The sequence below is a fragment of the Nomascus leucogenys genome, chromosome 5 (assembly GCF_006542625.1).
Source record: "Nomascus leucogenys isolate Asia chromosome 5, Asia_NLE_v1, whole genome shotgun sequence".
Taxonomy (NCBI): domain Eukaryota; kingdom Metazoa; phylum Chordata; class Mammalia; order Primates; family Hylobatidae; genus Nomascus; species Nomascus leucogenys.
In genome coordinates, this window is record NC_044385.1 from 132,362,697 (window position 1) to 132,434,785 (window position 72,089).

A 72,089-nucleotide genomic window follows, 5' to 3' on the forward strand; every position below is an offset into this window, starting at 1 on the left:
GAAAAGACAGTCAACAATGGGCAGTCAGGACTTTTCTCAGAAGATGAGCAGAAACCAAGAAACCCAGGGAGGATGATCTCCCAGCATATCACTGTGCCATTGCTACTAGTGAGAAAGCAAGTCAACCCTGGCAAGAATGCCTTTGCCTCCTAGGAGAGCTTCATGGGAATCTGATTGAAAACAAATAAAAAAATGAATCAAAGCCCTCTGAAATTTCCCAAGGACCACAGACTGCCCTTAGGGACAGAAAGGGAGGAGCAGGCACCCTGAAGAATGTCTGATCGTCTCGTGAATCTGCACGGACAGATCAAGGGCAATACCCGTCAGCAGCCAAAAGTAAAGCAAACCACCTTGGCTTTGCTGAACAAGATAAAAAGGAAAAGAAAAAAAAAAAGTGGTCATTAAAGTCCTGCAGAGAAAACCAAGAAGTGAGTGGCTTTCTTTGAGGGTTTACAAACTCAGTCTTTCTCCTCCGTCTCCAAGAGGGGTAGCTACCAAAAGGAAAAATGTGTATGATTCTTTTCTTTTTTCTTTTTTTCGGGACGGAGTTTCACTCTTGTCGCCCAGGCTGGAGTGCAATGGCGTGATCTTGGCTCACCACAACCTCCGCCTCCCGGTTTCAAGCAATTCTCCTGCCTCAGCCTCCCAAGTAGCTGGGATTACAGGCACGAGCCACCACGACTGTCTAATTTTGTACTTTTAGTAGTAGAGACAGGGTTTCTCCATGTTGGTCAGGCTGGTCTCAAACTCCCGACCTCAGGTGATCCACTCACCTCGGCCTCCCAAAATACTGATATTACAGGTGTGAGCCACCGCGCCAGGTGTGTATGACATTTTCAATGTTTACTTACTAATGCTCAGTGGAACATGCTGAAAAAAAAAAGGAAAGGAAATATCATTTGATTTCCTTTCCTAAGGCATGAACCTGAAAAGCTTCTTTAAGTACTGTATCTATTCTACAACTGCTAGCAAACATTGTCCCAGGAAACAAGAACTATCAGGTATAGTTTGCAGTATAGAAAGTGAGGGAGAACTTCTCAACTTTCTCTATAAAGTGAGTAGTGATTGAAATGGGTTACAAACCCATAAGCACTTTATACAATGAAGATTAGAAGTTGCAAAAACCAAAACAAACAAACAAACAAAAAAAACCTCCAAAATCTAATGAAATTTCCACTGACCAAGGTCCTGATCCACCTAAGAGACAGCAGCGGTAACCAACTGGTGCGTACAAACCATAAGTCAAGCAATTTATAATTCTGTCTGCTCTCTGGTTCTGCTAAATTGCAATGCCATGTAGACAAGTAAGTCTAAAAGCTTACATCCTCTTTCCCCCACTTCTGATGGTGGCTAACTTTTTATTTCCTGGGTGTGAGTAAATTAGAACACTCTTACCAGTTAGGGTGTTCTCCTCTGGCAAGAAATCTGGATGAACATATGCAGTTTTTTTCTGGCCAGTATTAGGCTGTGCTTGAGGTTTGAAAACCATTATGGACCTCATGTTATAGGATAAAGTTCTCATTTACTTCTCCATAGATTAGTGGTTGCAAATGGTTGTATCAACAAAGGTAATTCTATCTAGTCCAGGAATCAGATGTGAACTGTTAGAAGCGAGAGAAAGAGGGGAGGGGAGAGAATATGAGTACCCAGAGTCCTGACTTAAATGGTTCAACTTAATGAATTTTCAACTTTTTGATGGTGCAAAAGAGAGACAAACTCAATAGGAACTATGTTACAAATACCCATAAACCATTTACAACCATTCTGCTTTTCACTTTCATTACAGTACTCAATAAATTACGTGAGCCATTCAATAATGTATTATCAAATAGGCTTTGTGTGAGATGATTTTGACCAACTGGAGGCTAATGTAAGTGTCCTGAGCACGTTCAAGGAAGGCGAGGCTGAGCTATGACGTTGAGTAGATCAGGTGTACTCAATGTATTTCTGACATACAATCTTTTAAACTTACAATATATTTACAAGAATGTAGCCCCTGTTCATAGAGGAAAATCTGTATTGCTTGCTTTAAAGAATAATAAAGAAAGTGACGATTACAGGATATGGAAACCTTGACTGAGTTTTCTATGTCGTTTGCTCATTGTAGAACATTATTGATAAATATTAATAAATCTATATTCTTATGGTAATCCCATACACAATTTGATTTGTTACTTTTTCTGTTTTATAGCTGGTTGATTTCTTAACATCCTATCTTTTTAATCCTAAAGAATAAAAGGAAAATAAAATGGCTAAATACCAGATAGATTATTTGATGAGGATATACAGAAAATGTTACAGACACATAATTTATTTTTAGAAAGAAATCCTCATACTGTCAAACTCAGCTCAGAATAGGCTGTCATCTTTGCTACATTTCCTGTCACAGGAAGACCAGGTGAGAGTCAGCCCAGACCAGGGGCAGCCTCCTGAGAAATATTAGCCCAAGCAGCTTAATAAAGGCAAACTATTTAAAAGTAAAGTTAATGATGACTCTGTAACAAAGGGTTGAACTCTGATGAACTGCGGGACAGATCGCACTTTGAAATGATCACTAAATTCCCTAATACCAAGAAGATACTCTGGGAAGAGAGAGGAGAGCTAGTTTTTGGAGTGACATCTAGGGAAAGGGCTCTTCAGTCCCTGGAGAGGATGGACTGGGCGCAGCCACACAACTGCAGTGCACAGTGGCTGTGCTAACTTGACTGTGTAGTTATGCTTAAGGCCATAGATCACAAGATATGTAGACCCATAGGATGAGTTCGTTGTCTGCTAATAGTTCTGCTGCCTTCCCAAAGTCCCAAACTTTAGAAGTCTTTCGTGTATCAAATGTAATTATTTGGAGCAGGTACACCTCCGCTAACGAAACCAACTGATATTGGTGCCCAGGACTGCTGCATTCCTTCAAGAATATCAACTTCGCCAAGCTCTTACCTCTCAGCCTTTGCTACACTGTGTACTTGAACTATGCAAGAGAATACATTTACCACAGTCACAACCTGAATGTTTCACGGGGAAGATAAATGTAAGTGCTCAGTATTTTTGTAAATGTGCCAAGAGATTCTGACATTGTCTGAATCAAAAGAAACTTTGGTGAATGAGAAAACTAGTAGCTGTTCATACAGCTGTACCTTATGTGGAAGGTACATCACATAGAAGACACAGGAAGAATATACAAACTAATTTAATGTATCTTATTTCTCTAATTTTTCTTTTAAAAAAAACACAAATTCCATTTATTTCTTGTTTCATTTTGTTTTGTTCTTTTCCCTGAAACAGACGTATACTCGGTTCCAAACTCCCGTCTGACTTCACTGGCAGGAAACTTAATCCTAGTTATTCCTGGGAATCCCCTCTCAAAGATTTGCTAAGATCCCAGGGTTCCATGCATGGCCAAAGATCTAAAGACCAGTCTTGAGAAGGGTTATGAATCCACCCTCCTTATCACCGATCCACAAACTCTCTCACTGGGCCTGGGCCTGGCCCTTGAGCCCTGGCAGCTCTGCCACCTCCACGCGGTGTCTGGGGCATGAGAAGCCTGGGGAGCCCGGGAGGCATGTGTCCAGGAACTCAGCTGCTTGAAGCAGCACTCATTTATCTCACACGGGGATAGCCACCCACTGGCTGTACCCAGGGGACTCTCCCTTTGATGTCTCTCCAGTCCGGAGGAAACACCCTGCCCTCTCCTCAAAAGCATTTCTCCCTAACGTCCTCACTTTAATAAATTTTAGCTCTCACAAAAGCTAGAAATATTACTGTTGCATCATGAGGTCCAAAATAAAATAAAATAAAATAATAAAATAAAATAAAATAGCTAGAGAGAGCTGTTGTGTTTAACCAGTGTTTGTTCTGAGGCCTGTAAAAATCTGAGGTAAGATGAAAACCTAAGCCACAAAAGGAATCTAGTTGCCTTGAGGGTTTTGAGAAGGGCAGGCAGAAGATGTGCCACACTGAGAAAATACCAATTAATTTATCGACAAATTATCCCCTACATTGTATCCTGCTCTCCCCCTGGCTATGTGACCCACTGATATTATCTGCACCTCCATTTTCTTATTTGGTGTAAGTGGAAATTAAAATTCCTCTTCCCTCCTTCTTTGGAATATAATGTTTTCTCCTTGTCTGTCTGTTGGTTTTACTTACTCCAACTAGATAGGTTACTTAAAAAGTTATTACTCAAATCTGTAGTTTTATACAGCATTAATAAGTCAAATATTGTATGTAGAGGTGGGGATGAATTGTTATATACTGCTTTCATACTTTTTATTACTAATTTCATTCTTGAGTACTCACTATGAGCTGGACACTGTGCAGTCTACATATAAATCATGATCAGACAGTCTTTTGGGGTCATCTTCTATGTTTTCCATTTCAATCTATCCCCAACACATTCATGGAGAATTAGGAATGATCACTGCAAATCTGTTTCTAGAGAGATGATTTAATATCGCATTACTAACAACACAATGAAAAATGAAGTTAAGGCAAGAATTTTCAAAATATGACAACACGGTTAAAGTACATCACTCTTTAAGCAGAAGACTGCTTATTTATTAAAGGAAATGTGTCTTCAAGCAGTAGAAAAAGCATGTTTAAAAAAAAAACTCAATATAAAAGAAATAAATGTATTAAGAAATATTAAGGTGGAGTTGATAATTAATATGATGCTTGATATTTATAACAAAGTGCATAAAGTGGACATTCTCAAAACTTAAAAATCTGCTCATAATTCTAAGAAGTGAAATGCAGGGTGAGCAAAGAGACGCAAAAACACCTAATCAAAGAGAGTTAGTGGCAGAAGACTCCTGAAAGCAATTAAGAGAGGAAATTGGGAGATCAAAGATCGAAGAGGGAAAAAGTGCAATGATAGTATGGATGCAAAGGTGGTCTTCCATATGGAGAGAGGGCAAGATGCCGACATGGGGTAGGAAGGAACAGAAAGATGAAAAGTCAAACACAGCCCTGGGAGGTCCTGTTCCGTGGCCCAGCTGCAATAGCAAACACATCAAAAATGAGAGAGCACCAACAAACCAGCAAACATTTTCACTCAGGTAAGTGGCGTCATGGAATTAAAAAGACGAAGATTCCTACAGACGGGAAGTACAAGAAAAATTAGAGCAGAAGAAGGAAAGAGTCTCATACATTAAAACTTGATAAATTTTTTGCTAGTTCAGATAGGTTTGTTTTTGCCTCTGATGTTAGTTTGTAAATGTCCTGGTCATAAAATAAAGCTACAACATATAAAGAGATTAAAATGAGATAGGATTAAGTGAAATAATATATATTCTGTGCTCATTTTGTTTAAATCGTTTTATAATTATGTGAAATTCCTCCAAAATCTTCTAAAAATTTTGCTTAGAAAGGATGACACATGAAATAATGCTTGATATTTTCAAGAAATAAAGGAACATACAGTAATCAGAACATTATTATTATATACATTTACTGTGGAATTTATTTCAAATTAGTCTAAAACTTTTAAGAAAATGTTCTTTTTCTTATAATTCTACAGTATTTTAAGATAACATATCATCTTTTAAATAACTAAGTAATCTGGCCGGGTGCGGTGGCCCATCCCAGCACTTTGGGAGGCCGAGGTGGGCGGATCGCTTGAGGTCAAGAGTTTGAGACCAGCCTGGCCAACATGGTGAAACCCTGTCTCTACTAAAAATACAAAAATTAGCCAGGCATGGTGTCAGGTGCCTGTAATCCCAGCTACTCAGGAGGCTGAGGTAGAAGAATCACTTGAACATGGGAGGAGGAGGTTGCAGTGAGCCGAGAGCATGCCACCGCACTCCAGCCTGGGAGAAAGAGTGAGACCCCATCTCAAAAATATAAATAAATAATCATATTTATATATGGTAGATACTCTTCAAAATATTTTAATTATTTTAAAATATTTGATTACTACGTATCCAAGAATAAAACCAAGCCACATAAAAATATATATTGTTTCTATTTCCTCATAAAGTGGTAGACTTTTGAACTTCATTCTGCTTTACAGATAAAGATTTACTAGATTTAAAATATGTTAAAGACAAGAATTTGTCAGGAGTTACATCACTGATTATCAAGAAACTCTCACAATTCATAAACTAGTAATGGAATTGAAATCTGTTCCCCCACAGAGACATAATCCATGGAAATATTGAGCATTCTTGATTGAAAACAGTAGAATTAGAATAGGCACATAAGCCAGTATTCTTCACAAATGCAATATCAGCAATCCTTCCATTCTTTTAAAGAACATTATGAAAATTAAACAGAAAAAGCAGAAAAAATAAAAAGAAAATTATGAATAGTCTGGTACATATATTTTCCAGGATTAGAGAGGGCAGTCAATAGAGAAATAGTTCTCAATTTCATTTTACTACTTGTTGCTGTTCATTCCAAAAAGAATTTTCCTAAATCTAATACCTATTTTGAGTAGCTTTATAGTACTCTTTTTTTTTTTTTTTTTTTTGACAGAGTCTTGCTCTATCACCCAGGCTGGAGGGCAATGGTGCGATCTCAGCTCACTGCAAGCTCCGCCTCCTGGGTTCACGCCATTCTCCTGCCTCAGCCTCCCGAGTAGCTGGGACTACAGGTGCCCGCCACCATGCCCGGCTAATTTTTTTTGTATTTTTAGTAGAGACAGGGTTTCACCTTGTTAGCCAGGAAGGTCTCGACCTCCTGACCTCGTGATCCACCCGCCTCGGCCTCCCTGTAGTACCCTTTTAAATAACATTTTTTTTTTTCTCAAAGCAAGAATAAAGAACAGCCTTGTAGACTCGGGAGTATTGCAAGAGAGTATCGAATAGCAAATCAATAGGGTAGTGACTGCTCAACAGGCAGAATGTGAAGTGAAAGGGATTCTGAACACAGCATCAGTATATTGAATATTTTGTAAGATTATTCATACGCATATGCTAAGAAAGGGATGATAAATGTAGGGTCAAATTTTTATTTCTTAAGCAGTTATGCCACTGATCTGAAGCTTTTACATAGAGGATGTTTAGAATGACAATTATTTTAAACTGCATCAGAGTTAAAATTTAAGTGTCCCTGAAAATTCTAAAATACTCAAATGATTTAAGGAATTATTAGCTTCTTCCATAAAATGAGCCTAAGTATTAAATATGTGTCTTGAAGTAATGTATGGGATCAAATACTGATTTAATCTAATAAAATCAAGTTACACAAAAAATAACCTTCGCTATTCTTCCTTCACTTATGTGTTTAAACACAGGAGAAACTTGCGGGGCTGCTGATACCCATCCTAAGGCACATTCTACAGATAACAGAAGACTTTGTTCACTGGATCTTTTCATTCAGAGCCTTTCATGAGCTGTGAATTCCCTCTAAAAGCACCTATCAGCATGAATAAACTGATAAAAGCAAATGTGTGGAATGCCTTTCACTTAACTAACAGGCATGACTCCAAATTCTGGAACTCACACTGCTTTCATCTGAAACTCTACCCCATGATGATAGTAAACACGACTGGATGGAAGGTCCCTCACTAAAGTTACAAGATCTTCGGACTATTGTGAAGTGATAGTTAATGGAAAGCTTTGTCAGGCATAATCCATTCCTGGACAGTGTTTCCAATGATCTCCTGTGACTGTGGTATTCCCATTTCGTACACAAAGTCAGATTAATAAATTCCTTCAGCCTTCTCAGAATATCCATGTATTCATCTGTTCATTCAACAGCTGGCACCCTGGGGAATACCAGGGTGACAAAGTTATACCCTGTGCCTCCAGTAAAGACATCATGCCTATAGCCAAGTTTATTTTAAAAAAAAAGAAAAGTAAGAAAAACTGATAGAACTGTGGAGAGAGATATTGACAAATTCGCAACAGTTGGATATCACAATTACTGACATACAGAGGACAAAAATATTAGTCAATAGAGAAAAAAATTCTAAAACCTTGATTTAATGAACATACTTAGCACCTTGATCACAGAGAATATGTATTTTTCTCAAGCACATACGGAAATTTTTTAAATTGTCACATACTTATAAAAAGTCTCAAAAAAGTCAAAGAATTTATATCATAAAGAAAAAATAAGATAAATAACTAACAAAAACGTAAACTTAAAATTCTCATATGTTTGGGAAATCTAAGATACTTCTAAATAATTGATTAAAAAACACAATGGAATTTTTTTTAATACTGAAAACTCAACAATAAGGAAACTACATATTAATAGTTGTGGAGTTCAGCAAAGCAGTATTTCAAAGAATATTAGATTCTTACATTTGTACAACTGAAAAGAGATGATAGGATAGATATCTTAATTAACAAGCTAGAAATAGTACAACAGAACCAATTTAAATAAATTTAAAAAGAGGCAATACATAAATTATTAAAATTCAAATGAATATACAAGACAGACAACTCACAAAATCAAAAATTGGCTTTTCAAGGAAATAAATAAACTGCTGGTGAGAATGACAACCACCAGCATGAAGGATGGATAAACACCCCAGGCCATGAATGAAAAGGGAGAGGAAACCACTGATGAAGAGGAGCCTAAATGAGTAATAAGAGAATACTATGAATAATCTATGCCAAGAGATTAGGAAAGAGAGTCAACGGACAAGTTTCTAGAGAAATATGATCTTAAAAAAGAGAAAGCCTGAGTTCTAACTTATTTTTTAAAACGTACATAAGTAGTTTAAAATCTCCCCACAAGAAAAACATCTGGCCCAAGTGGATTTATAGGACTTTTCCACTTTTATATAAACTCCTAATAAATAGAGAAAGAGGAATGACTCCCAAGCTCACACCATGAGGCTTGTATAACTTTTTCTTTCTTTCTTTCTTTTTTGAGATGGAATCCTGCTCTGTCATCCAGGCTGGAGTGCAGTGGCATGATCTCGGCTCGCTGCAACCTCTAGCTCTTGGGTAGAAGCTATTCTCCTGCCTCAGCCTCCCAAGTAGCTGGGATTACAGGCACCCACCAATATGCTCAGCTAACTTTTGTATTTTTAGTAGAGACAGGGTTTTACCACGTTGGTCAGGCTGGTCTTGAACTCCTGACCTCAAACAATCCATCCGCCTCGGCCTCCCAAAGTGCTGGGATTACAGGTGTCAGCCACCACACCTGGCCAAGGCTTGTATAATTTTGATCCCCAGGCAGACAGCACAGGGTATAAAAGAAGTTCAGAACAACCTCACTCAGGAATAAGAAGCAAAATTCCTAAATAATGTATTAGCAAACCCTGTTCAACCAAGCCATGTTAAAATAAATAAATAAATAAATAAATAAATAAATAAATAATAAATGACAAAGTTGGGTTAATCCCAGGAAAGCAAAAGAGGGGGAAAGTTTAAATAGCAAAAACTTGTAATTCACCACATTAAAAGATCCGGGAGAAAAACCAGACTCATCTCAACAGTCACAGAAAATATACTTGATAAAATAAACTTCATTCCTAACAAAAATCTTAAAAGAGAAGATCCTGAACAAGATAGATACACTTATAAAAAAAAAAAAAAGAGAGAGAGAGCAAATGTGATTTCTCATGACAAACATTTTGAAGCATTCCATTTAAACTTGCCCTATAGTAAAATTAAGACTTCGTGATATCAAAAGATACCAGAAATAATATGAAAGACAGGAAATAAACTGAGAGATGGTATTAGCTACACATGTAACAACAAAAACAAAACTTTCCAGAATGTATAGTAGAATCTCCCTCAATCCATTTGGGCTACTATAACAAAATCTATTAAATTGGGTAATTTATAAACAACAGAAACGTATTGCTCATACTTCTGGAGGCTGGAAAGTCCAAAATAAAGGCACCAGTAGATTCAGTGTCTGGCGAAGGCCCTATCTCTGCTTCAGAAATGGTGCCTTCTTGATGCATTTTTATATGATGCAAGGAACAAGCAAAATCCCTTGGTTCTGTTTTGTGAGGGTGATAATCCTGTTCATGAGGGCTCCATCCTCCTGACCTTATCACCTCCTAAATGACTCCCCTGTTAATATTAACGCAGTGGTAATTAGGTTTCAACACATGAATTTTGGAGAGCGCACATATTCAGATCCCAGCAGAATCATACATATCATTAAGAAGAAAACAATCTTACAGAAATATTGGCAATGCACAAAAATGGCCATTCACACAAACGGCCTGAAGCCATGTGAAAATATTCTCCACCTCATTAGTAATCACCCAAATGTAAATTAAGACTAAGACAAAAATCGTATTTTATATCCCTTAGATTGCAAAAATTATGAAGTCCGACAATATTAAATTTTGGAGTGTTTGGACCCATCGAAACACTAGCACAGTTTTGTTAGAAGTAAAATTTAGTACACCACCTTTGGCAAACCATGTGACATTGACTTTTAATATCTGCTTATCTTGGCCAACATGGCGAAACCCTGTCTCTACTAATAATACAAAAATTAGCCCGGTGTGGTGGCGCGTGTCTGTGGTCCCAGCTACTCAGGAGGAGAATCGCTTGAACCTGGGAGGCGGCAGTTGCAGTGAGCCAAGATCATGCCATTGCACTCCAGCCTGGGCGACAGAGTGAGACACCATCTCAAGAAACAAAAAAAAAATTTTTTTTGCTTATCAACAACCCAGCCTTGGTGGGGTAGAAACAACCCACCAAGTTGTCCTACATGTGTACCTATAACCTAAAGAAATGCTTTGCACATATGAGGAGATAGGTACACAATCTTTATAATTATTTCTGATAGCAAAGAAAAAAGTGGAAATCAACCGCATGTTTATTAACAACAAAATGGATAACCTGTAGTATATTCAAGAAATATGATCTATTACATTATTTTTAAAAAGTTTTTTAAAAAAGACTTTTTTATGAACTATAATTCTTCTCCTCCTGGAAGTGTTAGCCCTGACCTGCAGATGCAGAGCAATGAGAGGCTCAGCAGGAAACCCATGGGCTTTGCTCATCAAAGTGTAGGCCCAGAACCAGCACTGGATCACCTGGGAGCTTGTTAAAAATGCAAAACCTCTGGCCCCATCCCAGACCTACTGGGTCAAAATCTACATTTTAACAAGATTTATACACACATTAAAACTGGACAAGTATTATCCTAGAGTCACTGTACTCATTATTCAGTACAGCATCAGCTAGTTAGATCTTCTATTGCATTCAAATATTGTTTTCAGAGATTCTACCATTATTCACTCAGACGTGCATGAATGCATTAAACACTCCCTGAGTTCCTTGTACAGGCAAGCACCTTCTGAAGTGATAGGGATACAAATAAAATACTCTCGGGCCCTAGTCTGAAAAAGCTCACAGATGCATACATATATATATATATATATATATATATATATATATATATACACACACACAAACATACACACACACATATATACACACACACACACAAATATACTTGTGTATGTGTATATATGGAAAATTGTGAGTATATACATGTGTACTTACATATATATGTATGCACAAACATATACATACAACTTGCACAAGGTATGTAATACACATGACCAAAGCGAATTTTTTCGTTCATACTTTTCCCAGTGTTATGGTAATGTTACACGTTGTTTACATAATTATGTGCACATACCCGTTTTGTTCTCACCTTCTGTCTTAACGCATCCCTATCATGGGTAGTGATCATGGCTCCTTCTAGTGATACAACAGTTTCACTTTGTTTTTACCAAGTCTCTGGGCCACATCACACATTACATTCACGAAATTTAAGAACCCAGACAATAACCTGAGCTCTGGTTACCTTTTGTCCTTAAGCTTGGAACAGAGAGCACAATTTTCAGCTAAATCTCCTGGGCTGCCCCAGACCCAATTGACCTTTGAGTTGATTTTAGAACGACCAGCTCCGGCACTAATTCAGATAAAGTTTGAGAGGGGTCAGTAATATCCCTAGTATAAATTCTACTGTGGTATACAATACTTTTCTTACCATCCCAAAATAAAATTCCTAATATATCTTACGTATATACTATGCTTAAAAATGTGGCTGGGTGCAGTGGCTCATGCCTGCAATCCCAGCACTTCAGGAGGCCGAGGTGGGTGGATTACCTGAGATCAACAGTTTGAGACCAGCCTGGCCAACGTGGTGAAACCCCATCTCTACTAAAATATACAAAAATTAGCCTGGTGTGGTGGTGGGTGCCTGTAAGCCCAGCTACTTGGGAGGCTGAAGCAGGAGAATTGCTTGAACCCAGGAGGCGGTGGTTGCAGTGAGCTGAGATCGCACCATTGCACTCTAGCCTGGGAGACAAGAGTGAAACTCTGTCTCAAAAAAAGAAAAAAAAAGTATATAATGTTTACATATGAAAGCGAAACTAAGTGATAAATTATAACAAAATAATGTGTATTTCAATTTTAAATGCTCAGACATAACTACAGTAGAAGACTTTAAACATTCAGGTGTTTTTGCTCTACGTGGAAACATGGCACAACATTTGCAAATTGCAAATGCTGTCTGAGACAAGTGTGTTATATTAGACTCAAATCTAGTGAGTCCTGTTGCTATCTTGGACTTGGATGGTAAATAGTTCTCGTATGATTTTGAACCAAAAAATGCAAATATACCTCAACTTTTACAGTAGTTGTATTCCTATAAAATCCACTACCTATATTAAACTCATGCCAAGAAAATACGATACATAAAGCAGAGTTATTTAATGCTTTTTTTTTTTTAACCTGGAAGATTATCTGTTGAGACTTTAGAATTTTGTGCAGAACTCAGGATAACATTCTGCTTTTCAGTACAAACCTGGTATTTGGAGGATGTCTAATATCCTTGGCCCCTGTCCAGTGATCATTACCACCCCCAGTCCATTGTGACAACAAAAGTTGCCCCCAGGAACTTCCCTGGAATAGAAATCCTCTAGGAGGCAGCACTGCCCCATTGAGACTGCTGCTCTAAACAGGCTTTGTGGGGAAGTCCCCAACTTTGACCCCACATAGCCTTAGGAAAATAGCCAACTGTCTCTGTCTAGAATTTTGTAAGTGAACGTTTACCTCCATGACTTTCGCGTTTCCTTTTTTCCAAACACAATGGTGTGGTCCTATCAGCTACCAAGAGCCCATTATTAAATATTTAGAAATTCTGCAAGCCAATTGAAGTTACATTGGCAGTTTAAATAGACCATGATGGGAATATGTATACAACAGAGATTGGCAAATGCTACAAATCAGGGCTTGATTTGCAGGGGGAGGAGCCAGCTGGTAAATATTTAATAGCACAGCTTGGCTTTAACTAGGTCCATCAACATGAAGGACCTTTGGCCACTTCCTCTTAGTCTCAGTTTTCCATTTTCAAGTTGCCTTTTTTTGTAGCAGAGTGATTTACTCCTGCACATGTCACCTTATTTTTTCAATGTCAGAAGGCACCAGACACCTATGAGGACTTCATGATTGGAAAACTTACTCTTAATTGCAAGATACTAAAATTGCCTGTTGCTCACTTTCTTTATAAGGCACTAACACTCTGACACAAACACACACACACACACACACACACACACATGCACATTGGGCTCCATCATTCGCCAAAAAAAAAAAAAAAGCTTTTCTTTTTGTTTGATATGTGAATGGTGACGAGGAGGAATTTTAGTGAAGGTAGAACTTTAAAAAAAAAAAAAAAGAGCGGAAATAAAACGGAGAGCCTGGAAGTCCTTCTCCATGTTCAGCCCTGTGGCCAGGGTTGAATTATCCCTTGGTTATGAGGGCCACATGCTGTCAACCAGACAGAGCATAAATGACCCAGATTGTGAGTTTGGTTCAGGGAGCTGAAGGAAACTCTTCTTGGGCCTTTATCCAAACCAGCACCCTGAGAATGGGAAGCCTGCATGCCTCTGTCCCCTTACCTGGAACATTGGAATATCTGTGATTGGGTGGAGTAGACGTTACAGAAGCAGGGGAGAGAGCAAGCAGGAGAGGCAGTGGGCAAATGGCCATCTCAGGAGGATCCCATCTGCGGGCTGTTAGTGGGTGTCTGCTAGAAAGTACTTTGGGGGCTTCCAGAAACAGTCCAGACTTACTTTCAGAAAAAACAAAGCTTGAGGGAGTCTGTGAATTCATCAGATGTTTGGGTTACCTTTCAACTTCAAACATCCGTTATTGGAACTATGTTGATATCTAGCTCTGACATAATAAGTTACTGTGAAACTAGGGGTTCCCAAACTTTAATGTATGTAACTGTCTATTGAGGAATTTAATTAAAAGGCAGAGTCCCAAGCCCTCACCTCGAGTTCATCATGCTCAGGGCTGGGTGGATCTGAGAAGCTTCATTTTTAACAACCACTCCTCTAATGCAGACAGCTTTAAATGTAACTGGGTAATTCCTTGCTTTTATTTCTGAGCAAAAACAGTTGCTTCTATTGATTAAAAAAAAAAAAAGTTTACCTTCACATGATCTAATCAGGTTCATACATTAATTCTGAAAAAAAATTATAGAATTTATATACTTTACAGTTACTCTTCTCAAATAGTTCTTAAGAATCTTCTTAAAGAATATTCTTCAAGATTGAGTAAATCAGATTTTAAGGACTTAGAATTTTGCAGAACTATTCAGCTATAAAAAAGGATGAGATCTAGTCATTTGCAACAGTGTGGATGGAACTGGAGATCATTATGTTAAGTGAAATAAGCCAGGCACAGAAAGACAAACATTGCATGTTCTCACTTATTTGTGGGATCTAAAATCAAAACAATTGAACTCACGGACATAGAGAGTAGAAGGATGGTTACCAGAGGGTGGGAAGGGTAGTGGGAGTGTGTGTGTGTGGGGCGGAGGGGGTTGTTGGGGGGGAGGATGTAGGGATGGTTAACAGGTACAAAAAATTAGAGAGAATGAATAAAATCTACTATTTGATAGCACAACAGGGTGACTACAGTCAATAACAATTTAACTGTACATTTAAAATTACTAAAAGAATATAATTGGATTGTTTGAGACACAAAGGATAAATGCTTGATGGGATGGAGACCCCATTCTCCATGATGTGATTATTACACACTGCATGCCTGTCTCAAAACATCTCATGTACCTACTATGTACCCACAAAAATTAAAAATACATGTTTTCTTTTAAAAATATTGCAAAGAGAAATGTCACACCATAGCAGGAAGAATGAGCACACATCTAATCAACAATATAATACAAATGATTTCCATTTGTAATCAGTAAACCAACAAATTCATTACAGCCAGATTAGCTAATAATGAATATAATGAGCTAAATCCTTCACCATTTTGAAGGGCATATTAATTCAGGTAGAATGAAATCTGAGAAAGATGATGTAAACCTATGCTCCCACTCTGCATTCCTTTCTCTTCACCAAAAACCCACAGATCTGACCTTCAATTTCTGTCTACATGACAGCAATATAATCCAATGAAAAAAGTCAAGCAATGTTTTATTTTGTTTAAACCTAGAGCAAAACAATAGTTTATTTATCTAGTCATTCATTCACTCACTTAGTGAATAGATCAGTTCTGGCATTGTTTCCAAACAATAAGAGCAGATTTGGAGTAACAAAGCATCGTGTTCATTACTGAACTTGCAATACAAAACATAATGCAATAATGTCATATAAAAGTTTATTGGTCTCACACCAAAAGAAAGCGTCACAAAAATTCCCAATATCACATTTCTGAGGTCTTGAGTCTCAATTCTGCTTTTTAATTTTCCAAACCTAGTTTTTCCCAAGGTTCCCAAATTGTGTTCTTCCAAAACGAGCATATCGTGATTCTTTTTAAGTTTTTTTCAACTTCATTTATTTGAAGCAGGTGAAATTTATTTAAAGTGTATGGATGAGCCATGTCCTTGATCAAACGGGCAATTAGATGAAAGGAATAGTGTGTGATACATGGTAGAGCGGCTTCAAAGAGCAGTGGGCCAGGTCCCAACTGAAATGTCAGTAGGTTACCAGGTCATCATAATGATTACAAAGCATATGAATTAAGTGACATTTTATATCAGTCATGGCTATAATTTCAATATTCATATTATACTACCTTGCGTCCTATAGCCAAAACTGCATTTCCCAGTTCCACTAGAATCATACTTTGTGACTGCCTAAAAATAAAAAATAAAAATACACAAGGAATGCCTGACATTCTAAATGCTTACACTGAAAATAATAATTAACCTGTTCATTTTCTTTTTTTTTTTTTTTTGAGACGGAGTCTCGCTTTGTCGCCCAGGCTGGAGTGCAGTGGCGCAATCTCGGCTCACTGCAAGCTCCACCTCCCGGGTTCACGCCATTCTCCCGCCTCAGCCTCCCGAGTAGCTGGGACTACAGGCGCCCGCCACTGCGCCCGGCTAATTTTTTGTATTTTTAGTAGAGACGGGGTTTCACCATGGTCTCGATCTCCTGACCTCGTGATCCGCCCGCCTCGGCCTCCCGAAGTGCTGGGACTACAGGCTTGAACCACCGTGCCCGGCCAATCTGTTCATTTTCTTATGGTTATTGCTAACTTCCTGAACATTTAAATCGTTCAGATAAACTCATTCATTTAAATAAACTAAAAATTTTCTGAGGTTATAACTGTAAGTTAAAAGTACAAATCATACATGATATGTTAACATGATATGGACAATCACTTACTGGCACAGAAAGGTATGACTTTGGGGTGTATAGGTCTGTGGAAGAAAGAGAAATAAAACTGTGTTGTCTAATCACCATGGTGTTCAACCGATTGTCCCTGTGATGGCCAACCACACGGTGCTGTGGATGTCCTCATACCTTGGCTCTGGAAACAGCTAGCATTGGGCTATTCAGTATCACTGACTTAACAACTGTGATATTACTTTAATGCCATAATTCCCATGCTATAAAGGTTTATATTGCGTTACTGTACAAAGAGTAATATGATATCATTCTAGGCAGTTTTTTTTGCTAAACAAAAAATTAAGCGAAATAAAGCACTCGTAGATGACGCCTTTAATTCATGTGTCTGGAACAAATGAAATTAGTTTACAAAAGGATGATGCATACAGGTACAAATTGTATGCCAACATGAAAGATGTGTCTTTACAAAAATCCTTTGTAATTAACATAAATGGTACATCATAAAAAGAGATTTTAAAATTTGATAATTTCATACAGTATCGTCCCTCATTATCATATCCTACGGCCTGGAAGAAATTGTACACACAGTGAAAACGTGAAAGGAAAATTAACAAATTAAGAGGGAGGTAGCCTGCCATGCTTCACATGAACAGTAAAACAGCAAAGCATTTTCCTAGCATAGTGCAAAAGGCCCATTTGGTATTTTCTGCACTTCGGGGAGGGAACAGCATTTTCTCTGAAGCATATTATGATAACAATCTGCACAAAATTAACTTGACCATAATGCAGGAGATCTTTCTCTCTAGACATAAACTATTTATTATTTTGCTACAAATTTTATAGGTGGCTATCTTTTGTTTTATTTTAAGAATAAAAATTTAAACATTATACAAAAAACTTGACAAGTATAGCACACTGGGGAGATACAAAGATGGAGTATCTGCACCCCTTCCCCAGGTGCTCACTGTCTGGGGAAGAGAGAGACAATGACTCAGGCAGACAGCGGAAGGGGCTGGCGTAGAAGCAGAGATAGTATTTCTGGAAATAATTAATTCTGCCTTACAGCAGCAGGGACCACTGCATTTGAATGAGTCACAGAAAGGAAAGAACAATTTTGCCAGGTGATGATGCATGAAGGCTTTGGAATCAAAGAAAACAAGGGAGAAAAGGCATAGAGGCCCCGCAATATGGGGTGATTGGCTGAGTTAGGATGGAAGAATCTAAGTGATGAGGAAAGGGATCTGAGAAGCCACTGGTGGATGCAGGCAATAAAGATCCGTAAAGCTGCATTTAGAAGTTTGAATTTATACCATAGGCTATAGGAAACCGTTGTTGAAGGGACAGCAATGAATTTTACACAGGAAATGAAGAGAATATGATCTGCTTCCTGAGATAAAGCAGGGGTTGGTCTGAGAGTTAGGATGAGGCTCAAGATGGGCAAAGGATGGGATGGGATGGTCAGAGCTGTCATAAGCACCAAGGACAGGTAGAGCTCAGGTTGACATCAGGTGTCTGTTAAAAGCAATTGGAAGGAAGGAAGGAAGGAAGAAAGGAAGGAAGGGAGGGAGGAAGAAAGGGAGGGAGGAAGGAAGGGAGGAAGGAAGGAAGGAAGGAAGGACGGAAGGGAGGGAGGGAGGAAGGAAGGGAGGGAGGGAGGAAGGAAGGGAGGGAGGGAGGGAGGGAGGAAGGAAGGGAGGAGGGAGGAGGAAGGAAAGAAGGAAGGAAGGAAGGAAGGAGGGAAGGGAGGGAGGGAGGGAGGGAGGAAGGAAGGAAGGAAGGGAGGAAGGAAAGAAGGAAGGAAGGAAGGAGGGAAGGGAGGGAGGGAGGGAGGAGAAGGGAGGGAGGAAGGAAGGCAGGAAGGAAAGAAGGAAGGAAGGAAGGATGGAAGGAAGGAAGGAGGGAGGAAGGAAGGGAGGGAGGGAGGGAGGAAGGAAGGAAGGGAGGGAGGAAGGAAAGAAGGAAGGAAGGAAGGAGGAGGAAGGGAGGGAGGGAGGGAGGGAGGAAGGAAGGAAGGAAGGAAGGAAGGAAGGAAGGGAGGGAGGAAGGATGGGTTGTTTTTGATTTTTAACCTTATCAAATAACCTTAACCTTCTCCATATCAAAGTAACTGTATCCAATGAATCTTTTCATCATATTATCAGTGTCAAGATGACTGCATTAAATTAAAATGTAATACGTAAAAATACATATAAAAAAACTTTGCTTATAAAGTAGAGAATAGATTGAATAAGACACGACCTACCAAAACATTTAACCTTGTTACCTGTGAATATTAACTCATCCTGTAGCTCCTATTCTCATAATTTTCTCAGATAATTCTTTCCCAACCCCATTCCCAGTTTCCTCTGTAATATATTTTCATGAAACTGCATTTCTCTCCTTGAAAGCAACTTTTGCAGTTTGTAACTATACATTCAACAGTGATATTATTTGCCATTAGCCTCTAAACCTTGTGAGTCTAGGGATGTATCTGTTTAGTTTTTCAATTTATCTCTACCATATAGCATAAGTAGGTGTTCAATCAACCTTTTGAGTAGTGAGTCAATTAGTGAAAAAAAACCAAATATCATAGAAGACATGTCTCCTTTGAACACGATTTTGGCCTTGCCATTAGGAAAAGCTCTCCCATTGCTGAATTTCCCTCCGCCTTTATGGACGAAGGAGCATCGGCTCCTCTTGCCCTGACTGAGGCTTGGCTGTGTTACAAGAGACACCGGGGAGCTGTCGCTGGTTGCTGTCTTTGCTATCCAGGAGGAATCATGCCAGCTTCAGGATGCCAGCTCTGATTAAATTCTTTTGATTCTGGGCTTCCCTCAGATAGAGAAAGGAGGGAAGGGGTTTTCTGGTTCATCCTACCACTGTGGAACGTGAAAATAAATACAGTTTTCATTTATTCGAGACCACATCTACCAAACAGCACTTCAGAAACTCTGTGATACGGTCTCATTACAACATAACAACGTGGTTTAAAGAGAATCCGTCACTCTTTCCCACTTCATTTGGCTCCTACCGTGACCACACAGCATTTCAAAACTCCAGGGTTCTGGTTTCCAAAATCCACTTGGAACCCATCACAGCCTCCCCCTCCTGTAAGTTCCAACCTTCAGCTTCAGAATTAAGGCCTGAAACACATGGAAATACAATGTTCCAATCCATCTAATTAATGCATTAAGTCCCTCATTTACATAGTACAAATTTCCCTTTATGCTTTCAGTTGCTTGGCAATTGCTTGCCTCAAGAAAACATATTAGCAGTTAAAATGCAGCTTAACAATAAGAGAAATAACAAAGACATCAGCCATATTTCAAAAAGGAAATTTCAGAAAGAAAAGGAAAAATCCATCATGTAAAAGGATTTCAAATCTTCAGCTAGCTGAATCACTCGATTTTGAAAAATAATTTAGCCATAGCAAGTAAAGTAACATATATTACTCTGGCAGGCTGAAGCAGCATCCATTAAAGTCTGTGGAGCAGATGCTACTGTCAAATCCGCAGAGCGTCTCAGCAAATGCATCTCTGTTAGGAAGGGCACAGAGTGAGTGAAGCCGTCCCTGACTTTACAGGGCAGGAGGACAACCAGGATCCCTCTCTTGGGTGAGGTTATCATCAAGAACAGTGGCACTTTCAGGAGAACCAAAATGTTCCCAAATAGGGGGAAATTTTGAACGAAACTTAAAACAATGAACCAACAAAGCCCTACTAAACTGTACTGAATCACTGGGAAGAGACAGATGGAGGGACAACTTTGATCCTAAATTAATCCCAGCTTGTGTCAAAATACCTTGTGCTCCTCCAGCTTCCTGGGAGGGGTGTGGCTGGCCGGGGGGCGAGCTGCGCATGCGCTTCCGGGAACGGCACCCGGTTGGATGGGCAGTCAATGTCCCTGACTTTGGAAGTGGTCTCCTTCCTCCTCGCAGTGTGTGCAGAACGGTGCTGCAGACGTCAAGGTCGAAGGGGCAGCGTGACCTTCTCCAGGTTGGATTTAAAATGAAAACAGTAAAGGCAAAGCAGCAAACTTTCCGTACCATTGCCCGTGATACAGCAAGTGTCAACCCAGCTCAGAGAAACCTGAAAAGAACATTCCAAAATGCAAGTTCAAAAAATGTTAATATGTTGAGCCGGGCGCGGTGGCTCACGCCTGTAATCCCAGCATTTTGGGAGGCCGAGGCGGGTGGATCACGAGGTCAGGAGATCGAGACCATCCTGGCTAACACGGTGAAACCAAACAAGTAGCCCGGGCGTGGTGGCAGGTGCCTGTAGTCCCAGCTACTCGGGAGGCTAAGGCAGGAAAATGGCGTGAACCCGGAAGGCGGAGCTTGCAGTGAACCAAGACCGCGCCACTGCACTCCAGCCTGGGCGACAGACCAAGACTGTCTCAAAAAATGTTAATATGTTGAAAAGCCACCTCCAAGGATGGCTCACATTCCTTCAAATGTTATCAAGGTTCAAAACTGCATTTCAACAATGTTGCTTTCTTACTATGAAATTATTTATAGCATCTAACTCTCTTATATAAGACATTAAAATATACAGAAGACTTTCTATATAAAATTTCTTTTAATACTTAAAAACACACTGGGAAATACGAATTTTGGTCTATTCGCATTTTTCAGATGAGTTCACTGAGTTTCAGAGTACTGAAACTATTATTTTTCCAAGATATCAAAACAAGAAATATGCAGAGTTGTAACAAATCCAGATTCTGTGATTCCAAATCCAAGCTCAAGAGGAGGACTAAATTAACACATTATATCAAATTATACTAAATCTAAAGTGCTTCTACTGTACTTCCAGTACATGATCTGATGTGTAGTATATGAAAATCAGTATGACATGGCCTATTTTTCTACCATGTCACTAAATTGGAATGGTAACTTTCTCAGAATGTTGCTTTTTAGCACATTTATGCAAATATTAATAAAACAAAGAAGTAAGTGTGAGATGAGAGAATGAAAAAAAGTTATGATGCCCCAATAACAAAAATAAGCCAAAGAAAACCAGCCAAACAAACAAAAACAACAAACTGGAAGAATGTCAGTAGCCAGTTGCTGATTAGTTACCCTGATTGAAAGCCACCAATTCAGAGTCAAATGTTCCTAGGGCATCTAATAAATCGTCTTTTCTCTTGCGTAATGATGAGCAGCTGTTCTCTAAGATGGCCTCATTGCCTGGGGCTGCTGCAAAGGACAGCTCTGGACTCCTAAAATCAGGCGTTAAGTTGTTTGGAGGTTCAACAGGAGGTTGGCAGGATCTGGTTTAAGTTTCCCAGATGCTAATTTCAGAGTCATCTTCATCCTTATTCTCTGACTCTCCACATCTCAGCAATCACCACCCACTTCAGGGAGTCTCTTACAGTCTCCTGATCTCCACAACAACCAAAAATGTTGTACCCTCCTTATACTGACTCCCTAATACCAGAATAGTCTTCAACTGGGTATCCCTACTTTCATTCACCTCTGCTCCACCATCACACAAAGCTCTGACTTTGTCATTCTCTAATCAAATTCCTTCAAAGGGCTGAGGAAGGACCCTCCTTAGCCCATCACAGGGCCTTTCACTATGCTGCCTGATCCTGCCTTGCCCCCAGTCTTCACGCATCTCCCGGCCAAACTCTACTGTCTCCTTTGCACACCACATGCCTTTCGTTTTGTTTTGTTTCGTGGCGGGTTTTTTTGAGACGGAGTTTCGCTCTTGTCGCCCAGGCTGGAATGCAACGGCACCATCTCGGCTCACTGCAACCTCTGCCTCTCAGGTTCAAGTGATTCGCCTGCTTCAGCCTCCTGAGTAGCTGGGATTACAGGAACCTGCCACCACACCGGCTAATTTTTGTATTTTTACTAGAGGCGGAGCTTCACCATGTTAGCCAGACTGGTCTTGAACTCATGACTTCAGGTGATCCGCCCACCTCTGTCTCCCAAAGTGCTGGGATTACAGGCGTGAGCCACCACGCCCGGCCCACACCCCATGTTTTATCCTCCTTCTTCTTTCATTTCTGTTCTTCCCTCTACCTTATTCTTTCACAGACATTGTCACATGTCTGAATTCAACTTTTCTTTCAAAACCAAAAGCAAATTATGTCTTCTCCATCAAACTGCCTCTGAACCTCTCTTTGCTGCCCAGATCTTAGCCTGCTGCGAAGTTACGTAAAACTTTATGTAGCACTTTATGTGTACAAATGTCTGAGGCCAGGAGAGTGAGATCACCAGTGGAGGTATTCTTACCCGCCCTCCACCAGCAGACCGGGATTCGTGGCTAGCAGACCTACGTGGAAATTTGGTGGTGTGCTGGTAAATGCTTAACAACCAGCTCTTCAGGGAAGAAAACAGCCTGATACGTAATGTTTGTCAATTTCTGTAGTGTAAATACTGCTGTCATAGCCAGTTCCAAGCAGCCAACTTGATGTCACTGAATGAGAAAATGCAAGTAAGAACACACCACTATGCAGCATTTTCATCATACAGATAAAATAACAGTAAATAACTTCAAAAGCAAACATAATCATAAAATGTAGTACAATAATTAGAAAGTAATGAATTTTGAGAAAGTTTAAAATATATATTTTTTTAAATTTATGGTTTTATTTTTTTGTGGAGACAGGGGTCTCTCTTTGTTCCGCAGGCTTCTCTCAAACTCCTGGGCTCAAGTTATTCACATTCCTCGGCCTCTCAAAGTGCTGGGATTACAGTCAGGAGCAACTGCATCGAGGCTAAAATCTTTTTAAAATATAGTTTCTACAAATATATATCATTTACATTATAAAAATAGCTGTGTTTATTAACCAGCTAAAAACTTTTTGGAAATTTAAAAATCGGTTCTTGTGTGCTAGTACTGAGCAGCTCCAGTTACAGAAACCCCTTTTCCACCCCGAGCAACTTTTGTGTGATCTTGAAGGAGTGACTTTACTGCTGAAGCTTTAGTTTTCTCATCTAAAATATAGTTATACATTGTCAAGTTTTTGAAAGGATAAAGTATTTAAGAAAATTCCTCAGATATGGTTGAATCTAAAAAAAATGGTAATTCTCATTGTAGTAGTAGCTCCTTTTTGTAGATCCCCCAGCCCTTAGCCTGTATTTTGTTTACAACAAGGATTGAATATAGATATATTTGCGGGATATATTAAGTCACACAAATTACAAATTTTATTTTATTTCTGGACATCTCTTCCTGTATACCTAAGGGATGATAATAGCAGGAAAATAATTGTTACTAGGCGTGAAGGGTGCCTTCTTATTTATTTTTATTTTATTTTATTTTATTTTATTTTTTGACATGCAGTCTTGCTCTGTTGCCCAGGCTTGAGTGCAGTGGCGCAATCTCAGCTCACTAGAACTTCTGCCTCCTGGGTTCAAGTGATTCTCCTGCCTCAGCCTCCTGAGTAGCTGGGATTACAGAGACCCTCAACCAAGCCTGGCTGATTTTTGTATTTTTAGTAGAGACAGGGTTTCATCATGTTGGCCAGGCTGGTCTCGATCTCCTGACCTTGTGATCCACCAGCCTTGGCCTCCCAAAGTGCTGGGATTACAGGCGTGAGCCACTGCACCCAGCCTGTTGCCTTTTTTAAAAAACCATCAGTGCCCACAGTGGAGCACACAAAGATAATCTGTGCGACGACTGTGTTAAATTCAATGACATTTGTTTATGGAACCAACACGATGTTGGTTCAATGCCATGATAACAGTTTTATTTTGAGACTGAATAAATACTTTATATTCAAATTTTTTTTTAATCTGTAGGATGCTTTGTGGCCTAGTCATCAAACACAAACATGAAGAAGTGTACTAAGTAGATGCCCTGTGTCAATGAAAACCAACTTGATAGGATTTCCCTTTGAACTCAACAAAATTTGATGTGGTAACATATGTCCAATTTAAACAAGCTATTGTCTTGCTACGAAATTGCTTATTGTTAGTTCAGCCACAATTTTCTTCTACTAGAGGCACAGAGATATACAGTGAGTCTTGGCCCTTGACTTTTTGAAATAAGTCTCCACAACTTGGAAAAGCTCACAGGTTTTTCTTGTTCTTCATCTATTTGTATCCATTTTTTTCAGAGTGCTTACATATTTCCCTATAATCTTTCTTCATCAATTATCCTATCTCTTCTATCTCCAGTTTCTCTTCCGCTGCCTTTTTTTTTTTTTAGGCAGATTCTCACTCTGTCGCCCAGGCTGGAGTGCAGCGGCACAATCTCGGCTCACTGCAACCTCTGCCTCCTGTGTTCAAGCAATTCTCCTGCCTCAGCCTCCCGAGTAGTTGGGATTACAGGTGCACACCACCACACCCGGCTAATTTTTTTTGTATTTTTAGTAGAAACGGGGTTTCACCATGTCGGCCAGGCTGGTCTTGAACTCCTGACCTCAAATGGTCTGCCCGCCTCAGCCTCTCAAAGTGCTGGGATTACAGGCGTGAGCCACTGCACCCGGCCTTGCTGACTTTTTCCTGTCAACCTAAGACAAGTTCAAAATCTCCTTTATCCTAGCCCTGCATGACGCACACCGAACCTCACTGGTCTCTGTGTTACTGTTCTTCCCTTTACACCTAAAATTTTAAAAGGCTTATTCACTCTCTTTACTTGCTGACTTCTTCATCATCCCTAAATTCCATGAAGTCTGTATTTTGGCTTGCAATTCTACTGGAACTTTTCCAGTAAAGTAAACCAATGCCTTCCCAATCATCTAACACACTGGCCAGCCTTCCATTCTCACCCAGGTGAACCTCTGCAGTATTTGACACCCTCTGGCCTGGTCTCCTTCTTTTCTTAATATCTTTTAAAATTTTGTTGCCCATGTTGCAAGCCATGTTGCAAGCCCTCATCTTCCCACACTCACATTTCCAGCTGTGGGTGACACCTTTCCACAGGAATCCTAAAACCACGCTCAAAATAGAACACAGTGCCTCCTCTCAAAAAAAAAAAAAAATTAAACGTTAACTCTATTCCACCCTTTAATTAATGGCATCATGAACTGTCCAGGAAATTAAAGTTAAAAATTGGCAATGATCTTTAATTTACCTTTTTATTTTACACGCACATCCAATCATACACGGAATCTTGGCAAACCCCTCTAAGGAAGTCTACCCCCTCTCTTTCTGCTCCATGGATATACTCTCATAAAGCTCGTCATCTTGCCCCACTCAAGACTTCAATGTAGTCTTCTGTATTATAGATTTTTCCAGTCTTTTCCTCCTCCGACGCATCTGACATATTGCTGTCAAAACCATGTTTCCAAACAAGACTCTGATCATATTATGTTAGATTCAGTTTCAATGACTTCCGACCACATATGGAGTAATGTACAAATGCCCAGCCCAGTACTCAAATATTTATCTGGCTTCTACCTATCCTTCCGGGATTGTTCTCCATTAGACTCCACTCCCTGGAAAGAAACACTTAGGTCCCCTGTAATCCTCCACTGCCTGCCCCACAGACTGTGCTCTTCTCCTTCCACTTATAACAAATCTCTTTTGTCTGCAGTGCCTCTCCCTTTTTCATTCTTTCTCAGTTTGTCTATCGAAGAATGAGCTTAAGCCCCAGCTTTTCCAGAAACCCTTCCAAATCTCGCAGTTGTAATCAGTCTTCCCTTCTTTTCTCCCGAATGCTCCCATGACCGTTTGAAGTGAATCTCTGCCAATCTTTTTAAAAATGATATATGTGTGTGAGAGGGCACACATTCTTATGTGTGTATATGTGTGAATACGTATACGTATATGTATACATCACACACATACACACACACACACATATATACTTACACTACTTGAGAGCAGAGATCTGTGTCTTAACTTTGTTTTTTATCACGTACAGCACCACCAAAGGGTTTTTCTCAAGATGCAGTACTTAAGAGTTTGGTGGAGAATCTTGTTAAATGTCTGTGTCTACTGTGCCAATCCAGATTCACTTGTCTTTGTGAGACCTCAAGCCATTTGGAGCAATAAAACCTGTACTCTCTGTACTTTTCTTTGCAGGCTTAGTCACTTTTATGGTACCTATTTCCTGGTGACATATATTTACTTTGTGGTCAGATGTTTTACGATAAATTAGGTGCAAATTGGGACTCAACTATCCAGGTTCCTGAAACATCTCAGGACACTTTCAGACAGAGCCCCTTGAAAATCTCATAAAGCTTACCCCTCACCACAGTCAAAAGCACATAAGTAAATCCACACAGGTTTACATGCAACTGCAGAAGGTTTGCAGACACTCTCTCCTCCCTGAAAATCTACTGATGGCGGCGGGGGACAGGGGTGTGGTCATTGGATCCTAGGTTAAAAGTCGTGGAACTGGGAGGATTTTTACAGTTACCAGAAATGTAAATGCAAACAAAATTTCTAACGTCACTTAACACTGGTAGAATGACTACAAAAATTTAAGAAGTTAGAGCCACTTAGAAAGTTCCTAAAATATCAGGGAGAGCATGTCTCACTCTTACATCAGAATTCTAGAAAATTCAGGAAGCAAATTTATTTTAAATACTTTTTGTTACAAGGCATATAACATTTTTGAACTAGTATGCTATTTCAGCTGTTAACACATTTTCTCAATTATTTGTTAGTATGTTAACTAAATAATTTCCAAATGCAGATTAAAAAGTATACTAGATCTGAAAAATTAGAATTAGAATCGTCCTTGGAGCATTTTACCTTTTTCAGAGCTAGCCTTTTGAATCAGAGGGATACACTTAAAAGAAGTTATAGTAACAGCAATAAAAACCATTTGAAGATAATGTACTGTGATATAATTTAGTTATCACCAGCGAATTGTAAAGTAAAATTCTACTTAGAAATTAGATTATATTTCAGCAAAAACATAAGAATTCTGTCAGTCTCTTTTTTGGTTGTTTGTTTGTAAATTTGTTTCTCAGTTTTTGTTTGTTGTAGGACCTCGAGAAAAATATGTTTTCAATTTCCTTATTCATTTATTTTTTTCATTTAATCATCCTTTCAACAATGCTTATGGTGAGCACACTCCGTTGACACAGCACAGTCGGCCCTCAGTATCTGTGGGTTCCACATCTGTGGCTTCAATCAACTTCAGATCTAAAATATTTGGGGAAAAAATGTGTCTGCACTGAACATGTACAGTTTTTTTCCTTGTCATTTTCCCCTAAGAAATAGAGTATAAAAGCCATTTATACAGCATTTACATTGTAGTTGGCATTATAAGTAGCCTAGAGGCAATTTAAAGTAGATGGGTGGATGTGCATAGGTTATATGCAAATACTGTGAGACTTTATATTAGGAACTTGGGCATTCTTGAATTTCGGTATCTGAGAGAAGTTGAACCAATCCTTCATGAATACCAAGAGACGACTGTTCTTGCTCCTAGAAGGGCAAGACTGAGGAAGGTGAGTTGACTCCTGTTTTCACAAAGTTTATTCTCTAGAAGGTAACAGACTAATAAGCAATTATTTCAAAGTAGAGGAATGGCTCTGAGATCACAAAAGGCAGGCTTCCGGGTAGATGGAGGTATTAGGGAAATCCTTGTACAGCAAGCGGTTTCTAGGGAGACCTGGGGGAAGAGTACTGCTGGGTGGCAGATAGGAATGAGCAGGCCCCCTGAAAGCTCAGCCATGGGAGAAGGCTTAGAGATGAGAAGAAAAGGACATTTCGAGCAGGAAATGTAAAAAGAGGAATGGGAAGAGATGAGATGAGAAAGTGGGCAAGAATCTGATCAAAGAGCATCATGTGGTTCATGTTAACAATTAGGCATTTTCCTAGGGAAAGTGGGGAGCCTCTGAGGTATTTTATGAGTCTGTTTGGCATTTTAGAAAAATTACCCTGACTCAATGTAAAAAGGGGATTGGATAAAACAGGCAAATGAGTTAGCTCACTGCTGGGTTGAACTACCCTGTTGGGGTATAGCCCTGAACTTACAGTTAGGGACATAGATAGTTCTCCTAATTATGGCATACTTTAGTTCCAGTAGTTCTCAAACCTGATAAGTAGAGTCAACCATTGAGCTTTTAAAAAGGCACATTCCTGCCATCCCCTTGCCTGACCTAATTCAGAGAATCTGGAGAAATGGCCACACACCGTGCTATGCCCTTGCACCATTCATAGGTGACTTATGTACTGGTGAGTATATCTTTGAGGGGACCACCAGCTCATCATTGTCCACTCTGGACCATTCCAACTTTGGAATCCAGGAGGCTGTCTCACAATGGGAGATGCCACATAGCAGCCTACAAACACATTCGTCTCAAAGCCTTGCCCAGCAGGAACCCTAAGTTATCCATATTGCCTCTTACAACGTCCACAATAGGCTTATTCCAAAAGTGTCTTCTGCAATAAAGTTGTTCTTGATCATTCTAATCAGACATGATTTCTCATTCCTTTGCATTCCCATAGGACTTTGCACTGTATGATAACCTTTATCATTTTGCACATTATAATCTCGTTTCTTAAATCCTGAGACTTGGTTGGTTTTTGGTTTTGCCTAGGGTAATAACTTGTCAATACCTATTTAATTGATCCACTTACAGATATAATAGGCGGAGAATGGCTTCAAAGAGAAAACATACAAACTCATTTTTTTAAAGCCTATCTTTGAACACAAAGACGAAAAGTAGAATAAACATTAGCTCAAGAGGAGACCAGAGGTTGTCGAATATTGTATTGTCATGCCTGGAGAAAAATAAACACTCGATTTCCAGATTTTTTCACCGGGATTCTAAAGCATCAGAATAAAGCAAATCGACTTTAGGGGAAAATAGAGGTAGAAGGATAATGGGGTGCTTGCGAGTAATCCCCTGGAGGGTACAGGCAAAAAAGAAAGGTCCTTCAAGGAAACAGAACTTCATAACAGCTATGGGTGTAATATTTACCATATGTCCCATATGTTTTCAAATTGCAAAAGTGCAACTCTTTCCCACAGCCCATTTGCAAGTGGACCTGACAACCCCAGCCCACAGAAATCAAAGACGGTAATCTACCATAAATTCTGCCACGCTAGATGGAACGAATATCTGTCCGATTTTTTTACTTAAACTTCTCTTCCTTTAAGAAGGCAGCATCTGGCTCTAAACTGCACATTTAATTTAAAAATCCTTTAATAACAGCATTAATTCTCATCGTTTTGCATTCTGGCAGTCTGTGACAAGCAAGCATGCTCTGCGTGCATCAGGCAGCCAGACGGCAAAGAGGAGAGGAGGCTGGGGAAGCCGAGGCGAGAGTTCAGGGAGGAGGCCGGGGAAGCCGAGGCCAGAGTTCAGGGGGCATTGTTTGCCTGGAGCCCTGCTCCGAGATCAAATCAGGGGCTGAGGACATGTGATGATGAAGGAATAAAAGTTAGAATTCTTTTTGTCTAAGCAGAGGATACCTTTCAAATAGGACAACGCACTTGAAGCTTATAAAAAGCAAACTGGGCCCTTAAGAAGGAGAATTCAGCAGTGGTGACAAAGGCCAAGAATCCTGATCTTTGGACAAGAAGTTAGACTTGGCTTCAATTGCAATTTTTAATGATCTTATTTTTGTGCTCTCGCTTAACCCTGGCTCAGTGCTTATCTTTTTAAATAACTTGTTCCCTTTCATTGAAAAAGCAAAACTGGGAACCTCTCACAAAGTAAAGGCCACACACCCTCTGCCCCCACCCTAGGGCAGGGCGTGCAAGGAGGGAGGCGCCCTACTAAGAACTGAGAATTTACTAAGAGTAAATTCCTCCCTAACCCTCAGCAGCCTGACTTAGGAAAGAGGGCGGGGTGACTGTGATCCAGAAGCTGAGGGTGTCCGCAGAGATATGAGGAAGGGGATGTGCTGCAGGGACACACCTGGCTAAGGGGCAGCAGGCAGGAGGGGCAGAAGCTAGCTGGGTTGGGAGGTGGGGAGGCAGGAAGGGAAACCCAGTTTGGAAGAAAGGGCCCCTTCTAGTGAGAGTGAGTAAGCACAGAAAAAAAGCTCCTGCTTTGTGTGGCCTCCCTAGAGCCTGGGGAATTTGCAGAAGATAAAAGACCAGACATTTCCCCCCTGAAGACTGCAGGGTAGCACCTTTGTTTGTGAATGGCACACACCCTGGGGTGGGGATTCCTTTGCGGTTGCCATGACGGCCTGTCACACAAAGTTACACGTCCTGCTCTCTCCTCCCTGCCACCCCAGCTGTCTTAAAATGGCCTGGATTTTAACTTCTGCATTTCAGAATGGAGGAACTTTGCTTCTTAGGGTTTCTAACGCAAATGATCTAATTTTAAAGTCCATTTCCCTCCGCCGAGCAAATCTACATGAAGGGGACCCCGAGAATATTTTATTTTTGTATTCAGTGCCTTTTCAAATGTTCTGTTTTATGTAAAGCTGTGTTTGGGGCATTAGCAATGCATAACAATAACCATTTAACAAACACTGTGAAGGGAATCTGAAGTAGGTGGCCTCTAGGGTGGGGGAAGAAAGAACAGAAAGATAATTCTCTGAGACCGAAGAAATATTTCCCTAACTATGATTTTACAGTAAAATTTCCTAATAAAAAAATTTTGTAAAGGAGGGTCTTTTAAAAAGTGGTCTGTGGTCTGACCCCTCTTCTAATTTACTTTTATGACTGATGTTGGGTGACCAAGCAATTATTATACTGCTTAAAAATCTCATTAACTGGCTGAAAAATCAGCCAGTAAAGTGGACCATGTTTGGTTTCTGCTCAACCTCATAAAACCTTTGAAGTCCCATAAGCGACCAGATAATGACATTAGAACTGGGGATACCTTGACAGCCTTCTATCCTTCAGTGCCTCAGCTCAGCTCTAGAATGCAGGCCCTGAGCACCAGGGATTTTTGCCCACTCTATTCACAGTGTCCCTGGCACATAAGAGGTGCTCAGGAAATATTTGTTAGGTAAGAGAAATTTAATTATTGTGATATCTGAGGGATTAAAGCCAAAAGTTAAACATAATAATATCCTAGATGATTTGAGGAAAATAAAACATTTATGCTGGGAATTTTTTTTAGATAAGATGTTAACTTGTATTTTCTTTCCCTGCATATTAGATTCCTTTTCTTCTCTCTGTTGAAGCCAGTAGCACGGGCTGAGCCTGTTTCCTCAAGGGCTCCATAAAGTCCTATTCCAGGAAAAAGCCTAGTATTGTGTTTCTAAAATTACCTAACCTTCGTTGCAGACAAAATATCCTTGCAATAATCATGAAGAGAGAAAGATTTTCTCAAGCTGAGAAAGAGATGGTCAAGGCTGGCTGGAGGCAGGCTGGTAAGAATGGAGTGCTCTGGATCTTGGAGCAATGAATATTTGTTAGAGGCAGATCTTTGGGGCTGGCAAGAGCTCAGATTGGGGATGGTTACAGCTGGAGGAACCATGAGCAGCCTAGAGAAGACCCTCATGCACCAAGTGTGGTAGGGGAATCCCAGTCAGGAGCGCCTGTCCTGTGGGCACAGTGAGCTCGAGAGAGCTGTCTTGGAAGAAACAGATTTAAACAGGGCTTCCCACTTCCAAGGTCTTGACCTTCCTCAGACCTCCTGAATACAGGTCTCAGAAGAGGGAAGGGGAAAGTCAAGATACACTGAGGTCAAATTGTCCTGCAAGGGTATTAGTCTGTTCTTATACTGCTGTAAAGAATTTACCTAGAGTGGGTAATTTATAAAGGAAAGAGGTTTAATTGATTCGCAGTTCGGCATGGCTGGGGAGGCCTCAGGAAACTTACAATCATGGCAGAAGGGGAAGCAAATGCGTTCTTCTTCACAGGGTGGCAGGAATGAGAAGTGCCACGCAAAAAAGGAAAACCCTTTTATAAAACCACCAGATCTCATGAGAACACGCTCACTATCACAAGAACAGCATGGAGGAACTGCCTCCACAATCTAATCACCTCCCACAAGGTTCCTCCCCTAACACGTGGGGATTACAATTTGGATTACAATTCAAGATGAGATTTGGGTGAGGACACAGAGCCAGACCATATCAGCCAGCTATACAGGAAGGGGTCCCAAAATACCATTTAAATTAGCTCATAGAAAATATATTGCTCTTCCTTCTGGTACAACATGAGTTTTTGAATGGAGAGTTGCACTGAGTGTACATTATTTTAAAGCAATGCATTTTAGAGCAAACACAGATATACTTCGTATTCATATGAATTTATAAAAGCAAATTCATACTTCAAAGAAACATCATGCTCCCTTGGGCTGTGACTTCTGTCTCACTCAACTATAGGTTCGATGAAGCAGAAACTGTGTTTTGCCTGTAATGTCTTCCCAGGGCCTGGCACATCACCTCACTCAGAGGAGGTACCAAATATTTGTTGAAATAATAAATGAATGCATGACCTCCTCTGCCCATGGATTATTCAACAGAAAATTTTCAGATGTTCTCAAGATGATGTAAAATATATGTACACACCAGGCACTATACTACTGTCTATTTTTAAAAACACGGTTTTCTTAGGCGGATTTGTATCATTAGCATGTGTAACTACTAACGATCCTGTGGGTCTGATGACATGGGCAGATTAAACACCCTCTCACATTCATTTTCATTCTCTCTTGGAGCCAGACTCTGAATAAAACAAATATTAACTCTCTGCCTTTTATATGTTGTTTTCTTCTTTAGGTTCCTTCCAGCCATTCTGTGTCCAAATGGCTTTACAGTAGTGTATCTTCAAGAGGCCTATTCTTTATCCTTTTACTTTCCAACCATCCCCAACCTGAGAACCTTTTTCTTATCCAGTGCATGTCAGTACCCGGTGAGACAGATATATTTGGTACATATCAGTAGAGGCATATTCTGTTGCTTTCTTCTCAGCACAAATCATAATTAACATCTGTCAGACTGGAGACAGAGATATGTGTACCTTGAGCGAGTGGCTGAAGGAAAGGGAAGACGTGAGTATAGTCAGGGATAGCATGAAAACTTTGTACTCGCTGCAAGGGCAGGGGCATCCCCAATCAGAGCAGTGACCACAGCAAAAGGCATGGCCTCCCCTTAAACTACCAGCACAGCCTCACCGGTGTGCACCACCTGAGCATCCCGCCAGGTACCCATCATCAACCCAACTCATCACCTCCAATGGAACAACCAAGAGATGCGGTGTTATCAGTGGTAGGGATCTGCTTCCCACCTTTCACCAGAACACCTCCATGGCCTCTCCCTCAGCCCATGTGTTGACTTGCCTGTCTTCAGCTTTGCTGCCATTTTAAACTTGGCTTTCCTGGTCAGCCTGGTGCAATCAGACCACAGGCATGTACCCTTTCTACAATGTACCTTCCGCCCACCCCTTCCCCTTCATTCTCTTGCCTCCATCCCAATCCAAGTCCTATCTCCTTGCACAAAAATGACTATAACAGCTTCCATACCCTTGGTCTCTCTGCCCCTGGTGAATCCATTCTTCACACCTCTTGGCGTTAGTCTAATTAAAACCCTCTCTGTTCTGTCCCGCTACTATTCAAAAGACTGTAGTGGCACTAATTGCTCTAAGGAAAAATTCCAAATTCTTTAGAAACTTTCAAAGCTCCATCTTCCATTCATTCAGGCAACAAGTTTTAATTGAGCAGCCACTGTGTTGCACATACACTTTTAGGTACTGGGGATTCAGAGAGGAAAATGGACAAAGATCCTTCCCCATTTCATGGAGCTTTATCTACTCAGTCAGGCCCTCACTGGGACAGAAACACATACCAAGCCCATGACTGTTTGGGGCTTTTGTTTGTCTTGTTCCCCTTTCTTTCTGACTCACTTTTAATACTTTAGAATTCTTCAGTATCCTTGGAGCAGTGTGCCAACCTCCCCTGTGGAGCAGCTGCCTTTCCCATGGGCTCCTGGCTCACAATAGACCTGTCCTACCAGGACCAGAAAGAATGTGACCCTCCAGCTGACACTTGTTACCCCTTTTTCTTATTGTACTTAGGTTTTCATATTGCTTGTTGCTCCACTAAAGTATAAGCCTCTGCCCGTGGGACATGGCTCTGTTGGGCTTGTTCTCTGCTCTGTATCCAGCAGCTAAAACAGTGCACAGCATGTAGTGTGTGTCAACAGAGATCTGTTGAATAAGTCAGGGAAGGAAGAATAAATGCATTGCCATTCTTAAATGGCTTTTCTTGCATTAAATGATTGTATTCTAGTTTTCTGTAGGAATATCTATAGGTCATAATAATGATAGCTGATATTTATGGCATGCTTACTAAGTACCAGCCGTTGTTCTAAGCAATTTTACCCATACTATTTTACTTCATCCTCACTACAATCCTTTGATGTGGGTTTTGTTATTATACCTACTGTACAGAATAAAACACTGAGGCACAGAGAGCAATGCACCTAGTCTAAGATTAAATTGCAATTGGCTCACCCACAATACAAGCTGCTCCCAGTATAATGGCATGTATATTCATAACCACTTTGTCTTAATCACCTTGGTGTATCATAACAAAATACTATGTATGGGTGGCTTAGAAAACAGAAATATATTTCTCATAGTTCTGGAGGATGAGAAGTCCAAGATCAAGGTCTTGGGCAACCTCAATCACATCCTGATGAGGTCCCTCTTCCTGGCTGGTAGACAGCCACTTGGCAAAGAGAGAGAAAGAGACAGAGAGAGAGAGAGAGAGCACTCTGTTGTTTCTGTTTATAAGAGCACTAATCCTAACACATTAGCACCCCACCCTATGACTTCATCTAACCTTAATCACCTCCTGAGGTCCTAACCTCAAATCCAGTCACATTGGTGATTAGGGCTTCAGCATATACATTCTTTTGTAGGGGGTGAGCACAAACATTCAGTTCATAACACTGGTTCTCCCTTCAGCCCATAAACATTTCTCAAGCACCTTCAGTGGGTTGGCACTTGAGAATAGGAATAAATCAAGCTAACTCTCCACCTTCAAAGATATCTCTTCCTAGGGGAGAAGACACATGAGCAAAATTTCAGTACAATGACAGAAGTTCTCTAATAAAACTATGAACCTATGTTCATAGCTATGAGCGCAGAGGTGGAAGCACACCACCTGCAAAGGTCAGAGAAGGCTTTGCAGGGAGCCATATTTAGACTCTGTCTAGAGCAAGTGTACCCAACCCGTGTCCTGCAGGTCAGATGCAGCCCAGGATAGCTTTCAATATGGCCCAATACAAATTTGTAAACTTGCTTAAAACATTATGAGATTTTTTTTGTTTTAGTTCACTCACTATTGTTAGTGTCAGTGGATTTTATGTGTGGCCCAAGACAATTTTTCTTCTTACAATGTGGCCCAGGGGAGCCAAAAGATTGGGCACCCAGGTCTAGAGTAACATAGAACAGTGCCATGCAGTTGATAGGAAGCTAGAGACCCAACTTTAGGAGCAGCGTTTGAAAAGGCTCAGGGTCCTGGTAGAATGAACCTTTTAGAACATTTACCATTAGTTTGGTAATGCTTGAGCTGGGAGACTCATGTGAAGGGATTAGGCCAGAATTCCAAGCGAGGGGCCCACATGGACATCTGCATGCCATAGAAAGCATGGACTTCTTCCTGGTGCATTTTGAACAGGAGAGGGATGTAGTAGAGTGAGGTTGGGAACACGGATGGATGGAAACAGCAGGAGTAAGTGACCGCAGAGAAGAACAGGCCAGGTGGAAGTGCTACACATTCACAGAAGAAATGGTGCCTTAGGAGGCTGAATGGTCTGAATAAGGGACTAAATGCCTGGCCGGAAAGGAAGGAGCAAGAGAGCAGCCAAGGTTTCTGGTTTGAATGCTGAATAAGTGAGGGCTCCTTTAACTGAGTTGGAAAGTATCTTTCAGCTGAGAAATGCTACCGTCAAGGTAGTGAAGGCTTGGAGACAATTATCTCGACTCCACCTGGAATTCAGGAGTGACTTCTGGAATCAGAATATAGATTTTGGAGTCACAGCTAATAAATTGGCCATTTAGGGGCTTCAGTTCAGCCCTAGACAGTGACAGTAGAGGGTTAGGGAAGCACCAGGTCATTCTGGGAGGAGGGGTCCCGCGTGCCCGGAGGAGTCACCTTCTCACGAAGGCTGCCCTGATGGGGAGAAGCAAGGGAGACAGAGAAATGGAGATTTGGGGAACACGAAGGACAAAGGCAGTGCTCTGGTGGATGCTGAAGAAATGATTGCAGTGAACTCACAGGCAAACAAGAGTCTGTAAGTGCAAGTCACAGGCTGGCAGAAAACTTTGGTCTATTAAATATGGGCATTTGCTCCCTTGAGATTATTTTTAACAAAACCTGCATTAGATTAGGAGGTTTATTAAATTCCATGTCAGAGCGAACATCAGACCCATTATCTGAGCCTCCCAGGGAGGGAAAGCAATTTGTACTATAACAATAGCTAGTATAAGTGAAAAATAAATGCTGGGCCACCACCTCACAGTGACGCGTGGTTATTGCCATGGAAGACCCAGGCCAGCAGCCCAGCTCCCCGAGGCCCCATGCAGCATTATGGAGCTGAAGGATTGGCCAGGGCCCCAGGGCTGGCCCCACTTTACAAGCTGCTACTCAGGGGCAGAGGCACATTTTCCAAGCTCATTAGACTAAAGTGTAAAGCGAGAATGCCAGTGTAATAATTTCAGGGAAATAAAGCTGTCACACAGCCTAAGTTAGCAGGACCAAGACATTCTGTCCCGAAGGTTAAGCCATAGGACCAATCAAATCACCACCAGGAGCCTCTTTGTTGAGATACCCCAAAGATTGACTGCATAAGGACCTGATATTCAAAGTAGTGTGTGCAGCTCTTTCTCCCCATATACCAAGCTAACTTTCATTAACTATGAGAATTTACTGTCGCAGGAACCAAAACACTTTAAATTCGCAGACCTTCCCAGGGGAAGCCAACCCACAATCAGAATCTTCTCGTGAGCACAGACTAATCACCAAGGGGTGAGAGTACTGGGTATTTAAATGGCATCAGGCAAAAGTGTGCTGAGATGTGCATCTCACAGAAGGGACAGCTTCTGTTACTAGGAGATTATTTGGCTAAGCTCCGCCCATTGCCATTGCCCTTGAGAGGTTCTTACCAAGAGAGCCAGGCGCTCAGGAGTCCCTCGGCCAATGTGCCTCTCTCCTCTAAAGGGATGGTAGCAACGCATACCTGTGAGACTCTTGCTCATGTCCGTTGTAGACACTGGGTGCCTAATGGAAACATTTTGTTTTTCTCCAGATATGGAAATGAATGTAAGCTGCACTGCAGTCTCACAAGCCCTGTGGGTCTGTTAGAGGGTCATTTTGCACATCTGTACTTGCTGCTTTAGGTGTTGATGTTGCAGCTGAACCTGCAATAGGCAAGCTTATTTCCTTCTTAAGAGAATGTGGGGATGTCTTGCTGTGTCTCTTAACTTTTCAAAATTGTAAAGTACAGGAGTCCAGGCTGAAAGCCTGGTGTGCTGGATCCTAGTCCCCGGTTCGTTCCAAAACTCGAGTCTCTCATCGGCTCTCTCCTGAGCAGGCTCGCTCAAATGTTTCGCTCAGTTGTCCTTTCCGGCTCTGAGTCTCTGGTCTATGGTTCTTCAGTATTCACTGAGCAGCGGCCTTAAGTATGAATGATTATGACGAAGAGATTAAAAGAAGAGGAACTATTCTCAAGAGCCTATAGTTTTAAAAACATGCACCGTTCAATTCTGACTTAGATTTAAATCTAGCTCCTGGTGTGAATCTTATTTTAAATTTCATGAAAATTGGAAACGGCACGTGCACTGGACAGTGATGATGCTGCCCACGACTTTCCCTCTTTCTCCTTGCTGTAGTCCACCCCAGTGCTTCTTGTAGGGTGTTCCCTGGACCAGCAGCCTCAGCATCAACTGGGAACTGCTTAGAAATGCAAAGCCTTGGCCCCACCCCATGCACACAAAATTGGAAAGGCTGGGGCGGGACCCAGTAGTCTTGTTTTAATCACATAGAGCCGCTCTCTACTCTGATTCAGTGCATGACTTCAATGCACACTCAGTCTGAGAACCACCATTCTAGCTTTGAATACTTTAGTAAATATCAGGACTTTAAAAGAATAAGGAAAAATCAAACGAGAGCAGTTACAATAATTCTTTGGCTCTTAGGTGAAGGCGTGGCCATCTTTATGTATACTAGGTCATAGTTGGTTAAAATTAGAGTTTAACTGAAATAATCTTCTTGTTTTCACTTAGCTAAAGAATTCCTGACCCACATGATCTCGGGCTGCAAAATTAATATTCTGGAAAAGTCAACTGAGATTATTTGCAAAGGCTCAGATCATTTTCTGATAGGTTTATTTTAAATCCATCGACCTGTTTTATCTGACTAGATAGAACAAACAAACATGAAATAATTGAACTTCCTCCAGTGCCACTTTCTAGCATCCCTTCTCTCAAACCCTGGAGTAAATACATTGATATACATAATTTTATATAAAGATCAAACTCCAGTTTAACACAATGAGATTTCTTGTCTCAGTGTCATAGTTGCACACTTCATAGAGAGGAAGTAAGACAAAGGTCCTCAGAAAATAAAAAATGTGAATGACATAAAAAAGAATAATTTAATATCATGTTAACTCATTCTATATGATACCAGGTAATGCTGCATCATGGCAAAGACACGGTGTAAAGTATTCCCATATGATTTTGGAACCATTAATATGAGAATTCCATATTTCATAACATCAACAAACCAGATGAACCTCATCCACTTAAAGTAGAGAACAGTGAAAAGAACAAATGTCTTGTGAAGAGTGGAAATGAGAACAATGTGTCTGAGGTTAAACAGTGGAAAGAAGTTGTGGATGTTGTGCATGAAATAATTATTTCTACAGTGCCATTTCTGCATTTAGTTTATGAGCATGTCAGGGTGTACTATCCAGGCATACTTGAAGAAAAGAAATGCCAGTCCACATGACGTGTGGAGAAAGTTACTGCAGAAATAACAAGTTCCATAAAAGCCTGATTAAAATTGAATCTTTGAAAAAATGAAGCTTATCTGGCCAGAGTATACATATATGAGATATGCCTGTGACTCATTTAAGCCCACTATGAGCTTTTATGAATGAAATATTTCTTCAACTATTTGATAATCTAAAGGGATTAGGAGATAGGAATTTATATAAAAACCAAACGAAACCAAACCAAAAAAACCTCATAACATTTAAATTGCTACCACGATGAACAACAGTGTCCTAATTTTTATCTAGGCTGATTTTACACATGCTGGATAGTTATTGTGTAGGTAAATGATGTGTTAGATGCTGTATTAAAGTTAAAAGTCTCTATTTTTAACCTTACATACATTTCCCAAATAATGAGCAACAGTATGAAGACTCTTCAGGCACTTAATCATACAGACAGAATATAATAACACTGCAAAAGTAAAACAAGTCTAGAATTATTTTGCACATTAAAAATTAAGGAACTGTGACTCAGACAGGTCTAGTGATTTATTCAAAGTCACAAAACCACATATAGTTGGATTTAGGACATTGCCACTCAATCTAGTACCCATTCTTAGTAGATGGTAGATTTGATAGAGATGGGTCCATGCTGTTCCGTTCCAAGAGATATTTAGGACACAGCTTATAGGGAGGTAAACTGTTGAAGGCCAACTCCTTTCAGACTGGCCTCTTCAAGAGGCCCATGGAAGCCATTATGGACTAGTGCTTAGGCATTCAACATGGGTCAAGGTGTGAGCTTGCAGCTGAAACCAGTGTCTGCCACCAAGTCCTTGGTTCAGTATCCTGATCACACCAGTAGAGGGACTGGGGCAGCTCAAGTGACGCCGTCCAGTGCTGGGGTCCCGGCTGCAGAATCTCAGGGCTGGAGTCTGACATCTGGCCACACTAGGTATCCAGGCACTAGCCTAGAGAGTAGTGTGCAATAAGCCCCTGAACTCTGCTCTTCCACTCTCCCTATTTGGAGAATTCACACACACATACACACATAATCCAGCATGCCTGGCATATGGCTCCTTGTACCTTCACACTATGGCTTCGTGACAACATCATTCCTGTGATGCTGCCATCACTCAAACACTTCCATGTTTGAAATTCCTTTTGTGAATCATTTTCTAAGCTTTTCTTTGGAATTTTGTCATTGGTAAACAATCTTCAGACTTTGTATGTGGCCTTTATTTCCGGATAGGGGGAAAAGGCACTGGCTATTCAGAGCCAAGTTTGGTGAACAAGGGTGAATAATTCAGCTGCATAATGTTATTTGGTCAAAATAAGTGCTGTGCCCAAAAGAAATAGATGGATTATGTTTTTAGTTCCTAAACTGACTCCGAGAGTAATTCCAAGAGAAGAGTTGTAAGCATATTTGAGTAACATCAATTATTAAACAAATTCTTAATATTAAGGAAGGTATTTGAAGAATAGTACTTATCATCTGAATAAGTTTTGGGGTTTTGTTAAAAAAATGTAATAGATTCTATCCATACGGCAAAGGCACAACACACGTAATAGCTCAACTCTTGTCTTCAACTCATTCATTCGTGTCCTCCTCATCCCCCTAGGAGAAGTTCTATACACATACCTGCTTAGCAAACTGAAAAATTTTGAAACCTTGGAACATTAAAATAAGACTCAACATAGTGTTTCTATGCCAAAAAAAGAAGTGCATTAGGAATACTACTCTTAATGAGTCAAAATGTTGAACAAGTCCAGATAATACCCTCTGAATCAGTGCCTCAGTAAATCCAAATGCATGCACGTGACAACACAGTCAATAATATTAGGTTGGTACAAAAGTAATTGTGGTTTTTGCCATTACTTTTGCACCATGTTAATATATAAAGGATTGTCAATTAGTTATTTGTTGAGCTACGTCGCACACTGAGGTTGATGAAGCGAGCTGGTTGACCTGTTGCCTGGTGATGGCTGAGCAAGAGGACGCCAGCATTTCTTTGCATCTGGGGTTCCCAGATCAGAGCCCTGAAAAGCAGCCGCAGTTGTTCCTGACCCAGTTGTTCACAAGTTCTCAATTGCATTTTCCCTTCTGTGGTTTTCAAAGAAACTGAACCTGGAGGAATTGATAACAAGAATGAGAAGACACAGGCAAGACGCCACATATTGTACATGTGGATGTACATGTGCAGTATGGTTAATAAAAATAATAAAATCACCTAAATCACAAGTGGTATTAATAGAAGTGGCTAAATATCAGACATCAACTAAATAAATATAGTAAATATTAAGATGCCTTTTCTCAGGGAAATAAAGCATAGAGAAATAGAGAAAGCTTAATGGAATTTAAGTTCTAGCACCTTCAAAATCCCTAACCTACCAATTAATATTCAACGATGCTTCCTCATTCTTTTTTTTCTAATTTCTTTCATATCATTTTTACATCTACTTGCTCTTCATAAAAATTTCCATGTCTATTTTGTATACATCAAAACCATTTATCAGTTTGTGGTATTTTTATACCTTCTCTTTTCACAGTAATATAATACCTCTCTCTGTATATTTGCACCTTTATCAATTAAAAGTATATATACTAATTAAATTTTATATAGGTCGATACAATAAAATTATATGAATACGCATATATATATATAAAATTGTGTCAATTAAAAACACGTAATTACTCTCAGAAATGCTGATACTCATGCTAAACTGTTCCTTCTCACTCATCCTCTGCAGATGGCGGCCATCAATGTTGATTCAGAAGTGAAGCCAAAACATAATTTCCTGGTACTATTCTGGAAGGAAAATAAATGAGATAAAGTAAAAATGACTACATAGCCAATTAGAAAAAGCAACTACCGGCCGGGCGCGGTAGCTCACGCCTGTAATCCCAGCACATTGGGAGGCCGAGGTGGGCGGATCACGAGGTCAGGAGATTGAGACCATACTGGCTAACACTGTGAAACCCCGTCTCTACTAAAAATACAAAAAAAATTAGCCGGGCGCAGTAGCGGGCGCCTGTAGTCTCAGCTGAGGCAGGAGAATGGCGTGAACCCGGGAGGCGGAGCTTGCAGTGAGCCAAGATAGCGCCACTGCAGTCCGGCCTGGGTGACAGAGCGAGACTCCGTCTCAAAAAAAAAAAAAAAGCAACTACCACCACCACTCCAAAAAAGTCATGTAAATAAGTTCTAGTCTGTGACTCGTCTTCACCCTTCTGTGCACTGGCTTTAAAGGAGCGTTTTAGACTCAAATTAAAAATTCTCTTTGCTCAAAACTTTATGATTTTAATTTCTAAACATGCATAAGCAAAGAACTTTACTTTGCTGATTTGTTTTTTTCTGTATGAGATCTTAAAATGTCTATTTTTCATAAACTGATACAAATTAATCCTCCATGAAATTAATAAGGATTCAGTCACACACCATTATGATACTGAACCTTCTTTTTTTCTCATTTTTATTTCTACTTTGTCCTTACTTAAATTTGTAATACGCCTTTTTCCAAGATATTGTTTGATTCTAAACCCATACACTGATATCAAAATTAATTACTTAACAAAATCCCAAGAATGAAATTTACCTCCTTAAGGAGAAGAACATTAATCTGACTCAGACTCACTGAATTTAAAAGGCATTTGCAGTTAACATGAAACATTCAGTTTTAAGATCATTGTAACATTTTCAAACAGGCAAATCTTGAAAGACGTGCCTAGATTTGCTCTCAGCATAATTTATATATTTTTTCTCTAAGAAATAGAGTTTGGCTTCCACTTAAAATGCATGATGTACGTATCTGCCATATTTTGTTTTATTTTAGAGATCTGAATTCTACATTAAGTAGAATATGCAGTCTTAGATTAAAAAAATAGAAAACCTTTTAAATGACTTGGTCTCATTTTTTTATGTCCTTTCAACAAAGTGGGCTTTAGTCAGTGGGATGAAAGTAGTAAAAAAAAAAAAAATATTTAAGAAAGGAGGAAATAAAAACGTTAAAAGGAGAAGGTGAATTAAAATCATGGCAGCACAAGTTCGTCGTCTACAGGGTAAAATTTGAAGACAAGGGCGTGGGGACTCACGCCTCTAATCCCAGCACTTTGCGAGGCCAAGGTCAGGAGTTTGAGACCAGCTTGACCAATATGGGGAAACCTCATCTCTACTAAAAGTACAAAAATTAGCCAGGCATGGTGATGTGTGCCTTTAATGCCAGTTACTCGGGAGGCTGAGGCGGGAGAACTGCTTGAACCCGGGAGGCGGAGGTTGCAGTCAGCTGAGATTTTGCCACTGCTCTCCAGCCTGGGTGACAGAGCAAGACTCTGTCTTTGGAAAAAAAAAAAAAAAAATTGAAGACGATCACAGTCATACAAGTTACAGGACAGTCTTCACTACTACTTGACAAAGGCATAAGAAGCCCTCCATTGTCAGTTTTCTGTAAGTTAGATTTGAATCAGAGATCTAACTTTCTATGACCATGTTACCCTGAATTCATTGCATCAGGTTTTAGTGGTCACCATAGGAAGCAGAATCTTGAGAGAATGGAATCTAGAACAGGCACCTTGTTGATGGGGGTGAAAAAGAAGTAAAGAAATTGGAAATATGTGGAGTTTACATCCAGAGGGGAGAGAGGAAGAATGCCTATGTGAGGAGAAACATAATTGGTCAGTGCATTAAAGAAAAATTTCATCAGGTGACCATTTTTTCCCAAGGCCAAGTCAAGAAAAGACATGATTCAGCACAGAGAGTAAGGCTGGAAAAGATTTACAAGAAATGAGAATTATTTGAGTTGCTCATTCCAGTGTCTTGGCCTTTTTCATAGCCATTCTTGCTATTTTCCTATCCTTTCATTTCTCTCCTTTTCTTAACATACTTCTGACAAGACAAAAAAACAAAATGACCAGCAGTCAAATCAGTGTTTCAAGTAAGAAAATATAGAATGATAACAATATTTTAGATATATTGGTTTCAATAAAATATATTATAAAAATAAAAAAAAGAAAGTATAGAGGCATCTATTCTAGCAAGTAGTCGACTTCCTTTTTTAATTCCTTAGGATAGGCCCAAACATATTAACTTCAATGTCTCTCTGGGATGTACCATATTTACTCGTGCAGTTCTTAAGTTCATAAGGGATTCCCAATCACAGCTACTGAAATCTTACCCATTCCTTCCCACCTGTCAGTGGTTTTAAACCTTGGAAAAATTGGGGCGGGGGTGGGAGAATTTTAAAAGAGAAAACAGAAAAATCAAAGAGAACGAAAGAGGAAGAGAAGCTGAGAAGACAAACGTCAGATTGGGAGAGTGGGTATCTGTGGGAGACGCTGCACTCACTCAAGAGGAAGGAAGAAGAATGGACATCACCAAAAATCTATCAGCGAGGCTCTTTCATTTCTTCTCTGCTTTCGTTAGTTCCAAACGTCACACAGGGAGCACGGATCCAAAGTACTTCCATTTTTTTTCTCACAGTAGAATAACTTCATAGAATAAAATTCTACACTCTTATAATGAAATCCAGCACAAATTATTTTATTTTGTGACTAACATCTGAAATGATCCCAAGAAGATTACTTCAGCCAGAGAAGAGATCTCCCTCTCCAATCTTGGATCTGGGAAAAGCATCTACCCTTTTGGCTCAAGATAGGACATAAGAATGGAGGTTTTTAAACTCTCCTTCTCAGTTTTTTCTCTTCTATATGTCCTGGAACAATTCCTGGGATGAGACATTTGAAAAGGTGAGATAAATTATACCAACCTTTTCAGGATCACATATCTACTGTATGTACAAATAATAAACTCATCTGTCGTGCTTAAAGCATTCCAATAACTAAGGGTTTGCAGTGTCTGACTGGGATGATTCAGAAAATACATGTCTTCCACAACTATTTTTATGGATCCTTAATTTGGATTGTTATAGCTCATCTCCCTCTCCTGATTTTTTAAACTATATCCAAGCCACATAAAAGAATATATTCTACCAGACATTCCTTATTTCCTTCAACACCTTCACTGAATTAAAATCAGAAGCTAAAGAATGCAATGTTTCTTTTCTGTACCCTAGGCATAATTCCAGTTTTGACTCACATGTATATAAACTACGTAAGCATCTTGATTCTTCCAGATCGTTTCCTGACCTAACTTCTTTGAAAACTATGTAGAAGAGATAAAAGAACAGTATCGACCCTTTTATTCTACATGGTAGGGCCCTTCAGAAGTCTAAACAGTCTTTTCTGCAGTTTGTGGTGAAGATTCCTCCTTAATTTGGGTCCTTACAAATATCTATCAGAAGACTAATAGTTTTGTTAATTGAATTTTTTTCTTTATTCATCTGTTTCCAATAAATATTTTGTCACTTCATATAAAGTTAGAGAGCTTTTGACCACTTAATGTCCAAAAGCCAGTTCAAGCCTGTCTTAAAAGCATTCCAACAGTATCATAATCTACACAATTATGTCTACAAAAATTGGGTTTAAAAACCACTACATTTTAGGTGACTTCTTTTTTTAAATTTTTATTTATATTTTAAGTTCCAGGGTACGTGTGCAGGATGTGGAGGTTTGTTACATAGGTAAACGTGTGCTATGGTGTTTGCTGCACCTATCAACCCATCACCTAGGTTTGAAGCCCAGCATGCATTAGCTATTTTTCCTGATGCTCTCCCTCCCACCACCCTACCCCCGACAGGCCCCAGTGTGCATTGTTCCCCTACCTGTGTCCATGTGTTCTCATTGTTCGGCTCCCACTTATAAGTGAGAACATACAGTGTTTGGTTTTCTGTTCCTGCATTAGTTTGCTAAGGATAATGGCTTCTGGCTCCATCCATGCCCCTGCAAAGGACATGATCTCATTCCTTTTTATGGCTGCATAGTATTCCATCATGTATATGTACCACAAATAACCCCATTAAAAAGTGGGCAAAGGACATGAACAGATACTTCTCAAAAGAAGACATTCATATGAGCAACAAACATATAAAAAAAAAAGCTCAACATTACTGATCATTAGAGAAATGCAAATCAAAACCACAATGAGATACCATCTCATGCCAGTCAGAATGGCAATTATTAAAAACTCAAGAAAAAAAAAAAAACAGATGCTGACAAGGTTGTGAAGAAATAGAAACATCTTTTTTTTTTGAGACGGAGTCTCGCTGTCACCCAGGCCGGAGTGCAGTGGCGCGATCTCGGCTCACTGCAAGCTCCGCCTCCCAGGTTCACACCATTCTCCTGCCTCAGCCTCCCAAGTAGCTGGGACTACGGACTCCTGCCACCTCGCCCGGCTAATTTTTCGTATTTTTAGTAGAGACGGGATTTCACCGTGTTAGCCAGGATGGTCTCGATCTCCTGACCTCATGATCTGCCCACCTTGTCCTCCCAAAGTGCTGGGATTACAGGCGTAAGCCACCACGCCCGGCCAGAAATAGAAACATTTTTATACTGTTGGTGGGAATGCAAATTAGTTCAACCATTGTGGAAGATGGCGTGGTGATTCCTCCAAGATCTAGAACCAGAAATACCATTTGACTCAGCAATCTCATTACTGGGTATATACCTAAAGGAATATAAATCATTCTATTACAAAGATACATGCACACGTATGTTCATAGGTGACTTCTTTTTAAATGAAAACTAGGATATGTGTATGAATTTCAATAACGGAATGGGGCTAGGAAGCATCTGAGAAGCTTTAGGATGAAAGTAGGGCAAATAAATATACAGAGTTGAATCCAGAATAAGGTAGTTTATGTTATGAAAAGAAGAGTTATATGGAATATGCCTGTTCAAACTGTATGTAACCCTTCCTCCGCCTTCAGAAGGGTATGCTCTCCTATTCCTCATTTAATCCCAGATACATGAATTATAGGAACTCAGGAGAATGCTCTTATAATCAGGAAAAGCCTGTAATGAAGTCTCCTAGCTATTTACTTGAAATCTGTAGCTCATTCTTTGTTTTCAGGCAAAAACACATAATAGCAATCAATTTTTGAAGGAAATAGGAGATCCAAGACAATGCAAGCATTTGAGTCTCAATTTGGACATCTCTGGATTGTGATCCGGTTAAATAATGCCTCCCACTGTAGTTCCTCAGCCCAGTGCAAAGTCAAGCCCCAAATGGCTGAATGAAAATCTGAAAGGCTTGGAGAAAATAAATGGACTGCCTGCTTTTCATTATGCCCCAGTCTCAGGATGAGGATACATCTGGTTTTCTGATTACACTTTCCTGTAGTAAAGAAAATTTTAGCCTAGCAGGTCAAACCAGCTGATGACTAGCCAGCTCCAATTACTGACCTGACCTGCTTCTAACCTCAAAGGGGAAAAAAGAAAACCCTTTTTACTCACTCTTAGAAACCAAAATATGGGTGTAGAAGGTTGTTGGGTTTTTTCCCTTGATTAATTAAAGTTGCTTATTCAAACTGTGCTTTAGTACATAGTCTTTAATTATAAACAAAATAATGCCTGACTTCCTTTATAAAACAACACTCAAAGGAAAAGAGAAAGAAAGGCTAGACTCTTTTATTCTTGTAATAAAAAACAACAAAAGCACAGCAATTTCAATATGGCATTTGCAACTTGATTTGTTCTATTTAATGAATAAAAGATAATAGTGTTTCTCAAAGGAGACAGTGTCTATTTAGATAAGGCTTTTCAAACACTGTTTTGCTGTTGTTGTTGTTTTTATTTTTGTTTTTTTGTAAACGGGCATCACTCTAAGAGCCATTTCCAACTTACAAATAAATATCACCATGGGTTTCAACTAACTCAACTAACTCAACCAGCTTTGCTGGTATATTCTGAAATATGTTCACCAGATCTACCTATAGCTCCACTTGAAAAAATTCCACACCACTTCCCAATTTATGAAGGGATTACACAATAATTTAACACAAATTCTGTCAAGCATTTTAAAGCAACAGGAAAAATCCTTAGCTCCATATTGAGAGCATGCTATTCAAGCCAACGGCTTGCAGGAGAATGCATGTAAACACGCCACTTCTGTTTGCATGTTATGATTTGAAATGTAGTTTGTTTCTTAGATGAATGTAGCTTTTGTATTAGGTTGAACCATTTGAAATTGCCAACATTTGACTTTTTGGACCTATAAAAATGACAATTTCAGATGGCTCAACCTAATTTTAAAAAGAGACTGTATGTAATGAAATAATTATATTCAATATGTCTAAATAGTCATTTTTAAAGTCTGTAACCATAGATTTTTAAAGATAATTATTTTCCAACTTAGTAGGATGATGAATCACCAACAACATTCCTAAACTCTATCGATATGAAGAAACAGTCTCTGCAGTGTGTTTCTGCAACAATACTTTACAAAAAAGCAATCTTCATCCCTCATTTCAGAAGAAATACACAAATATTCATTTTGATTTACATTTTGTACCATCCTTGTAAAGCAGGTAGTGGTTTGCCCATTTTAGCCATAAACTAATTAAGAGAGAGAATATAAGTAACAGGGCAAGAATTAACTCTGAGTCGGCTTCCAAATCCATCCCCAGAACCTGGAATTAACTCTCTTCTTTGGAGTATTTAAATCTCACTCAGCAAATGAATGCTGATTCTCTGGACACTTTTAATGAGTATAGATGTGAATAGTCCATAGATGCTTGCTTTAAAGGCTTTTAATTAAATCATGCAAGTAAAAATACAAATAAAAATTATGTGTGCATTCACGTTATCATGTCTGATTGCTTCTCCTCTTTCTCATTCCATATTCTAATGAACATATTTAAGTTTCATTCAACATTTTTGCTGCATTTGATGTGTCAAACTCCTCAATGGCTACTGTTAAGTCTGAAAAGTTACTGGGTTAGGAAGAACATTGCATTATTAATTAGAATCTGAAAAATCAGTAGAAGAATATTAACGGATCTAATGAACATAATGAACAGCATAGCCTTATAGAATGGTTGGCAAAAAAATACACTGCAGAGGACCACGCAACATTCTCTTCAATGTGTGAACGTTGAGCACATGATTGCAAAGCCCACTTCTCTTTCACTTAAGGTGAAGATGCTTCCGCTGAACCTCCTATCTGACAGCATTCCCACAGCCGCGCAGAAGTTTATAATTAAAAGTTTTTAGCATGCCAAGGCAGGAAGTTGCTCTCTGGGCTGCGCTCCTGCTTTTCATTCTGTTCATTTGCCGGTTTTAAAACGACGTCCTTTCCATTTTGCCGCCTGCAGTGCAATTCAGAGCTGACCTCTTTGTCCCTCTGTGTTCCCCCACGCAAAACAAACTGCACCCACACATGGCTCAGCTGCTTGTCTCCGACCATGAACTACTTTCCCACCCGAGGGAGGAATGTCCCTTTTGTTTTAAAGAAACTGAAAAGTTGAATGTTTTCAATCAAGTCTACATCCTTTCCTGCTTTTGGTATTATGTCTACCAGAGGTTGATGGTTCAATACAGTCTTGGTAACAATTATAATCTATCAAAAATAACAATATCAGCAACCATAAATGCTCAGAGGAAATCATAAAACACTGCTGGCCTTGCGTGCTCAACAGATAAGCATGCCCACTTTAATCCCAGCTTTAAGCATCACCATTTTCCCTCTAGCGCTCTCCCTTTTAGGACAAGGCTTCTTAAAGAGCTCGCTGCACTCCCTGCCTCACATCCTCACCCTCCCAAAAGTCTCCTTATCCCATTGCCTTCTGACAGGCCCTGCTACCATCCGGTTTTTTAGGGATTCCCAGTGACCTCTATGTAGCCCAACCCAATGGGCTCTAAGCAAGTTACCCTCTATCTTTCTTTGACACTGATGAGAATACCACTCCTGAAACTGCCTTAACCAGAACTCCTGACACTATTTTTTTTTCTTTTTTTCTTTTTTTCTTTTTTTTTTTTTTTTTTTTTTTTTGAGACAGGGTCTTGCTCTGTCACTTGGGCTGGAGTCCAGTGGAGCAATCACAACTTACTGTAGACTCAACGTTCTGGGCTGAAGCAATCCTCCCACATCAGCCTCCCAGGTAGCTGGGAGCACAAGTGCATGACACCACTGCCGGCCAATTACTTTCATTTTTTGTAAAGTCAGGTTTTCACTATGTTTCCTAGGCTGGTCTCAAACTCCAGGGCTCAAGCAATCCTCCCACCTCAGCCTCCTGAAGTGTAGGGATTACAGGTGTGTGCCACTGCCCCTGGCCGGCTACTTTGTCGATTGCCTTTTTTTTCCTGTCAGTTCTCAGTTTCCTGCATGGCCCCACTTGGCCTGCCTGCTCCTTGAGTTTTGGTGTCCCTAAGATTCCTGACACAGAATCTCGTTCCTTTTACATGTATTCAATTACCCTGAGCATTCTCAAGGTCAACCACAGTGTCCTTCCCTTCCCCAGAACTTCTTCTCTTCCTGACCAGATGACCCACAGGTAGCACTGCCAAGCCCAAACCTAAATTCACCATCTTTCTCAGCATGGATTTCTTATTTCACATGAAGACACCAGTATCCACTCAGCATCTTAAGCCAAAAACATCAGCATTGTTTCTGACTGTCCCCTCTTCCTCACTCATCACAGTGAATTTGTTAAAGGCCTGTCATTTCTACCTTCAAAATATCTTCAAACATCCTCAACCATCTCATCATGTCTGACCTGCTCCAGTCAATTAACTGGTCCTGACTGTCCTAGTTCCAAGCTATGCTCCACACAACTGTATGAAGGGCGTAGCATGCAATGCACCCATGCTGCCGCCCTATTTATCAGCCCTCAATGGCTCTCCCCTGGTGCCGGAGATGGTCCAATATCCTTTCCACCTACTCCAGGCTTTTCACCATCATATCCCTCAACTCGATTCAAAGCCTTCTTTCTCATGACTCTCGCATGGATCTAAACCCCAGCTATCCTAACTGTGCCGTACCCCAATCATTCCAGGATGATGCTTGCTTCTGTGTATTTGCATATGAGGTTCCTTCCACTAGAAAACCCACCTCTCTTCATCTGCCAGATTAATTCCTCCCCAGCCTTCAAGCAACAACGGAGAGGACACTTTATTCAGGGAGTTTCCCACACACAACCCACATCCATCCACCATTGTCAAGGCTGGGTGCTTCCTTCTCTGAGCTATGAGAGAGCACTGTGTGTGAGAGCTTTATTTTTGGACTTATTTTATAGAATTGTAACTGTGAGTGATACGCTCCCGCTGGACCAGGGTTTCTCAACATTGGAATTATTGGCAATAGGACTGGATAATTATTTGTTGTGTTGACCTCTCCTGTGCCTTGTAGGATGCCAGTAAAAACTTCCCCCAACCCAAGTCATGACAATCACAAATATCTTGGGACATTGCCCAATGCCCCCTGGGATAATCACCCCCAGTTGAGAAACTCTGCTGCAAACTGTAGGTTTGTTTCTCTTACCTTATCATCCTTAAATCAAGCACAGGATGTGGAAATGCAAATGCTCAATGCGTGTTTATTGAATAATGTTTATTGAATACATAATGAGGTAATGTTCTATGCCTTAAGAATCAGCTACTTGAAAACATAAATCTCAGAGTGGCACTTTGAAATAACTATGAATAGGTTATTCTTTATGTATGTATTATAGACTCATGAAAGGAAATAAAATGATGATGGTATCTTAGTTGATTTGCAAAAGATGACTCAGAGTTTCTGCTCTAAAAGGACAATAACTCATTATATAAACTAATAATAATAAAGGACATTTCTTTATGGGAGTATGTTATTTATTTTGTGAGAAAATGGGCAATTAGAATCAGGATATTTCAGTATGTCATTTCCATTTTTATGCAAAGGAAAGAACACCTTAGCTGAATGTATTATGTTTCAATTGATATTTTTTCCTGCATTCAGTTAACATTAAATCTGGCTAAAGCAAAGAACTCCAAAGATAATGTGTCACACTTGACATACATTCTCTGAACTACGTTATAACCAATCATTGGCCATGACCCTTATGTTTTACAAGATCTGTGCTTGATTAAATCTTCATTTTAAATCTTAAATGAAGCCCACCAATTTTAAATCTCTTTCCTCTTCATCCAAACCACACAACCAATTACATATATATTTTCCTTCAAAAGCCTCATCTCTCAAAAGAATCCTGCCTTCCTTTATCCAAAAATTATGATGAGAGGCAAAGAAACATGAGTTTGATTCTTTTCTGAGAGAACTACCACATAATTAAAAGTTTCATGAATAAAGTATCCACCTATTAGTTTGGGACAAAGTTTGGCTTCAAGCAAAGACTCAAATTAAATTAAAACCCACAGGTAATTGGTAGTAAATGTGTATTTATTGAATTTTATCCCTGGTTTTGATTCTCTATGATCAATGATAACATTTGTTTGTGTTCTTTAGAATGGATTAACCAATTAAACCAAGCCCCCACCCCCCACCTCGCCCAACTTTTTTTTTCAGTTTCTCAACTGAAAGTTTTTTGAAATAAAGTTCTGTATGGTCTAGTGGAACACAGTAATATAAAGCTGTCTAATTTAGACATTGGTTAACCACTATTCAGAGAGGATCAAAGTAGTCACTATGAGGCTCTGACACTTTGAGGGTGTGTATAGTTTTCAAACATCATTAATAGTTTCAAGTTTGAGGCATATAAAGTTTCAAGCTTTTAAAATCATACATTTATTCCTCTAGTAAAGAATAATTTATTGCCGGGCATGGTGGCTCACACCTGTAATCTCAACACTTTGGGAGGTTGAGGAGGAAGAATCACTTGAACTCAGGAGTCTGAAACCAAACTCCCAGCCTGGGCAGCATAGGGAGACCCTATCATTACTAAAAACAAAGAAGAATGAGCTAGGCATGGTGGTGCACCCCTGCAGTCCCAGCTACTCAGAAGGCGGAGGCGGGAGGCTCACTTGAGGCTGGGAGATGGTGGCTTTGCCGTGCGCCATGATTGTGCCACTGCACTCCAGCCTGGGAAACAGAGTGAGACCCTGTCTCAACAACAAAAAAATAGTTTCTTTTTAGCATTTGTGATCATAATATCACGTTAAAAAGTAACTTAACTGTCATGTTTAATTTTATTCAAATAAGTAGTTATCTTATAAAAGAAGATGGAAAGACCCCTCATATTTTGATAATTCTTCTGCGGTAAACAAACAACATTGACATAGCAATAGACTTGGGAGACAGAGATAGATGTATTATAAAATGTAAAATTTGAAAGTTAGGACAAGGAGAAAAGTGAAGAAAGGATCTGAAGAAATCCAAAACATAAATGAGCTATTTAATAAAATTTAAAAATAATGAAAGTACTTGCACTCGATAAAATAAAAAAAGCATATAATTTCATCTCTGTATATTTCAGAGGCAATAGCAAGATCCATGAAACCCTCAAGTTCAAACACTTCTTATAAGGTTATCATTAAGACTTCGCTGGGATGTGGCCCACATTGAGAAGCTTTCTCCAACACTGTTCCCTTGCCCCATTGTGCTAGGGTTTTATTCTATTCCTATGCATGTCCATGACATCTGCGTGTCTTGAATACCACTCATCACACTACAGCATTTGGAACACCAAAACTATGCTTGAGACCTGAATGTGATCCTCCGCAGGCAGGTCAATTTGAGGAACCCACCTTTAAGCAGCACCTTTGACCTCTCCACCTGTCTCTGACAGGCTGTCTGGAAAATTCCTCTACCCCCACCTGGAACCACAGTCCCCTGGTCTCACCACTGCTCATTCCTCAGTCCCTGCAACCCTCACTTATCTCCTTCTTCAGCTCAGGTTCCAGCTCCTCCGTGACAGGCACTTCTTTGCATACACCCTTCCCTCGCTGTCCTCCTTCTTCTGACTTGGCCAAACCTCAACCCCAGGGCAATCCAAATTGCCATTCTTTGCCAGGATAGTGAAGGCAAGTGGAGAAAACACACAAGGAAGGTGGCTGGTCTGAGTTTTCATTAACGACCACTAAGATCAAGGGGACCCTCAGTGCTGTCAGTATCCTCAACATTTCCTGGATCCGTCTCTTATCCCAACTCCTAAATGACAATTCTCACCTTCTCTGTCCTCAAATGCCTAACATTGCACCTCCTCCATCCTTTCAGTGCATCCTTGATTTCTATTTCAATGAGAAAATAAAGCAAACAGAAAAGAACTTCCACTCACTCTCAACCGAATTTACAACCCACTTCATCTGTGCCCACATACTTGCCTTCATTTTTGTAACAAAGGATGAGCATTTCTAGCAATGTGAGGCCAAGTCTTCCATGTGGGTCCCAGATCCCACGCCTCTCACCAACTCAAAAACATCACCCTAGGAGGCCTTTTCTCTCCTGCGTCATCATTTCCCTACTAGACATTTTCTATCAGGAGAATAATGCACAGGTATGGTATCAACCTAAAAACAAATCACAACTCCAGTGTTCCCACACTCCCTTCAGCTACTGGATTATTTCCATGATCGTTTTCACAGCAAATGTCTTTTGAGCATTCCTTCTTTTCATCCATATCTCCCTGATATCTAAATGGTCAAGAGAACCAGGACCCAGTCCTCAGGCCTCTTCTTCACCTACATTCACCCCCCTGAGGAGGCTCCGTGCCTTAAATACATCTATAAGATCAGCTTTCTTTCCATAATTCCAAACCTCTTGTCCAAGTGCCTATTTACACATCTCCTGGAGTCTCTAACAGGCAACTCAAATTTCATAAGTCAAAAATGAAACTCCCAATTTCCCCTGACACCCCAAAGTAACTCTTTCTCTTAATCTGTCCCCCATCTCAAGTGATTAGCAAGTACATCCTACAAGTTGCTCAAATCAAAAAAAAGAATGCATACATATATACATAAATAGAAAGAGAGGGAGAGAAATCAGTTATTTGTTCTTTGAATATTTATGAGAATATCCCTATTCTTAGGAAATGATATATTTAGGAGTAAAGAGCCATAATAAATGTAATTTACCCTTTAATGATTCAGAATTTTATGCATGTGTGTCCATCTATGTGTGTCTGTGTTGCATAAACACACATATATATGTATAGCTGTGTATGTGTGTGTGTGTGTGTGTGTGTGTGTGTGTAGAGCTCTAGAGAGAGAGAAATGATGAATCAAGTGGGGTAAGATGTCCTCAGGTGAATCTAGGAAAGGGTATAACTGACGTTCTTTGAACTGTTTTGGCAGCTTTTGTAAGTTAGAAATTATTTCCTTATAAAAGCCATTTTAAAGAGGAATTACACCTGACTCCCCTCTCTCACCTGCACCCAGGTCATCAGGAAATCATGTTGACTCTGTTTTCAGGTGGAACCCAGGGTCTCGCCACTTCTTGTTGTGTTCTCCATGATGACATCCTAGCCAGAGCCCCACTTTTCCAACAGATTCTCATCTGTCCTTCTTCCTCCTTCCCCTCCAGCAGCGAATGGGATTGTGTCCCTGCTGAAAACCTGCCTGTGGCTCCTCACCTCACCCTGCCAAGGCCAGGGCTCTCCTCTGAGCCTGGCAATGCCCTGTATGATGGGCCTCCTCTCCTATGACTCACTCCAGGGCACTCACTGCCCGGGCACCCACTGCCCGGGCACCTTCTGGAGCACACCAAGCCGAATCCTTCCCCGGGCACTTTGCCTTTGCTTTTCTCTTCCTGCCTAAAATGCTCTTCCCCCAGGTGTCCACAGGGCTGCTCCTGCAATTCCCCAGGTCTCTACTCAAATGTTACCCCATCAGCACAGCTTCTTCTGACCAACTTGTCTAAAGAGGAATTGGTCTCCTCCCCTCCCGAGGGCTCACTACTCCTCCCTTGCCTGCTTTATTCTTCTAGATCAGGGCTAGCAAACTTTTCCTTAAAGGGCCAGAAAGCAAATGTTTTCACCTTTGCAGGCCACATGGCTTCTGCATGCAATTATTCAAGGCTGTCACTATAGCGTATAAACAGCCATAGGTGATATATAAACAAATGAGTGTGTCTGTGTTCCAGTAAATCTATTTACATAAAAAGGTGGCAGGCCAGATTTTGCCAATAAGCCATAGTTTGTAGACCCCTGTTCCAAATAAAGGCTATTCCATGTTTACTTGCTATCTGGGTTTGGTTTTGTTGGTTTTTTCCAATCTCTTATTATGGAATCGAAGCTCCACTAGAGAATGCACACACATTTTTGTTCACTACTGTAACTTCAGTGCTCACAAGAGCAATTGGCCATGAATTCAATATTCATTGGATGAATGAATGAATTCACCAACGTGATACATTTTATTTCTACTATCCTTCATATATCTCCTTCCTCCAACGCAATAGATACTCCTTCTGATCAATCTATCCCCTCAATATTGTTTGCTTATATTTTATTCTAACCAGACTTTGCTCTCCTTAATGGCAGAAGTGAGCTTATTCCCTTCCTTAGGTCCAATACGCATCAGATGACCTAACAGATAGAATCTACCCAGCAGATTTGTATTGAATGAAGGAATCTATCAAGATAACAAGACCGAGGTAAGAGAAGGGAAGGCTAAGCTGAGGTTGGTGAGAGGAGCTTATAGGAAAAAAGGTATCTTAGGAGGGTAATTGCTAGCAATTCTCGCTGATTATAGAAAATGGAGATGATATTCTGTTCTACATTTTGCTGCTCAAACAATACCTGGAAAGCTTTTTTCCAAACCAAGTCCCCATACTTAAACAAACAAAAAACTTGTGGCAGCATATGATGTTTTAGAGAAATCCAGCCAAGATAGTGAAAGGAAGGAAACCTGACATGTGAAGAACAGTTGAAAAACTGGTCATGGTAAAAAATTGAGACTGCTTAGCCTAGAAAAGAAGAGACTTAGAGAGGTACATGTGAGCTGCCTTCAAATACTGAAAAGGTTGTCAGATTTAAGAGGGATTAAATTCTCTATGAATTCTCTAGAAATCGAATAACCTTGTAAAATTACAGGGAGGTGGGTTTTAGTTCAATATAAGAAAGAAATTTCTAGGGATTGGAGCCATCTGAAAACAGAGTGAGCTGTCATCAGAAGATGTATTTTCCAACACCAGAAATTTTCAAAATGAGATGGACAACCTGAGCCGGGCAACCAGGAAGAGCCTGGAAGGATGTGGGCATGAAGGCAAGGTCTTTGCCCGGGTAACAAGTGTTATTTTCCAACTGAGATTATATGATTCTCCAAAAAGCTATGGAGAGGAAGAAATGCATCCAAAAGTGGAAGTGATGACCCAACATGCTAGCCATTGTCTCAAAAGGTCTCTGGGGTCATGCTACAGGGCTTCAAACCGGCCCAGATTTAGGCACTTTATTACCAGCTGACATATCCCCATCAGAGAAAACTTTTTAATGGATCATCTCAAAGCTAAAACAAAGAGCTGGGTAGTTTAAGAATAAGGGACCTGGGCCAGGCGCGGTGGCTCACGCCTGTAATCCCAGCACTTTGGGAGGCCGAGGAGGGCAGATCACGTGAGGTTGGGAGTTCGAGACCAGACTGACCAACATGGACAAACTCTGTCTCTACTAAAATTACAAAATCAGCCAGGCGTGGTGGCACATGCCTGTAATCCCAGCTACTCGGGAGGCTGAGGCAGGAGAATCACTTGAACCCAGGAGGCAGAGATTGCGGTGAGCCGAGATTGCACCATTGCACTCCAGCCTGGGCAACAAGAGCAAAACTCCTTCTAAAAAAAAGAATAAGGGCCCTATTCCAGTCATAAGAAATAAAGTGTTCAAGAGGCCCAACATTCACTGCAGGCTTCACAGCTGCCTGTTAATTCCTCTGTTTTCACTGTGAACAGAAATTCTAACTCCTACTCACAGATGATGCAAACTTAATTTTCTTCCTTAGAATTTCCACTTCACACCTCTGACCCACTATTTTTCAATAGATGACTTTACCTCCTACTTCTCAGAGAATTAAGTGGCCATCAGAAAAAAACACCATCTACTTTCCACCAGTGTTTTGCAAAACTCATTCCTACCTACTACTGTGTATCTTATATCAGTGAATTTTCCATCATGTGCCAACTCTTCAGTCAAGAACCTAGCTTACATTCTTGATGTTGCCCTTTCTTCCTCCCCAACACATAAACACTCAGCAAATTGCGCTGATTCAGATTAATTAAAATTCCCAAGTCAATGCATTTCCTCCTGACAGTCTCCGAACTCTTTGTACCCTCGAGTCCTTCCTATTTCCTGAGTGACATTTCTAAAACACAAAAGCATATCACTCCCCTACTTAAACCCATCCAGAGTTCTCCATGCCTATCAGGATAAAACCCACACTGCAGAGCAAGGGATAAAGTGTTCTCCTCGCCTGCCTCTCCAGTCTCACTGCTACTCTCACTGCACTTTCAATACATTCTTCGTGTGTATTAATTTTCTGTTGTTGCTGTGACAAATTACCACAAACTGAGTGGTTTAAAACATAATACATTTGCCTTTGGGTTTTGAAGGTCAGATGCCCAGTACAGTCTCCCTAGGTTAAAATCCAGGTGTTGGCAGGGACATGTGCTACTCTGGAGGCTCCAGGGGGGAATTGATTAGGTTGGTGCAAAAGTAATTGCGGCTTTTGCCATTAAAAGTAATAGCAAAAACTGCAATTACTTTTGCACCAATCTAATATTTCTTTGCCTTTTCCAGCTACTAGATGCTGCCTGCATTCCTTGGCTCCTGGCCCCTTCCTCCATCTCCAAAGCCAGAATCAACAGGATGAGTCCTCACATCACATCCCCCTGACCTCCTCTTCTGCCTCCATATTGCACTCATAAGGGCTCTTGTGATCATATTGAGCTCACCTGAAAAATCCAGGAAAATCTCACTACTTTCAGGTCAGCTGCTTAGCAAACATTCCATCTGTGACATAAATCTGCTTTTGCCTAATATGCAACCTAATATAGTCACAGGATTTTTTTTTGTGACCATGATTCTGCCAAACACACAATTCACACCTAACTTGTAGTCCCACATCTATCCATGGGCTATTTCACATACTGGTCCCCTACCTGGAGAGCATGTTCTTGTTTACATAAGCCCACCCCACTCCCACTGTTTGACTAATTCCTATGGCCCTTCAGGATCCAGCTATCACATCCCTCCTTCTCTGGCAAGCCTCCTATGAGCCTGTGAGTTTGGGATGAGTAGTTCCATTCTGCATTCCAATGAGCCCTCAGTGCTTACCTGTAAGGGATGCATAGTAAGCCATTGCTTATTGTACTCTCCCAGAGAAACATTGTCACATTTAACTCTATATCCAGAGTGACTAGCCCAATTCCTTGCATGTAGTATGTCCTCAGTGCAGACCTAGCCATTCAGATCCATTCCAGACTGCTGTATTTAACTCCTGGGTTAAACTGCACTCCCAGGACCTCCATAACCAACCCAAAGGTTCTTTTTCTTTTCTATTTTTCTAAACCACTTCTCATTTTTTCTCCACTTCCTCATTTGCCTTTTATGTAAGCATATGTGTATACGGTAATGATTTTTTTCCTCTTACTTCAACTGATTTATCTTTAAAGGCTAACTTCACATATTCTCTGTGGATTCCTAGCAATAACCTAGAAAGCAGCTAGGCAATCCCTTCAGAGTGTCAATATTTATTAATGTCTAAATTTTGTTGACTAAATGATACAGATTCTAAGCCTTCAGGGCAGAGCTCTTGGATAATGTGCTTTGTTTACCTATTAGTGTACCAGTGACAGTCTACAAAGAGCTACAATGATCACAATAAATTATTTGTACAGGCCAACGCATGCCTTTATTATTATCACATTTGTGGCAAATGTGATATTTGCCAGAGCGGCTAGCACTTAAGTCTAATGGTCTAGAAACAAGGTCATGTTATCAAGTTTCAGAATATCTTGTTAAACATATGATTCAGTGTGGAATCATTCTTTTCTTTTCCCTCCTCCTCCCTATATTGTAATATTTCACTGAACTCAATTTATTAATGATGTATGAATTAATAAAATCTGAGAAATATAAATAATTAACATTAATAACAATGTTACATTCCTCAAAATATCACTATTCTGTATTTTATTCCTCACAAAATCAAGCAAGAGTATAAAGAGATTATAAAGCTACAGATCAACAAATGTAAAACACTGTAGAACAATCCAGAAAATAAATGCAATGATTAATGTCAGCCATGTTTAAAATGAACATATAATTGTATGTATGCTGAGGAAAATTGGGAATAATCGTATTAGAATAGAATTACATCTAGAAATTTTTTCTCAAGGAAAAATGTTCCTCAGGAGGTAGAGTTGTGGAGTAGGGCTGTGGGGTTGAGTTGGGTATTATATTATTTAATGACCAGAAAAATAAAAAAAAAGAGAAGGAGCTAACTCCATGCATGAATCACATGTCTATAAAGTTGGAAAATACACAAAAGCACAACAGGTACAGAGAAGGACTCTGAAAAACTCTCTTATGAAATGCAAATGCATATTATTGAAGAGCATAAAGAAATAATGTTAAAGAAGTGTTAGAAAACCTATTATTTAGGTGTTTGTATTAGTCCATTTTCATACTGCCATAAAGAACTAACCAAGACTGGGTAATTTATAAAGAAAAAAGGTTTAATTGACTCACAGTTCAGCATGGCTGGGGAGGTCTCAGGAAACTTACAATCATGGTGGAAGGCAAAGAGAACCAATGCACCTTCTTCACAAGGCAGCAGGAAGGAGAAAGAATGCAGGAGGAACTATCAAACACTTATAAGACCATCAGATCTCATGAAAACTCACTCACTATCATGAGAAGAGCACGAGGAACCACCCCCATGATTCAGTTACCTCCACCTGGTCTCTCCCTTGACACGTGGGGATAATGGGGGTTATAGGGATTACAATTAAAGATAAGATTTTGGGTGGGGACACAGCCAGGCCATATCAATGTTGCATTTAATTTTTATGTAAATGTTTATTGAGCATCTACAAATTGTCCTCATCCTATGACAAGGCAACCCCTCTTCTTATTCCATGCCTATAGTGTTGACCTCACAGGGCAAACTATAATGAGAGCCTCATATTATGCAATTGATTTGTAGAAGTTGAATTACAAGACATTACACTTAATGCCATTAAATTTTATATTCTGATTTTGACCTATCGCTGTACATATTTATACATCTTTTCCAACTTCTGATTTAGCCATCCACTGGATTAGCACCTCTCTGTTTTGCGCAACCCACAAATGTAAGCGTTCCTTCTTTGGCTTGTTCAAACATCAGTGAGAACATGAAATAGCACGTGGCTTCTAGTGCAGGCTCTAACCAGGAGAAGAAACACACGATGGTCTCCACTGATGGTGAAGCCCTCAGAAACAAACAGCTGCTATTCTGCTGAAACGAGCAAAAGGGAGGCCCAAAGAGGCAGCAATCACTGAAGAAAGAGGTCAGTGCACCCGCAAACCCAGGCACTCTTTTCTTTTTTTTTTTTTTCTTTGAGACGGAGTCTCGCTCTGTTGCCCAGGCTGGAGTGCAGTGGAGCAATCTCGGCTCACTGCAAGCTCTGCCTCCTGGGTTCACACCATTCTCCTGCCTCAGCCTCCAGAGTAGCTGAGACTACAGGCACCCGCCACCACAGCCAGCTAATTTTTTGTATTTTTAGTAGAGACGGGGTTTCACCGTGTTAGCCAGGATGATCTCGATCTCCTGACCTCGTGATCCGCCTACCTCGGCCTCCCAAACTGCTGGGATTACAGGCTTGAGCCACCGTGCCTGGCCCACTCTTTTCTTTTCTGAGAGACAATCACTCCTTTAGGACCCCTTCCCTCAGGAGAAACTGTTCCCTCCTTCTGGGATAACATTCCTTAGGCCAGTATGTTTAAGGCTCAATAACAAGTTCCTTGCTGCAGGACTGACATTCCTAGATTATCTTGCACATACTTTCCAATATGGGTTGAAAAGCTTGGGATTCTATTGTTCTTTAATAGACGACACCTTTTCTATAAGCCACAGAGCTCAGATCTCAGCAGGACCAATCATGCTTCTGTCCTGAGCACCCGAGGACTCCTCAGTTTGACGTCAGGTAAGAATGGATCCTAGAGCGGAGTCCAAACCTGGAGGAATTTCTGAATTTCCTTGCTCCTCAGCTATAAATTTAATACCTGTTAACTCAGAACCCTTGAAAAGGCCTAAAACGGACTTGATTTTTTTCTTACAGCTCCTCAAACCAAGGAGAGAGGTGAAGCATCTCTCCTCTGAATTATAACTGGCTGTTCAGAGAGAAGGAATACAGGGTTACATCACTATCACTAGGTCTGCATAGATCTATTTTGCCCCAAAGAGTATCTTAAGAACTTTCTTAAAGATGGTCCAAAAATTACAATATGCAAATTCAACACATTAAAAATATAATTTGTCTTCAGGCAAGACAACACCTAAACCATTATTGAAGACCTGCAGAGAAGAGTTCGCCATCTCCTTCAATAAGTAGTTTCAGCATTTCATAGCCTCACCATCAGCCAGCTTTTCAATCTAACTTCAATCCTGCTTCCTGGTATTTATGTTGGGGAATATCCTTCTATGAAGCAATTTTAAAGTTAGAGTGTTACTCATTAACCCAGGTTTGACTGCCAGTGATTAATGACACACAGAAATAGCTAAAGCTTGATGCTTTCAAAAATATGATTCCACTACTCACATCTTCTACAGCCAAAGACATAGATAGCCACAAGATATTATTGTAACGTACTGAGGAGACCAATCTGGCTCTCAGATCCAACCATGAGACCTAACTCCAACTTCATACTAATCTCAATTCAGCCAGCATGTTTCAGAGAAGCAATCTCTACGTTATCATATAGAATACAGTGTTCCTTACTTTGTGAATCCCTCAGTGTGGTGGTGAGATGCTTACACATGCCAACTCTTTTTGAAGCTCAACAGAGCACAGAGTCACCGGAATTTCTCCTGGGAAGCCTTTGGAATTAGAGTCCAGCTCACTATTTGTTTTCAGTTCATCTAAATGGGCCTGTGCAAAGAATATTATTCTGTTTGCTTCAAAGCCCCCTGGTGTAAACCAGGGTAGCATCATCAGCTGGTTGTTTTCACAGTGAGAATATCCTTAGCTGGTGTTCTTCACAAAATTCTGAAAGAACTAATATCTATAAACCAGCGCTGCAGTGTTCAGCAACCATCCCATTGGCAAATAAATACCACTTGTAATGTTTGGTTCTACAGCTGTAATAACAGGGCATTTTTATATAAATTTATTTATAAGGGAGCCTTTGCATATTTCCATGCAACTCTGCAAGCAAGAAAATTGCACAAACCCTTTCAGTAGGTGCTAAATACCATCAACATGTGAATCATCTTTAAATCATTTCCTTAACAATAGTACGTTTTGAATGCTACAAATTACTTGGCTAAAAGACCCAAGGAGCAAGCCAGCCAGCATACTGGTAAACTTCCAAACTCACAAGAAGTCAGTGTGACTGTCACTTCATATATGCTCAGCAAGGGGATGCTTACACTTATTTCTGGGGTAAAATTACAGGTCGAAGTTGACAGGACTGCTTATTGAGAAGCCTCCTCAAACCAGAGAGTCCAATATTCCTCTGCAGGAACAGGCCTGTTCAGATGGTCTCTCCCCACGCTACCACTCATCATGGTTGGCGTAGACAGAATAACACTCCTCCAAAGGCGACCTAAGCCACAGAACCCTTAGAGATGTTCTTACAGGCAGAAGAGAGTTTGCAGATGGAATTAAGGGAAGAATTTTGAGAAGGGAAGAATAGCCTCAACCAGGTGAACCCAATGTAATTACAAAGGTTCTTTAAAAAGAAGGAAGGAGATCAAAGTCAGGGGAGCTGTGACAATGGAAGCAGTGGTTGGACTGATGAGAGGAAGGGGCCATGAGCCAAGCGATGCGGGCAGCCTGTGATGCTGGAAAAGGCGAGGAAACGGTGTCTCCCTGGAGCCTCCAGAGAAAGCACAGCCCTGCTGACACTTTGATCTCAGTCCACTGAGACTTCTGACTTCCAGAACTGATATGATTTGGCTGTGTCCCCACGCACATCTTGAATTGTAGCTCCCACAATTCCCATGTGTCATGGGAGGGACACAGTGGGAGGTAACTGAATCATGAGGGTGGGTCTTTTCCATGCTGTTCTCAAGAAAAAGTCTTAGGAGATCTGATGGTTTTATAAAGGGGAGTTCCCCTGCACATGCTCTCTCTCTTGCCTGCTGCCATGTAAGATGTGACTTTGCTCCTCATTTGCCTTCCACTGTGATTGTGAGGCCTCCTCAGCCATGTGGAACTGTGAATCAATTAAACCTCTTTCCTTTATAAATTACCCAGTCTCAGATATGTCTTTATTAGCAACATGAGAACAGACTAATACAAGAACTGCAAGGCAATAAGTTTGCATTTTTTATGCCACTAAGTGTGTGATAATGTATTACAGCAGCAATAGGAAGGTAATACAATTGGTAAGATGAAGTGCTCACCTAATAAAAACACAAACTGGACATTCATACAGACAGAGAATGAAATAGTGTCTTTTTCAGAAAATTAAAAGTTATCACATAACCTAACTTTTATTTCCATGTTTTCACTTTTCTTCCTTGTGTTCAGCTAACTCAGTGTTCTGTGATCTTAGGCCCACCCACATCACCTAAGATGACTATTTGCCCATCTTCTCGCACTCCACAAACAGGAGGCAGTAACACAAAATTTTATTCAATGTCAATTTATTAAAGTTGCATTAAAATTTCCAAATGGACCACGTTAAAATCTTCCACTTATCCAATAACTTTAAAATGCTAAAAGACACCTCCCTTCCCCATTAAAAGGAGCAGTATAGTTTAGAGGAGGGGGAGGCAAACTGTAGTCCACAGGCCACATTTCCTTGTTTTTACAAATGAAATTTTATTGAAGCACAGCTGCCCGACTCATTTCCATGCAGTCTATGACTGCTTTCATGCTACAAGCACAAAGCTGAGTAATTGTGACAGAGACACCAATATATCAGTACCTATACAACAGCATTTATTTTGTCTTACAGACAACAAAGCCCAGAATATTTACTATCAGACACTTTACAGAAAAAGTTGCCTGACTCCTACATTATAGGACTAATTTTGGAGTCAGACATAAAATCTAATAACAACTCAACCACTTATGAGCTATGCTATCTGGCCAAAGTTTTTCATTGTAGTGAGCCTCACTTTTCCCTATTTGTAAAATGGAGATACGAGCACCTGCCTTAAAGAAGATTGAAGCCTAGAACATAGTACATGGAACATCTGTCAAAATAGAACAAATATTTCATCATTTATATCTCTCACATATCATCTTGCAATTCTGTTAAATATTAAATGCCATCAAAAATTAGTTTACAAAACATGTAGGTAAATAAGAGATGAGTGTTTCTAATAATAACATGCTAGGCAGTAGATACTCAGTAAGAATTTTTTAAATGAATAGTCTGAATTTTCAAGCCATGAAATGAAATCACACAAATATTAAATTATGTTGCGACATTAAAAGTCATCTGCCCTAGATCTTCACCCAGGAATATCAACATTCAGGAACTCCTCCAGTATCAGCAAATAACAATCTATCAGTAAGTATCAACATTCAGCGATATAACCCAGCAATAGCAACATTCAGAAACTCCTCCAGTATCAGCAAGAAACTCTTTATAATGAACAGCAACAGACTGCAGTAATGTCAAGGGTCAGGAACTTTCTTAGGCAGATCATCTGAGAGAATTGCAGAGATAACTGAAGGCATTAACTGCCCTACATGAAGTAGCACTATACACCAGCAATTTCTTCATGATTTATTTATAGATGCCCCTCAATTTACAATAGGGTCATGTCTGATAAATACACAAATACATTGTAAGCTAAAAATATTGTATATTGGTTTCAACTTACAATATGCTCAATGTATAATGGGTTTGTCAGAACATGACCCCACTTGTAATTGAAGACATACTGAATGTGTATTGCTGTGGCCCCATCATAAAGTCAGAAAATCATTAAGTCAAACTATCTTAAGTCGAACCATGTTAAGTCAGGGACCATCTGTGTATCATTTTAAGAAAGCACAGAGTGTCGATGAGTGAGAAGGCTAATTATGCCAATATTATATGGGGAAGGCAACCATTTCATTTTAATTCCTTACCAAGAAATCACTTATTGAATTTTTTAATACTGAAATGTGGCCTGATGGGTAAAAACTGTTTTTTCTCAATTAGAAATTTTTTTCAGATTGATTGGGCATTAACTATGACTCTTTCCAATGTTTTATTGCAATCTTAACATTCTCTGGGCATGCCCTTGATCATCTCTGGTGAATAGGGTCACTTGGGCTTGGAGTCAGAACATCCCAGTCTGAATTTCATTCCTTAACTGTCTACTGTAGTTGCCTTAGGCAAGTCCCTACATATTCCTAAATTTCAACTTTTTCATCTGCAAAATGGAGCTAAAATACTTAAATCTTGGAATTGTTGTAAATGAGGTAGTGTATATGAAAACATTGATAAAGCACTGTTTTGCATGTCTATTATTAGAATAATTTTATGGTGGAAATTAAATGAGGGAAAAATCAAATACACTCTGTAAACTCTAAAGGGCAACTCAAAAGAGGCTTCAAAAAGTTCATGAAAAATGAAATTAAAAGATTGAAATATAAAATGTAAACTCAACATATGCTTCATCAAGTTCAAGACACTTTTGTAAGTGCTGATACCAGCCATTTAGTCCATCCCTAAAGAACCGAGGATCTTGGGAATTTAACCATGTCAATGCAGTCTTAGTTACATTATTACCTGAAGAAAAATGGGTGTCCTTCACAGATTTTTTTAAGATTAAGAAACAAAAAGAAATCAGAGGGAGCCAAATCAGGATGTAAAGTGAATGCCTAATGATTTTCCATGGAAACTCCTGCAAAATGGCCCTTGTTGGAAGAGGGGAATCAGCAGGAACATCGTCTCTATGGAAAAAGACTCTTTGGTGAAGCTTTCTCAGGCATTTTTCTGCAAAAGCTTTGGCTAACCTTCTCAAAACACTCTCATAGTAAGCAGTCGTCATCTTTCTTTGGCCCTCCAGAAAGTCGATAAGCAAAATGCTTTGAGCATCCCAAAAAACCATTGCCATGACCTTTGCTCTTGACCAGTTTGATTTTTCTTTGATTGGCCCACTTCCACCTCTCAGTAGTCATTCGTTTGATTGTTCTTTGTCTTCAGGATTGTACTGGTAAAGCCATGTTTCATCTTCTGTTACAGTTCTTTAAAGAAATGCATCAGGACCTTGATCCCGCTTGTTTAAAATTTCCACTGAAAGCTCTGCTCTTGTCTGCAGTTGATCTAGGCATAATGGTTTTGGCACCCATCAAATGGAAAGTTTGTTCAACTTTAATTTTCATTCAGAATTGTGTAAGCCAAAACAATTGAGATGTCTGTGGTGTTGGCTATTGTTTCTGCTGTTAATTATTGGTCCTCTTCAATTAGGGAACAAACGAGAACTTTTTCCTCACAAATTGAAGTGGGTGGTCTGCCACTGGGGACTTCAACTTCAACATCATCTTTTCCCCTCTTAAAATGAGTTATCCATTTATAAACTGATGTTGCAGGGGGGGTCATTGTCTTTATAAACTTTTTATGAAGCATTAGTGATGTCACCATTCTTCCATATAAGTCTCACCATAAATTTGATGTTTGTTCTTGCTTCAATTTTAGCAGAACTCATGTTGCTCTGATAGGGGCTCTTTTCAAACTGATATCCTTCCTAGTGCCTCAAACTAGTTCCTCTTCAGACATACTATAACAACTTAAAACAAGTTTATTCTGGTGCAAAAAAATTGAAATCTATGAACAATTTTTTCATAATACACATTTTCCACAAACTTTTTGAAGACGCCCCATATAAACATTAGCCATTTGTATGTATCAGTATATAGAGTAAAATTGATAATACTTTAATGTGAGTCAAAAAGTCATATTAGAAGTCATCTGATTCTCAGAGTTCACAGAAGCATTTCCCATATGAGACAAAAACTAGAAAAAAACCCAAAGACTCATCAACTGGTTAAGTGGATAGATCAGTGTGGGATAGTAACACTATGGAATGCAATTCAACAATATAAAGAGATAAAGGGCTAATAATACATGCAATAGCATGAATAAAGATCCTAAACATTATGCTAAAGTGAATGAAATTGAACACAGAAATGTTGTATGATAGGTAATTTCATGTGTCAACTTGACTAGGCTATGGTGCCTGGTTGGTTTGGTCAAACACCCATCTAAATGTTTCTGTGAAAAATTCTTTGTAGATACGATTCACATTTAAATCAGTAGACTTGGAATGAAGAAGATTACCATCCATAACGTGGGAAGGGTCAGCCAAATATTTGAAGGCCTTAAGAGAAAAGAATGAGGTCCTCCAAAAAAGCAGGAATTCTGCTTCCACCTGCCTTTGGTTTCAGAAGTGCACTGTACCATGAATACCTGCCAGAATTTCCAGCCTGTTGGTCTACCCTGCGGATTTTGGACTTGCCAGGGACACCAGCAAATAACTCCATTCCTTAAAATATATATATATATATATCTCCACACATTTTGTCTTAATTCTTTAAGAACCCTGAATAATACAGGCTATATATTATATAATTTGATTTACGTGAAATTCTAAAATAGAGGAGATTAGCAGTGACAGAAAGCATATCAGTGGTTCCCTGAGGCAAGGGCAGGAGAAACTTGTTAGGATAATGGAAATGTTCCATGTGTTTGTTGTGGTGATGATTAACTGACTGTATCAATCACCAAAATTTATCAAACTGTACATGTATATGCATGCTTAAAATGAAACAATTTTATTGTATTTTAAATTAGCACAATAAAAGTTGGGAGGAGCAAGTCACACTACAAACCATACAGCAATCTCTAATATGATTCTCTTACACATCATGGAAAAACTTAATTGAAAGTTATTTTGCAGGTAAGTTTATTTTTTCATGAATACGGGAACACTGGAGTTCACTGAATTGGGATTGTTGATATTTATTGAACATGCTCAAGGTGAGCAAGCACTGACTAACATATCTGTCAGGCAGAACCATGAGTAACTCACATATTCATTATTATGAGCAAGTTAATTAAAGTCATAATACTAATAAATTATAGCCACTAAGACCATTATTTTATTCATTTCTGATTTATATACAGTCCCTCTCTTGAGTAAATGGGAATTTTTATGTGGCTATAAAAACTGAATAACTAATGCATTGATTCATAGTAAACATCATTCAAAGGCAACTGTGACTAAATTTAGTCCCTAAAATATCAGGGAAGGGCAATAATATCAAAAATAAAAGTGTTTATAACTTCAAACATAGCAACTGCATTATCAGTTCTGACACAGTTCTTTTTATCTGTGGCTCTGAAAGCATTTTACAGCAGTTCACAAGTTACCATCAAGAAATCATACACTCGGGACAAAGTATTTGACAAAGGTATTAGAGCAGCAAATAAACAGCCCTAAGCCTTTGCTCAGGAGTTTCACCTCTGCTCCCTCAAATGAACTTTTGTCTCAACAATTCCACGAGAAATAAATTGATCTACCCTTAGCTTGCCCTCATACTTCCTAGATATGAGTCAACTAGCAAAATCTCTAAGCACTACCATGAATAATATTGCAATAAAGCATAATCACCCTGTGACTCAAGACACTGCGGGTCTTTCTGCTATCAATACAGGGAAGCCCATCTAAAGCTATTAAATAGTTCATTATTACTATTGAGGTTTACTCAGAACATAAGAAAATATCAGAAAGCGAGCACAAACTCCATGTCTAAAAATGTCAAGCTATGTAGTTTATAGTATAAAGTCCATCTCCTCATTGGCAATATAGAATGATGGGGAAGACACAGGTTTGAGAGACACATTTTGATTGTAACACCAATTTTGGCACTTTCAATCTGTAGAGTTCTAGATTCTTTCATCTTTCTGAAACGCAGCCTCCTAATCCGTAAAGTAAGAATGATTATACCCAGCATTCATGACTGTTCTAATGTTCAAATAATGTTTGTAAAGGCTCTCTTCTAATACCCAACATATTGTAAGATCTCAATAATAATGAGAGATATTATTTCTATTATTATTATTATTTGAGATGGAGTCTCGCTCTGTCTCCCAGACTGGAGTGCAATGGCACAATCTTGGCTCACTGCAACTTCTGCCTCCCAGGTTCAAGCGATTATCTGCCTCAGTCTCTCAGGTAGCTGGGATTACAGCCGCCCACCACCATGCCCAGCTAATTTTTGTATTTTTAGTAGAGACAGGGTTTCGCCATGTTGGTCAGGCTGGTCTTGAACTCCTGACTTTAGGTGATCCACACACCTCAGCCTCCCAAAGTGCGGGGAATACAGGCGTAAGCTACTGCACCCGGCCTATTATTGTTATTATTTTCTTTCTTAGTCCATTCCTGCTGCTATAGCAAATTACTTTAGGCTAGGTAATGTATAAATAATAAAAATTTATTTCTAACAGTCCTGGAGCCTAGGAAATCCAGGATCAAGACTCCAGAGATTTCATTTCTGTTCAGGGCTGGCTCTCTGCTCTGGATGTGATGCCTGGTTGTTGCATCATTCAGTTGAGATGAACGCTGTGTCCTCACTTGGTGGAAAGACCTAAAAGGGAAAAACTCACTCCCTCAAACTCTTTCATAAGGCTTTTATAATCCCATTCATCAGGGTAGGGCTTTCATTGCCTAATCACCTTTCAAGGGTCCCACCTCTCAGTATCATCACCTTAGGGGTTACAAGTTCCAACTTATGAATTTTGGAGGGACACATGCATTTAAACCACAACATTTTCTAAAAAGCTAAATTAGAAAATTGGGGCTGGTATTTGATTACTGAGACAACTGCTGTTCTCCTAAAACAGTGGACCGACACCTTATAGATCCTAATAGGTTCCTATTAAAGTCACTGGAATATTGGCCGGGCATGGTGGCTCATACCTATAATCCCAGCACTTTGGGAAGCTGATGCGGGTGAGTTGCTTGAGGCCAGGAGTTTGAGACTGGCCTGGCCAACAAAGCGAAACCTCATTTCTACTAAAAATACAAAAATTAGTCTGATATAGTGGCACAAATCTATAATTCCAGCTGCTCAGGAGGCTGAGGCATAAGAATCACTTGAACTCGGGAGGTAGAGGTTTCAGTGAGCTGAGACGGCACCATTGCACTCCAGCCTGGGCAATAGAGGGAGACTCTGTCTAAAAATAAAATAATACAATAAAATAAAACAAAACACCAGTGACCTAAATCTACACCAAACCTACAATTAAAATAAATAAATAAGTAAAGTCATTGGAATAGTGAACCAACTTTATATGGAGTTGTGCCAGAGAATGCTCTTTCCTCTGAAGGAGGCCAGCATGAATCTCCTGAAGTGCAGGGCTTTATTTTAGATATAGAACCAACCATCTCACATGCCTCTCAACACCGGTTCCCCAACATGCCAATTTAAACATTCATTTTCAAAGACACTAAATCAATAGATGCCCACTGAGCTTGTGGCTGAACTAACTCCTAATAGAAGAAAACTTAAAAGGGTTGACAGGTGTCAATAGGTGCTGATTGACTTTTAAGAGATATATTAAAAAATGAGGGTGGCAATTTATTTTCTCTGCCAGTGACAAATAAGTTTCAATTCCCTTAAAATACAGTTGCATCCCTTTCACACACCTCTTTGATTGTTCAGAGTTTCTGTACCTCTCTCTTTTTCTGCTATTCTTTTTCTCTAGAACATCATTACTTCCCTAATTGATAAGAGTTATGTCTTTATCTTCTGCACTGAAGCCCACTTCTTGGAACTAAACAACATACCATGAGTTAGCTTACGTATCTGGCAATATCTATTATGTTAAGTG